Source organism: Eucalyptus grandis, chromosome 10 (genome assembly GCF_016545825.1).
Source record: "Eucalyptus grandis isolate ANBG69807.140 chromosome 10, ASM1654582v1, whole genome shotgun sequence".
Taxonomy (NCBI): Eukaryota; Viridiplantae; Streptophyta; class Magnoliopsida; order Myrtales; family Myrtaceae; genus Eucalyptus; species Eucalyptus grandis.
Window position 1 is genome coordinate 28,140,976 of NC_052621.1, and position 69,878 is coordinate 28,210,853.

Genomic DNA, 69,878 nt, shown 5'->3' on the forward strand with positions numbered 1-69,878 from the left:
AAAGCCTTAAAAATATTGAATCAAAGGGTGAGATATTTCCTAAAAGTTATTGATATGGAGTTATTTATGCATTTATGGGTCGTGGGTTGCATAAAAGAATCGTGCTAGGTATATCAAGATTGGTCTAAGAAGCCGGCACATAAAACAATAGCAAAGTCTCATACCATCTCGGCCAGAATGCTAGCTCAACTTACTAATGCGACATATCAGAGTGATTTAAAATTTAGTCCAATCTCAAAACAAATATTAAACTTTTCTATTATGCTAAGCAGCTATTCTTCATTAATTATCATCATGATCATCATGATCATTATTATTATTCACTATAGTATACATATGAGGATCATGAGTCGTGTACATCAGATCTCAGCCAATTCTAGTTGTCCAGATCCTTAAACCCCTCCAAACGACAACATGAGAAAACCCAATTGAATTTTCCAATTTCTGCCAACAATCTAGAGTCAATAATTGCCTAAATCCTGATTAGAAAATGTCTATTGTTGACTCCTTCATTTATTTAATTTTTTTCTACCCTCGTGTCTGACCATACATTCAAAGAACCACTGAATAAAACAAATCTTCGTATCATATGATATATGAAAAATATATATATTATTATCCACAAAAAAGAGAGGTCAGATTTATATAGATATCCCGTCGTACTTGGCATCAAGCATGATGTGCCAGGAGCCTATAACTTAAGATCCTGACTTTATTTTTTTCTTTATTTCCTTTTTTTTTTGGAGCTGTATAATGTATGACAGTTGAGAAGGACTGATGTGACCACAGAAAAAAGTATTAGTTAATATTAAATTTAAATCTCTCCGATTTTGGAAAGTGAAATTGATAGTCTGTAGGACTGTAATTAGACCTGCATCGTCATGTAGGCCCATCAATAATTCGCCTCTACTCACTACCAAAAATAAAATAAAATTAGGAAACCGAAATAAATAATTATTTAACTTTGACCCAATATGTAATATAGATTCTCAAACTTTATCCTAATGGGAAATATCATTTTTGAAATTTTAATTTATTCAATATGATCACTAAACTTTTTGTAAATGTTCAAATTAGAACACTAGACTAATCTTATCCTTGAACTTAAATTAATGAAATGATAATCTCGAACATTTTCATGTAATTTAGGGATTTTTTTTGAACATTTATGAAATTTTTAGGGATTATATTGAATAAATTAAAAGTTCAAATATGATATTACACATTGGGTTAAATTTCAAGAGCTATATTGAGCAAAGTAAAAATTTAGGGATTACATTGCACATTAAGTTATAATTTGAGAACCATTTATGTAAATTAGAAAAACATTCACTAAATTTCCATTTAGGCCCATTTTTTGGGTCTGAATTTAGGCCCATTAAATTCGCCTATTTTCACTACAAAAATTTAGATAATTTATTCACTAGATTTTGATTTTAGCCCATCAATTCGAGCTTGGCTAGCCGACTAGGGAAGCTCCTCGCCTTCTTATCATTTGGGCTTTGGAAGGAAGCGGTCCAATTGCGCAGAGAGTCGCGGCCCTTGAAAAATCAATGAAACACACATAAATTCGTAACTTATGTCCTCATAGAGTTCCCAATACTCAAATACATACGTAATTGAAATAATAAAACTTTGTCCGACCGAAATAAATAAATAAATAAATATATTAATAAATAAAATTTGCAAGTACTTTTTTTTTTTTATAATGACATTTGTTTTGACTTATTGTTTGACTGGTCTGGGAGTTTCCACTTATCGTTCTTTTTTAAGAAAATTATTACAAAATCATGAACTTGTTACACTTTTATCAATTTAATTCTAATTCTTTTGATATTTTGCTAATTGAATCATGAATTTTTTGATAATTTACCAATTGAGTCAATTCGATCAATTTGAACATAAAGTCACCAATGTTGACAAATTTTTATAGTTTTTTTCTTTCTTTTCGTTTTTTTTCCTATCAAGTTTGGTGAAGTTGCTGGCGAACCATAGGTGAGGGCTAGCAACTCTCGTCACCCACTAGTCATGGCCCTTGCTTGTGACCATCAAGATTTGGTCAATGATCCTCGCTAGACTTGGAAGAATTAAAAGAAAAAGAAAGAAAAGAAAAAAGAGGAAAAATTTTAAGTTTGGAATCTTAAAAAATTCTAAAAGTTGTCCATATTAGCATCACTCATGCTGGCAAGTAGGATAACCAATATCCACGTTAGCGATATTTGGCTAAATTTAGCTAGATAAACTTAATTGACAAATTGTTAGAAGATTTATGACTTAATTGCCCAAAATAAAAGGTTTATGATTGAGTTAATAAAAATTATAATAAATCTATGAGTTTTTGGAAAATTTTCTCATTGTTTTTCCTTGGCTACTTTTATTCATTTTCCTTTACTAATCCATCGATAATTATCGGTACGATCATACTTGTCAAAATTAAATTCTTATTCCTTTATATAAACCAATTTAATTAGTGTACAATAAATAGTGCTGCCTCTTTCTATTTGGTAAGTTTTTATATTCCTTCATACACACACACACACACACACACATATATATAGATCTCAGGCCAAACACAGCGCCTCTTTTGGTTTTCCGCTATTACCCCTGCCATTTGCGGAAATTGACACCTAAGCCCCGTCCCTCCGAGGTCCATGCATTTTCTTTAGTTTTCCCGCGAAAATCTCGACTATAACCACCATCACAACTCACCCCCCATCTCTCTCTCCCTCTCTCTCTCTCGCGATATCGAACGAGACCGCCCTTCCCCGCCGCGATCCCTCCGCGTTTCCCCGATCTCCGCCGCCCGATCACCGATCGGAACCGCCGCGTCTCGCCTTATTCCTCTATTGATCGCCCGCTCGCTCGCTTGCTCGCTTGCTCGGTCGGTCGGCTCGCTGGCGCTCGGCCCGCTAGCTCGCACCCTCGCCGCCGCGGACTCCACCAAACCTGGACTCCGCCATGGAAGATGAATAGGATAATCCACTCCTCCACCTCCAAATTCCGCCACTTCCACCACCGCCACCGCCGCCCTCCCTCCTCCGCCTCCTCCCCCTATTACCTCCTATGGCGCCGCCGCATCCTCGAGCCGGACAGCGAGATCGTGACGCACTGGAACCAGGTCTTCCTCATCACCTGCCTCCTCGCCCTCTTCATCGACCCTCTCTACTTTTACCTCCCCTCCGTCGGCGGCCCCGTGTGCGTCGAGACCGACACCTCCCTCAAGGTCACGGTCACCGTCTTCCGCACGTTCGCCGACCTCTTCTACCTGCTGCACATGGTCATGAAGTTCAGGACCGCCTTCGTCGCGCCCAGCTCTAGGGTTTTCGGCCGCGGTGACCTCGTCATGGATCCGAGGGAGATCGCGATGAGGTACTTGAAGGCTGATTTCTTGATTGATCTCGCCGCCACACTTCCCCTGCCTCAGGCAAGTCATTTGTTTTCCTTGCATTCTCGCCGTGAATTTTCTTCATGTAGCTTCATTTAGAGTCATTTGCTTGGAATGTTTCTGTGAATACATGCTTGGGGTTTCAAGGCGAAGGATAAGCTCAACTTATCTTGCAGAATTAGATTCTCCTAACGTCGTTCCGGATACAATTAGAGGGTCCTTCTTCTGTTATTATTTTCGGACGCTCTTTTACTTGGATGACGATTCAGGTGAGGGATCACGTAAATTATTCAAAAGCTGAAGTTACAGGGGCATGATCTTGCAATTGAAGGTTGAGGAGATCGAATTGTTCCAAAGGCAAAACTTAAGGGTGTTGATGTACAAGTTTTCTAGGACAGAGCAATTCTGTTGTCCCTTGATGTGATTGTGACTATAGTAGCTTGTAAGGTTATGAGCCTCACCGTTGTGGAAGGAGGAAAGTTGTTTTTTTTCCTTCTTTTGGGGAAATGCACCTAATTTTGTTGCGAACATATTCATTCACTAAAATTCTTGATGATTATCAACCTGTCCTCTGTGTATCACCATGGATTGAGAATCTGTTTCTTATAATGATCTCGTGATGTTCTGATTTAAACATCCTGACTAAAGATACTGCTGCTTACCACTAGACAATTATAAATTTGAAACGTTAATGCATACGGTGAGACACTTGTCGATGTGTTAGGAAGATTGAGACAGTATACGTACTTCATGTAGAAATGAACACGGTTGATTTTCGTATGGTTATAATTCATCAGTACGTCTTTTCTTCAATGTGGTGGATTCATGTTAAATAGACAGATTGGGGCAGGGTTCCTTCCATCATCAGAAGAAATGGAACTTGTTGTAGTACTTATGCTTTTGAAGTGTAGTATAATAACAGACTTTCAAGGAGCACCGGTTAGCTCAACCATTCAAAGATCAGCAGAAGACTCCAATGTCACTTTTAACAGTTCTCCGTTCTTGAAATTCGAATTATAAAGTATATCCATACAATGTTCCTGTTGTGGTCACGATTTTATTCCCCCTGTTCATAGAGATTTTTCTTGTCCTTGCAGATTGTGAACTGGTTAGTAATTCCAGCAACAAAATCTTCAAGAGCTGACCATGCTAACAACACGTTGGCTTTAATAGTTCTTATCCAATATGTTCCGAGAATGTTTCTCATTTTCCCGTTGAATCAACGGATTGTGAAGACTACTGGGGTCTTCGCTAAGACTGCTTGGGCAGGGGCTGCATACAATTTGGTTCTTTACATTCTCGCAAGTCATGTAAGCTCATTACTTATGAATTCACTTTGCTCTTCATTTACTCTTAGCCTCGCTTTGTCTTTGTTTTGGCCGTTTTAGTTTACAGAGACTGCAACTTCAACACTTCAGATTTATTGATTTTCTATATTCATGGCATAGGTGATTGGAGCCAGCTGGTACGTTTTATCCATGGGACGCCAATTTAAATGCTGGAAGACAGAGTGTGACAAGGAACAGATCATATCTTGTCTTCCAAGTTTTCTGGATTGTAGTAGTTCACAGCTACCTGAGCGCCAGTACTGGCTGAATGTGACTCATGCGCTCTCCAACTGTGATCCTGGGAACCCAGACATCCAATTCAAGTTTGGGATGTTTGCAGATGCATTTACTAATGATGTTGCATCTTCACATTTTATTCAGAAGTACCTTTACTGTCTCTGGTGGGGTTTACAAAACTTAAGGTATAGTTACTTTGTTGGATCAGACGTTCCCTAGCTGCAGTAGTTATGTTTCTCGCCATATTGTTAAAGTTTTGATTCCTACAAATACGGGCAAATATTAGAAAATACATATTTATGCATCTTCAGGGTGCATATGCAAAAATTTGAGTGTTCACAATCACTTGATATATTGCTTTGCTCGTACGAGCAGAACATGCACAAGTATATTTATCACAGTGAAATTCACATTGGGTGGTTAACCTAGAGAGGTGAAATATCCCATTAAACTCATTGTCTAAATAAATGGAAATCATATGTCGAGTGGGTGGCCCAAATGCATTTTTGTTCTTCATATTCTTTTTGCAACATGAACAATCATCAACACCATTTATTTTACAAGAAGTTACTCGTTTGTTTAAGTACTACTTTATCCTATGCTGCAGTTCATATGGACAGAATCTGGAAACAAGCGTCTATCTTGGCGAGACATTGTTCGCCATTTTTATATGCATTGCTGGGCTAATATTATTCTCGCTTTTAATTGGAAATATGCAGGTAATACTTGGTATACTCTCTCTCTCTTTCTCTCTCTCTGTCTCTGTCTCTCTCACTCACACACGCACGCACGTACGCACATTCTTAGTATAGTTTAACCAATCTGATTAATTTCTTAAGAAGAATTAGCCTGTCAGATAGTCGCCACTGCTGCTGTGGGGGGTTGCTCTGTAGTTATTTGTAACAGCAGCAGCATCTTGCATTTGTGTATTTAAAAGATTCATATGATTATAGTAGAATCTGATGGTGAGATTTCTGCGTTTTCTTGTTTTTTGAAAGACGTATCTGCAATCTATGACGGTAAGAGTTGAAGAATGGAGGGTTAAACGAAGAGATATGGAAGAGTGGATGAGACACCGCCAATTACCTGAAGACCTGCAGGAACGCGTCCGCCAATTCATTCAATACAAATGGCTGGCCACTAGAGGAGTTAAAGAAGAGTCTATTCTGCAATTGTTGCCCTTGGATCTCCGGCGTGAAATACAACGGCATCTCTGCCTCAACCTTGTTCGCCGTGTATGTCTGCCTCTATTATCTGTATTTTAAGTATCATGCCATGCTTAGTAAACGAGAGGTGCATGCCATTGTTCCCGCCTAGTTCCTTAAGGCTTAACTTCTCGGTTTTTCACAGTGCCACGAGTCTAATTAACTTTGGCAACATCTTGTGATTATCTGTCCATCTAATTTTCCCTCCTAGCCAGGCCATGTGCAAAAAAAGGGGTAACGCAATGACACCTGAGTCATGGTTGTTCCATGAGATGGCAAGGACTGGTCTTCCTCGTAATTGGGTGCAACAAAGAGGACTATTTACCCATTTACTTGGAATTACAATCAGGAGCTTTTATAAGAACCTTCCTCTGTAAATTTATCGAACAACTAGTTAGTCGTTAGAATTGCCACCTCGAACAGATGCGAGTAAGTAGCCAATCTATTGTCTATTGATAAATTCATCAATTTGTCTATCATTTAAATGTGCAGGTCCCATTTTTCGCGCAAATGGACGATCAGCTTCTCGATGCCATATGCGAACGCCTAGTCTCATCTCTGAGTACCCAAGGCACCTACACCATGCGAGAAGGAGATCCAGTAAATGAGATGCTGTTCATCATTAGAGGACACTTGGAGAGCTCCACCACCAACGGAGGGAGATCCGGCTTCTTCAACTCAATCACTCTTAGACCCGGCGACTTCTGCGGCGAGGAATTGCTTACCTGGGCCTTAATGCCGAACCCAAGCCTAAACCTTCCTTCTTCGACTCGGACCGTGCGAGCCCTCTCCGAAGTCGAAGCTTTTGCACTCGGAGCGGAAGACCTCAAGTACGTGGCTAATCAGTTCAAGCGTCTCCACAGCAAGAAACTTCAGCACGCCTTCAGGTACTACTCTCACCAATGGAGGACTTGGGGTGCTTGCTTCATACAAGCTGCTTGGAGAAGGCACGTAAAGAGAAAATTAGTGAAGGAGTTGGCCATGCAAGAGAACGTATACTATATGAAGATGGAAGACCTGGACGGTAATTACGACGGCACTTATGAGGACGAGACAGAGAATGCTCATGCCCAGCACCTCGGAGCCACCGTCTTGGCCTCAAAATTCGCTGCGAATACGAAGAGAGGCGTCAATCATAGGGTTCAAATTGTTGATCCTACTGCCACCAGCTTGAAAATGCCCAAAATGTTCAAGCCAGACGACCCTGATTTCTCCCTAGATCATGATGATGTATAGGTAGAACGAACAACGTTGACTAAACAAAACTAGAGTGATTAAAGGGATTGGAGGCTAGCTAGACCCTTTCTTAACAGCAATAGATATGTAACTCCGTTTTTTCACCCATCTCTTTTTTACTTTGGAAAAGCGTTGCCAACTTTTCCTGGTGATTAAATGTGAACTTGGAAATATATGGAGGAAAACCACGTGCTTTACATCACATGCACGTCCGAGATTCGCACGACAGACAGCAGACACTGGCCACTGATGATGCAGCGAGCAACTTGTGGTTGAGAGTGGCGGCAGCAGTCATCATTAGCTCCGTGTCACATGTGACGGTGACATCCATGTCAGTGATTTCCAATCAAATGATTAGACTAAATCAACAAAATTAAAAAGTCTTAGGATTGAATCGATAAAAGTGCAATAGACTTATGATTTTTTTTTTTTGGCACTATTTTCCTGATTAGTAATAGAGTTTGTGTGCTTGTCATCACAGTGGACGGGCTTCTTATTTATTTATTTATTTATTTTTTGTCATATTAGTGCACAAGCATGAACGACTATATTTATGATAGTTATTTTTTGATTGGGTTGTCACATGTGTGTAGCTAGCTTTCTCCCTAATTAGAAATTCCTGTCATTATTATTATCGCTTCCATAATTATTAGATTAGAGTACGCCGATGGATTGCAAAGGCGTTGATTTGGTGGAGTGTTTCTATATTGATTTTGCAATTTAAGATGATGATGTTATCCTTGCCATCTAACATGACCTCCATCCTCTCTAGATAAAATAATATGGACTCAATTGAGCCAGGTTCCTAGAGTATGTGATGGTTATAGAGAAAAATCCATGTAGAAAGGCTTGATTAAAAATGAATTCCTAAAGCATGCGACAATTATTCAAAAAATCAAAAGTATCGGGGTCAATTAACACACAACCAAAAGTTTGGGGGCTATATGGAAAAATTTCCTTAACCTAAGGAGTTTACATTTCTAATATTGATATAAGTGTTGTAGAATCATGCCAAAGGTCTCATCGCAGTGCACATATAGTGTCCGCAATTTTATAATTGGTATACTTTATATCCGTGTATATCCACAAAGTGGTTTTAGAGAAGTTTTAAGTAGTCGATGATACGAAGGTGCTCCTCCTAGTCCCAATTGAAGTGGTGGCAAACCCACTTATCAGGGCTTCCACAAGATCAGTACGGTCGGATTGAGACGGCAAAAACTACTCAGATCTCTATTTTCGCTCCAAACTACAAGCTGGAACGCTTCAAGGATGGCAAAGCCCGTAACAATAATACCAATATGATCCTTGCAAATACTAGTTACGGTGCCGTCCTTGACAAAACCCGGGTCTGAAAGAGATGGACTATTTCCTAGTTTATGACGTGTGAGAGTTCCATTTCCTATGATTTGCTTGCAAAAAATATATGATTCTACCGTCTCTCAAGCTTCCGAAGGTCTGCCTCAAGACAGGGTTACCGTGGGATATCCGTCGGTTGAATATTTGCTTTGGCTTTGGCGCTGTGTAGTTCCTCTCCCGATCAAAAGCTATAATTTTTTCTGAGAATTTTACTTAGCCATGGGTCACAATTTTCTTGTAGAAATGTATACTTTTCCCCAATCTTTTGAATTATCAGTGATTCAGTAGTGTATTGGAAGCCTCAAGAATTTATAGCGAGGTCTAGCTATTTTGTGTTGATTACGTGGTGATTGACTATTAATTGAGTTCTCTTTCCGTTTTTGCTTAGAGAACTAGAAGGTTCCTCGGGACAAAATGTCCGCCACGTACACTGACAAATAGAAAGTAGGAACTCATCAAAAGTAATTTGACTAATCTATGTCCGCTACTTCATCAAAAGAATACTACTCAATCAAAGACAGACCAGGTTTTGAGAGCATCCTGTAAGAAACTACTGTACTTGGTCGCCGCCAGAAAATTCTTGATATTGCCGTTGCTAATCAATCGCCTTCAAATGGATGCCAAAAAAAATCTCCATATGATCCTGCCCTAGATGACTATGAAATCATTCCGCACTACTTAACTATGAACACATAACTATGAACATATGAAGAATCCAGATGATAATCCTTCCACAAAAAAGTCGCATCTTGAGTTTGAGCGCCAAACCCTGTAGAAAACACAAACTAATCGGAAACCGCCCGTTCAGTTTCTTATGAGATCGTCGATAAGACTGTCGACAAAACGACCAAAAGGAAGAAGAAGAGAACTTGGACTGCCTCAAAGAAGGTGAAGCTTCTTGCCTTCACGGTAATGTACACGCACAAAAATTGCCATAATATACCTGAGTACCCCAATAAAAATAAACCTTAATTGAACTACCTCAAAGAAGCTTTCAGGTGATGGAGACTTTTCATTCACTTAAATAAAATGAGAGTATGAAGTCCAGAAACTTGGTGAGAAGGGTACGAAATTTGGTTAATCTAAACTTTTGATAAATGAGATTAATCATGGCTCACGTTCTAAACCTGCCAAGTAATTTAGATAGAGACATACTACTTACTTCGTGGATGCAATTGGAAAAAGTCTTGTACAACATACAAAAATGTAGATGTGACCCCCTAAACATCTTGTGTGATCCACAGTATTTAAAAATGAATCCACTAATCTGCCAGTTGGCCTTGCGTGCCTTGCTTTTCCCATTCAAGGAAACATCCAGTCCTGAACAGAGGAAGGTATGTAGCAACCCAGGTGGATGTGCGTGTTTTACAACGGATGATTCTGACAACATACTTCCAATTTGCACTCAGGGCCATGGAAAAAAGATGAGTAGCAAGAATCTACCGACTAAAACAATTCTGTGCAATCACTACAACCTCATTCTACCGGATACAATCAGCTCCTCAAAGAGCTTCACCGCTTTCAGCTCCAATTCATCTCATAGCTCCACTCGGCGCCCTATTGAAACACTAAGGTAAGGCTCTCTTCACAAGCAACTCGGAATGCTAATTTCCCTTCTACTTGATATACAACTTTCTTGACCTAAGGTACTGAGCGCTCCCTTCTTGTTATATTGATGACAGAGTTCTCTAGTCTGAAAGATCAGGAACATTTGTCATCGACTTGCAGTTGCCTATATATATAGTGTAGACAAGCTAGAGGGGATCTACACAGGACAATACCAGTTTCTCAAGTCTATAAAGCGAACTCACATTAGCTGGTAATGTTGTGATTTCCGAAAGTGAAAGCTGCAATCTCTCCAATTTATTAAACATTCCAAGCCATATGGATTAGGATCTTGGACCAGCTTGGTTGGATCATTGGTGGGAAAGGAAACCTTAATCCGGCATCAAACAAAATGTGGTATTGAATTCCCAGGCAATACACTTCACAAGCTGACGCTGCATTTAAATGATCACTAATAATAAGAAAAAACCATTATAGCCAAATATTGACACGTACACGATGGAAGGATTATTGCCGACATTAACGCCGGTTACTAAGCTTCCCTCTGTCGACGATGAGTTCGCAAACACAATACTCAGTGGTCATAGTGTGCTTCAATAAACACATTGGCCCCTTAAACCACAAGCCAAACTCATTCGTCCCCAGCATCCGCAGGCCCAACCCGACCACCACCGTCTCTCGAGACCTCCGCTCTACATCCATCTTCTTGATCGCCGACCCCTCCGCCTCCTCCTCGGACCTCTCTGTCCTTATGGTCGCCTTTATCACAATCTTGCCGGATGTCGGCATGAGTGGCTCCACCAACGCCACTGCAAAGGGCCGCGCCGCGTCCCAACTGTAATATAGGAAGCACTCTACTTGTTTAAATAGTTGGTCCCGCGGATGTCCGGTCTCTCTGCCAGCAGTGCGGCTTCCCACAGCAGCCATTAGGAAGCAGAACACCTCCCCTTCGGAAAGGCCGGCATCCCCTGAGGGGGGTGGGAGCGTTTGACCGGCTCAGCTTGACGATGGGAGCGACTGACGGCCGACGTCGCCGAGCGCGGAGGCCTGCCATGGAAAGAGGGTTTTAGTTTCTAGGGATTCTTCAGTTTGGAATATGGCGGAGACCACCTTTGGAAGAGGAAGTCTCCAAGACGAGTGAATATTAAAGTTGCGAAAAATTGATTAGAAAATCACGCTGGAGACCCCAATCCGGAATTAGTTGGAAAATTCTGGAGAGCCTAATCCAGAATCCTCCCATTCTTCGCTTGCCTCCTGATTGGACCTACATACCCCACCTTGAAGATTACTGGGTTGACGGTGTCCAACGCTAGGCTGACGGTGTCCAACGCCACCTGGGAAGATTGCTGGGTTGACGGTGTCCAACGCTGGGCTGACAGTGTCCAACGCCACCTAGGAGGCCACACTGCTCGCGGAGAGACCGGACGTCCGCGGGACCTACCTGTTTAACCAAGTAGAGTGCTTCTTATATTACGGTTGGGACGCGGTGCGGCCCTTTGCAGTGGCGTCGGTGGAGCCACTCGTGATGTTGACACCCGGCAAGATTGTGATAAAGGCGACCATGAGGACAGAGAGGTCCGAGGAGGAGGCGGAGGGATCGGTGATCAAGAAGATGGATGTAGAGCGGAGGTCTCGAGGAACGGTGATGGTCGGGTTGGGCCTGCGGATGCTGGGGACGAATGAGTTTGGCTCGTGGTTTAAGGGGGCAGTGTGCTTATTGAAGCAGACTGTGACCACCTGAGTATTGAGTTTGCAAACTCATCGTCAACGGAGGGAAGCTTAATAACACTACCCCACTGGCCGCCACGGCAGCCATTAGGAAGCAGAACACCTCCCCTTCGGAAAGGCCGGCATCCCCCTAAGGCAGGTGGGAGCGTTTGACCGGCCCAGCTTGACGACGGGGGCGACTGACGGCCGACGCCGCCGAGCGCGGAGGACCTGCCATGGAAAGATTTCTAGGGATTCTTCAGTTTGGAATACGGCGGAGACCACCTCTGGAAGATGAAGTCTCCAAGACGAGTGAATATTAAAGTTGCGAAAAATTGATTAGAAAATCATTCTGGAGACCCCAAATCCAGAATCAGTTAGAAAATTCTGCAGAGCCTAATCCAGAATCGGTTGGAAACTTTTATCATTTAGAGACTTTTATGCATTGCCGTTGATATTCTTCTTCTGATGCCATAATCAATTGGAAACGTTTATCTTTATTGACTTTATATTTCATAATACCATAAAATTCCAAATTAAAAATAAATAAAAACACTCAATAAAATGTAAATTGGCCGTATGTGTGTGAGAATAATTCTTTATAATGTTCTAACTATCGAAATATTAGACTTCGGCTTACTTAGATCCATATAGCTATTTAATGTTGATCATTAACTGAAAATAAGCGAAGACATTTAATGATTCTCTCTGATTTTCATTGCTTTTTTTTTTAATAAAGAAAACCCCTCATATCATACCGTAAACAAAACAAAAATAAATCAGTTTGTAAGGAAATTTTGAAATTGTTCATTATTTTTGCATAACTATAAGATTAGAATGTCAAATTACTCCTTAATCTATATAAATGTTATGGATATCTATAAAGGTCACGACTACTCTCTAACAAAACAAAATTGTAATGGATAAACAAAAACTTCGAATTTGAAGGTTCTCGTATTCTTATCCTTTAACAGAATTCTTCCAAATTAAGGAATTACGAATTCTTTTAATATAAAACCACAGAATTTGATTAACCAGATCGACATGCAAGCTAACTCAAATCACGTCAAACTTTATTTTTGTTAAACTAATCATGATAATTTACAAAAAAAGATTACCTTGCTAGTTAAATAAAATTCAAGTTCGGTTATGGAAGAGACACTTAAAATTACAAATCTCGCTCCTCCACAATTCTTCGCTCTGTGAGCTCTAAGGTCAATCCTAAAATACACATACTTACTAACGTGCCCCTTGTGCCAACAATCTCTTGCTGCCCTTGCTTCCAAACAAATCGCTACCTGGAATGGGAACATCCAACCTCCACAACCAAACACGAGATAAGAGGTAGTATCATCTGTCTACTTCTTTTTTTAATCAAATTATATGAATTTTAATCACTACAATTGATATCGAAAGCTAATCCGTTAATTTAAAATCACTCCATTTAAGGAAAACAATTTAAAATGATATATTAATTATTATGTACACATACGTATTCAAATCAAAAGAAGTTAATATTAGGTACCATTGCATATAGCTTAATTAACTTTCCTTAGCGTATATTACGAAACACAATGGGTTTATCTATATGTTGAAATAATTTTTTCCTATCGTATAACTTGTATTCAGTGTACATTGAGGAAAGCCATATTCGAACGTTAAAAAGAAGAAGGAAAATTACAAATTATCTATTTTTTTAACCAAATCACAACATAATATTTTCTGGTTTAATTATTTCATAGCAAAGCTGAGAAAAGTACCGGACGCCCACAAGGAATTTTGTAATTTCATTTATAAAGCATAAAGGGAGTTATAGACTAATCCCAATATTGATTTAATATTCTCATATAAAATTAACTAACCCAGCTATAAACTAGCAATAATTTACTAAAACTGCATTTCTCAAACTAATTGAACGTATTTACTCGGTGAAACTTTTTTTTTTTCCATTGGACCAAATCAGATTTACTTGAAAAATATCAATTCCAGTTTAGCTAGTGGTGGTATATTCATCAATAAAATGTATATTTGGAGTGGCATTATTTCAATTACTCTTATTGTTTAAGGAAGAGGAAGTGAGGTAAAATCAAGAAATCATTCACAAATCCCTCATTATTATATTAGTCCAGATATAAATCAGCTCTTGTAACCAAAGATAGACGTTGCTTCGAATGTCTATTATTGTCAGGGAGTCCGCCCATGATTTACAATAAATAATTTGATAATTCTAATTCACGAAAAAATAGTAGTAATAAATGGAGAAAGAACTAGACATTCATCACATGCACTGTGAAGACGGCAACAAACGGCCCTTGCTCACGCCGTTAACGAAATAGTCAAAGGTAAACAGATCTCCTGACAGTTGTTCTCACGAGAAATGGTAACTCCTATGTCTCATTTTCCATGATTTCCCCCTACGGAAACGTGGATCCCACGAGGATCAATCCCCGGTCAATGGACGCATATGCCCCTTGGCTTACCTGTTAATTCTCTACCTGTGTATAATTACAAGAATGAATTATTGACAGTGGCCACTGATGATGCAGCGAGCAACTTGTGGTTGACAATGGCGGTAGCAGTCAACATTAGCTTTGACCGTGCCACGTGCGATGGTAACATTCACGTCAGTAATTTCTAATCAAATGACCAAATAAACTTGATTGGTAAAATTTTAAAAGTTTTAAAACTAAATCAGCAAAATTAAAAAGTTTTAGGATTGATGATAAAAATTGTAATAAACTTATGATTTTTTTTTGCACTATTTTCCTTATCAGCAATAGAGTTTGTGTGCTTGTCATAATGGACGGGCTTCTTATTTATTTATTTATTTTTGTCATATTAGTGGACAAGCTTGCATGACTATATTTATGATAGTTATTTATTGATTGGGTTGTCACATGTATGTAGCTAGCTTTCTCCCTAATTAGAAATTCCTGTTACTATTATTATCACTTCCATAATTATTAGATTAGAGTACGCTGATGGATTTGGTCGAGTGTTTCTATATTGATTTTGCAATTTAAGATGATGATGTTATCCTTGCCATCTAACATGACCTCCATCCTCTCTAGATAAAATAATTTGGACTCAATTGAGCCAGGTTCCTAGAGTATGTGATGGTTATAGAGAAACCATGTAGAAAGGCTCAATTAAAAACGAATTCCTAAAGCATGCGACACCTATTCAAAATATCAAAAGTATCGGGGTCAATTAACACAAAACCAAAAGTCTGGGGGCTATATGGAAAAATTTCCTTAATCTAAAGAGTTTACATTTCTAATATAGATATAAGTGTTGTAGAATCATGCCAAAGGTCTCATCGTAGTGCATATATAGTGTCCGCAATTTTATAATTGGTATAACTTTATATCCGTGTATATTGACAAAGTGGTTTCAGTGAAGCTTTAAGCAGTCGATGATACAAAGGCGCTCGTCCTAGTCCCAATTGAAGTGATAACAAACCCACTTATCGGGGCTTCCGCAAGATCAGTACGGTCGGATTGAGACGGCAAAAACTACACAGATCTCTATTTTCGCTCCAAACTACAAGCTGGAACGCTTCAAGGATGGCAAAGCCCGTAACAATAATACCAATATGATCCTTGCAAATACCAGTTACGGCGCCGTCCTTGACAAAACTCGGGTCTGAAAGAGATGGACTATTTCCTAGTTTATGATGTGTGAGAGTTCCATTTCCTATGATTTACTTGCAAAAAATATATGATTCTACCGTCTCTCAAGCTTCCGAAGGTCTGCCTCAAGACAGAGTTACCGTGGGATATCCGTCGGTTGAATATTTGCTTTGGCTTTGGCGCTGTGTAGTTCCTCTCCCGATCAAAAGCTATAATTTTTTCTGAGAATTTTATTTAGCCATGGGTCCCAATTTTCTTGTAGAAATGTAGACCTTTCCCCAATCTTTTGAATTATCAGTGATTCAGTAGTGTATTGGAAGCCTCAAGAATTTATAGCGAGGTCTAGCTATTTTGTGTTGATTACGTGGTGATTGACTATTAATTGAGTTCTCTTTCCGTTTTTGCTTAGAGAACTAAAAAGTTCCTCGGGACAAAACGTCCGCCACGTACATTGACAAATAGAAAGTATGAACTCATCAAAAGTAATTTGACTAATCTATATCTGCTACTTCATCAAAAGAATACTAATCAATTAAAGACAGACCAGGTTTCGAGAGCATCCTGTAAGAAACTAATGTACTTGGTCACCGCCAGAAAATTCTTGATATTGCCGTTGCTAATCAATCGCCTTCAAATGGATGCCAAAAAAAATCTCCATATGATCCTGCCCTAGTCGACTATGAAATTATTCCGCACTACTTAACTATGAACACATAACTATGAACATATGAATAATCCATATGATATTCCTTCCACAAAAAAAGTAGCATCTTCTGTTTGAGCTCCAAACCCTGCAGAAAACACAAATAAATCGGAAACCGCCCATTCAGTTTCTTATGAGATTGTCGATAAGGTTGTCGATAAAACGACCAAAAGGAAGAAGAAGAGAACTTGGACTGCCTCAAAGAAGGTGAAGCTTCTTGCCTTCACGGTAATGTACACGCACAAAAATTGCCATAATATACTTGAGTACCCCATTAAAAATAAACCTTAATTGAACTGCCTCAAAGAAGCTTTCAGGTGATGGAGACTTCTCATTTACTTAAATAAAATGAGAGTATGAAGTCCAGAGACTTGGTGAGAAGGGTACGAAATCTGGTTAATCTAAACTTTTGATAAATGAGATTAATCATGGCTCACGTTCTAAACCTACCAAGTAATTCTGATAGAGACATACTGCTTGCTTCATGGATGCAATTGGAGAAAGTCTTGTACAACATACGAAAATGTAGATGCGACCCCCTAAACATCTTGTGTGATCCACAGCATTTAAAAATGAATCCGCTAATCTGCCAGTTGGCCTAGCGTGCCTTGCTTTTCCCATTCAAGGAAACATCCAGTCCTGAACAGAGGAAGTTATGTAGCAACCCAGGTGGATGTGTGTGTTTTACAACGGATGACTATGACAACATACTTCCAATTTGCACTCAGGGCCATGGAAAAAAGATGATCAGCAAGAATCTACCTGATCTTTTGATACAGACTAAAACAATTCTATGCAATCGCTACAACCTCATTCTACCGGATACAATCAGCTCCTCAAAGAGCTTCACTGCTTTCAGCTCCAATTCATCTCATAACCCCACTCGGCGCCCTATTGAAACACTAAGGCTCTCTTCACCAGCAACTCGGAATGCTAATTTCCCTTCTACCTGATATACAACTTTCTCGACCAAAGGTACTGAGCGCTCCCTTCTTGTTATATCCATGACAGAGTTTTCTAGTCTGAAAGACCAGGAACATTTGTCATGGACTTGCAGTTGCCTATATATATGTAGTGTAGACAAGCTAGAGTGAAGTTGAATAAACGATTGCAGATCTACACAGGACAATACCAGTTTCTCAAGTCTACAAAGCGAACCCCCATTAGCTAGTAATGTCGTGATTTCCGAAAGTGAAATTTGCAATCTCTCCAATTTGTTAAACATTCCAAGCCATATGGGTTAGGATCTTGGACCAGCTTGGTTGGATCATTGGTGGGAAAGGAAACCTTAATCCAGCATCAAATAAAATATGGTATTGAATTCCCAGGTAATACACTTCACATACATACTCCTCTATATAACTGAGGCTACATTTAAATGATCACTAATAAAAATAAAAAAAAAAAAAAAAAAAAAAAAAAAAAAAAAAAACCATTATGGCCAAATACACAATGGAAAATTGTCAGACGGATTACTGCCGACATTAACGCCGGTTAATGAGCTTCCCTCTATCGACGATGAGTTCGCAAACGCAATACTTGGTCACCGTGTGCTTCAACAAGCACATTGCCCCCTTAAACCACAAGCCAAACTCATTCGTCCCCAGCATCCGCAGGCCCAACCCGACCACCATTGTCCCTCGAGACCTCCGCTCTACATCCATCTTCCTGATCACTGACCCCTCCGCCTCCTCCTCGGATCTCTCTGTCCTCATGGTCGCCTTTATCACAATCTTGCCGGTTGTCGGCATCACGAGTGACTCCACTGACGCCACTGCAAAGGGACGCGGACTGTAATATAGGAAGCACTCTACTCGTTTAAACAGGTTGGTCCTGTGGATGTCCGGTCTCTCCGCCAGCAGTGCGACTTCCCACAGCAGCCATTAGAAAGCAGAACACCTCCCCTTCGGAAAGGCCGGCATCCCCTGAGGCGGGTGGGAGCGTTTGACCGGCCCAGCTTGACGATGGGGGCGACTGACGGCCGACGCACCGAGCGTGGAGGACCTGCCATGGAAAGAGGGTTTTAGTTTCTAGGGATTCTTCAGATTTGGAATATGGCGGAGACCACCTTTGGAAGATGAAGTCTCCAAGACGAGTGACTATTAAAGTTGCGAAAAATTGATTAGAAAATCATGCTGGAGACCCCAATCCAAAATTAGTTGGAAAATTCTGGAGAGTTTAATCCAGAATCCTCCCATTCTTCGCTTGCCTCCTGATTGGGCCTACATATCCCACCTTGAAGATTGCTGGGTTGACGGTGTCCAACGCTGGGCTGACGGTGTCCAACGCCACCTGAGAAGCCACACTGCTCGCGGAGGGACCGGACATCCGCAGGACCACCTGTTTAAAGTGCTTCCTATATTAGGATTGGGATGTGGCGCAGCCCTTTGCAGCGGCGTCGGTGGAGCCACTCGTGATGCCGACACCCAGCAAGATTGTGATAAAGGCGACCATGAGGACAGAGAGGTCCGAGGAGGAGGCGGAGGGGTCGGTGATCAGGAAGATGGATGTAGAGCGGAGGTCTCTAGGAACCGTGGTGGTCGGGTTGGGCCTGCGGATGCTGGGGACGAATGAGTTTGGCTCGTGGTTTAAAGGGGCAGTGTGCTTATTGAAGCACACTGTGATCATCTGAGTATTGCGTTTGCAAACTCATCGTCAACGGAGGGAAGTTTAGTAACACTACCCCACTGGCCGCCACGGCAGCCATTAGGAAGCAGAACATCTCCCCTTCGGAAAGGCCAGCATCCCCCTAAGGCGGGTGGGAGCGTTTGACCGGCCAGCTTGACGACCGGGGCGACTGACGGCCGACGCCGCCGAGCGCGGAGGTTCTGCCATGGAAAGATTTCTAGGATTCTTCAGTTTGGAATACGGCGGAGACCACCTCTGGAAGATGAAGTCTCCAAGACGAGTGAATATTAAAGTTGCGAAAAATTGATTAGAAAATCATTCTGGAGACCCCAAATCCAGAATCAGTTAGAAAATTCTGCAGAGCCTAATCCAGAATCGGTTGGAAACTTTTATCATTTAGAGACTTTTATGCATTGCCGTTGATATTCTTCTTCTGATGCCATAATCAATTGGAAACGTTTATCTTTATTGACTTTATATTTCATAATACCATAAAATTCCAAATTAAAAATAAAGAAAACACTCAATAAAATGTAAATTGGCCGTATGTGTGTGAGAATAATTATTTATAATGTTCTAACTATCGAAATATTAGACTTCGGCTTACTTAGACTCATATAGCTATTTAATGTTGATCATTAACTGAAAATAAGCCAAGACATTTAATGTATTATCTCTCTCATTGCTTTTTTTTTTTTAATAAAGAAAACCCCTCATATCATACCGTAAACAAAACAAAAATAACTTAGTTTGTAAGGAAATTTTGAAATTATTCATTATTTTTGCATAACTATAAGATTAGAATGTCAAATTACTCCTTAATCTATATAAATGTTATGGCTATCTATAAACGTCATGACTACTCTCTAACAAAACAAAATTGTAATGGATAAACAAAAACTTCGAATTTGAAGGTTCTCGTGTTCTTATCCTTTAACAGAATTCTTCCAAATTTAGGAATTACGAATTCTTTTAATATAAAACCACAGAATTTGATTAACTAGATCGATATCAAACTAGATCGATATGCAAGCTAACTCAAATCACGTCAAACTTTATTTTTGTTAAACTAATCATGATAATTTACAAAAAAGATTACCTTGCTACTGAAATAAAATTCAAGTTCGGTTATGGAAGAGACGCTTAAAATTACAAATCTCGCTCCTCCACAATTCTTCGCTCTATAAAGCTCTAAGGTCAATCCTAAAATACACATACTTACTAAGGTGCCCCTTTTGCCAACAATCTCTCGCTGCCCCTTGTCTACTTTTTTTTTTTTAAATCAAATTATATGAATTTAATCACTATAATTGGTATCGAAAGCTAATCCGTTAATTTAAAATCACTCCATTTAAGGAAAAAAATTTAAAATGATACATTAATTATTGTGTACATATACGTATTCAAATCGAAAGAAGTTAATATTAGGTACCATTGCATATAGCTTAATTAACTTTCCTTAGCGTATATAACGAAACACGATGGGTTTATCATTATGTTGAAATAATTTTTTCCTATCGTATAACTTGTATTCAGTGTACATAAAGGAAAGCCACATTCGAACATTAAAAAGAAGAAGGAAAATTACAAATTATCTATTTTTTTAACCAAATCACAACATAATATTTTCTGGTTTAATTATTTCATAGCAAAGCTGAGAAAAGTACCGGACGCCCACAAGGAATTTTGTAATTTCATTTATAAAGCATAAAGGGAGTTACAAACTAATCCCAATATTGATTTAATATTCTCATATAAAATTAACTAACCCAGCTATAAACTAGCAATAATTTACTAAAACTGCATTTCTCAAACTAATTGAACGTATTTACTCGGTGAAACTTTTTTTTTTCCGTTGGACCAAATCAGATTTACTTGAAAAATATCAATTCCAGTTTAGCTAGTGGTGGTATATTAATCAATAAAATGTATATTTGGAGTGGCATTATTTCAATTACTCTTATTGTTTAAGGAAGAGGAAGTGAGGTAAAATCAAGAAATCATTCACAAATCCCTCATTATTATATTAGTCCAGATATAAATCAGCTCTTATAACCAAAGATAGACGTTGCTTCGGATGTCTATTATTGTCAAGGAGTCCGCCCATGATTTACAATAAATAATTTGATAATTCTAATTCACGGAAAAATAGTAGTAATAAATGGAGAAAGAACTAGACATTCATCACATGCACTGTGGAGACTGCAACAAACGGCCCTTGCTCACGCCGTTAACGAAATAGTCAAAGGTAAACGGATCCAACGGCTGTTCTCACGAGAAATGGTAACTCCTCCGTCTCGTTTTCCATGATTTCCCCCTACGGAAACGTGGATCCCACGAGGGTCAATCCCCAGTCAAAGGACGCATATGCCCCTTGGCTTACCCATTAATTCTCTACCTGTGTATAATTACAACAATGAATTATTAATTAGGTGCATGATGTCTCTTTAATTCAACTAAAGAGTGACATCATCTCCATAATGCAACCAAATCCAAAGAAAATGGGACTCGAAACCCCATATCCATTTGATCTATGAACTTTGTCCTTTTCTTAATCAATTTGTATATACTTGGATTGATTGGTTCTTATAAAGTAAAAAATATAAAAAAACACGCATCACTTTTGAATCGATAATTATTTACGTGCTTCTATTTTTGTAAATACCCTTTATATACCTTTAAGCATAACCTCAAATATGGCAAAAAATGGAACCACTCATTTCTTTCAAATTTATTTTAGTATGATAGCTTATGATTTGGGTGATTTGGTTTTTAATTAGTTTTAAGCGTTTTGGACAGGTGTGAAAAATTTAGGATTGGGACTTGGACAATTCTTTCTTTCTTTAGAGAAAACGATACTTAAAGTAAATAAAGATATATGGATAATTGTGTGAAGGGAGCAAAGCAAAATGCGTGGGGTCCACTTGCGTTCTGGACCCCACCCACGTCCACGCGCCAACGCCTTCCCTCCTTCTGCGTGCACCACCGCCCGGCAGCTCCATCGTTCTGGAATCTGAACGACGACGCTTCCATCCATGCACCAATGACCATCATAAAGTGACCAGTCAATAATTCGGGACCGGCTTTCTTATGACAGCGGTCAAAGGGTCGAGCGGATTACAATCGTACCCATGGTCGCCCAAAACGACTCTCTTTCTCCCTTTTCCTTTGAACATCGAGAAAATTGCCACACGTAATGGAGAGCATACTGAAAGTCAAAAGATGCTACAGACTTTGTACTGAACCAACGTCATCACATCATTCCATAAAGAACATTTAACTCGGAACGAATTTGATTTTCAATTGGTTTTAAATGCCGAAAGAGAAACAGACGATTCATAATGAGCTACCAAAAAGATATATAATGGATGGTGCCCTCCCTTTACATCAACGTAAACAATCTTCACAAACCAAAACTACATTCGAAGAAGGTATGGCGGCAACAGCTAAATTTTCCAGGAGAGATCTTCACCCTATACATCCGTGAAACCGATGCCTGAGTAGTACAACCGATAGACAGTACCGAATGAATTTTTAAAGTAATCTAACTAGGAACTCACTACATGCACTTCCAAGCACCTCATTGTCTTGTCGCATATACAAAATCAATCCAAACCAGACTATGGGAGACAAAAAGAAATTGCAATGAAGAGAATATGATGAATGTAGATTCTGCTTTCTAAAAGCTCATATGCGTGAATCCGTGATATCTTCGCTACTACCGGAATGCATGTTCCAGCCATGTGCTAGGAACCAATCACAAGAGCCTCTCGAGAAATGTTGGTCACGCGAAGCACAGCTTGCGCGTTAATAGGAGAGAGCTTTGATTGACAGAAGTGCTCCCATGAGCTTGCCTCGGGAGAATCAGATACTGTTGTTGATGGCGTGAACTCAGGTGATCTCTCGTAGACAGATTGTAACTCCAAGAGGAGTGTTCGAGCAGCCTCCCTGGACTCAGGAAGCTGGTCACTGAGCTGAGAAGCAGCAGTTTGGATCAAATTGTCAATTCCGTACGCTTTTATTCCTTCTATTCCCTGTTCGTATTAGTAACCACATCATAAGATAACCAAATGTTAAAAAGAGGACCAAGAATCAGCTAAAAGCTAGAGAGATGCATAAACTATGGGGTAGACTGAGCTATATTTTGACACGCATCATAGCAGCACTGTCCTTTATTTACCATTCCAAAATCTAACTGATGAAAAACATCCGGATGAATTAATCCAAACAATATCAGCCAGCATGTTCCTAATAACATCACGGTCATTTGCAAAAAAAATAATAGACTATCTTAAACCAGATCACATATTTACTTCTTCATCATATGCCTCATTTAAGTTCCACTTTGCACACTGTACATGGACGAACAATACAGAGCAAATCTAGCCAAAACATACATGGAGACAAAATCAACTTCTCCAGAGAGAGCAGAGAGGTATGGCTAACTGGTCTAACAAAAGAGAGAAAATACAGAATGCATGAAGATGCTAGATTTTAATATAAATCTGTCTATACTTGAAGAGTGAACTAACAGAAAGCCATGAGAGTTCAAATTTACAAAATAGCAGCCACCCTCACTTTTTCAGGTATCTTCAATGATGAATCAAGTGTAGTAGCAAAACATATTCAAAGGAGACAAAAGTAGAGTATATCCTCAGAACACCGAAAAAAGATCAGCATACTGCTCCAAAGTCCAAAGTAGATGTGTTATCAAAACATATAGAAAAAGGAGGTAGCTGATTTACTAGTCGTGGAACACTCCTGCTGAAGCACATTGAGGCCTTTGCTCGAACACGAGGATTTCTGTGTTTAAGGTAAGGTTGCAACTTTGGTAGCAATAAGGAAGGAGAAACCCAAGTGGTCATTGAAATTAAAGCTCTCTCAGCTGCCTCGCATACAAATTTTTTATCTTGTGAAGCCTTGAGCAGAAGTTGTACCAGCTGCATGGATGAATAAAAGGAAAAATAGAAGAATAAGAATGCATTGACTAGTGAAACTAAAGGTAGGCAAATTGAGCCACCAAAGACAAATAATGCATCGTACCAGAGGATCCAGAAAATCAATTAGTTGATCGTTATAGGCATGGAACATATCTGCTGATGTCATGATTGCAGTTTTACAAAGTGCACTTCTGGGATTCTTCAGGGACTTCACCAAAAGCGTAATCACATTCCCCCTGTGCAGTAGAACAACAGATTAATGGCTAGCCCAATATTGCAGTCAAATAACTATAATAACAAACAAAGCAGAAAATGAATGTAGTGTTCAGGTCTGTAACACGTTTTTTTTTTTTTTTTTTTTAGTTGGCGCGGGGGGGGGGAGGAAGAAGAAAAGAAAGCGAAATCCAAGGGTTCTGCAGAGATCATCAATTAGAAATGAACTACTTACACCATTTCTAGCATTGCCTCCTTGTGAAATATAGACAACCTTCGTACATTGTTCAGCGTCTCACACACCAGAACCCAGTCTTTAGAATCTAGTCCAGTCAAAATTGTCTGCCATAGCAAGAGTTACAAAGTGCATTAGCTAAAAATAAACTCTCACGAAACCGCACTGTCAAAGAGGAAAAATTGAGAGTCTATGACATTATGCCTCAATCACTATGTGAAGTGAAGCAGATCCCAACAGAAAAAGGAGAAGCTCTTATACCTTAAGAGTCATATCAACATCTTCAAGACCATTCAAGTCCTCAGAGTCAATATATTCTATTTCAACATTTCCAGCCTCATTTCCAGCCTCATTTCCAGATTTTGCAGCTCCATTTTCACTAGCAGGCATGGAAACCAAAGGAGCATTATTCTGTCTGCAACATTCTTCTGTATTCTCGTTAGGGATCTCAGAAATATGTTTCATTAGATTCCCTTTGTTGGCACTCTCAATCTTTCTCTCAGATCCAGGTAGTGCATTCAGATCTCTGAGGGCTTTTTGGGACATCGCCTTGCAATATGGGCTGAGCTCGAAATAGAACTGATATCAACCAGAATACAAAATGTCCATCAAGACAACAGCATGTTCATAATACTCTGGCAATATAAACTATGCTAGCAATCAAACATGATAAAGGAGGAAGCTCATCCAGAACATATAAACACAGATTCTTTGAATATAATGAATGTGTAAATGCATTCACAAATGTATGCCTTCATGGAACAATTTTCCCTTGACTTACGACTCCGAATGCTACTTCTACAATAGATTCACACCATTGTTGAGGGAGAAATCTCCATTCCAGGAGACAGTGATCAAAATTGAAAGCGGGCATCGCTATGTGTAAGTTAAACCTGATGAATTCTGCAGTCATTATCTGGACACAGTCATCACAAGTACTGTTCTCAGAAAATCGTTGTACTTGAAAGTCTAGCCGGGAATCCCTTGACTGTGAATGACTACTACTACGTCAGTTGAGACTAAGAATGACCTATTTCACAATTAAGCTACTCCAATGAAATACCATTAACTTCCCCTTCACGATTCCCAAGTTCACGACCGGATGTGCCTCTGGAAAGGTCAGCGAAACAGACAATAAAAGTTTCTAGTGAGCCTTCACGACATCACAATCTGTAGCTACGGGTGCACCCTACTTACCAAACGGATTAAGAAGTGATAACATCTAAAATAGACAGAAAAGCTTCCCTTAGCCCCGTACAACACTGCCAATACACGGAAAACCAGCGCCACAATCGTCTAATCACCATCGTCAACGACCTAACCAGAGCACGATATCCACTTCCATACCAATGTGCACTACGAAACCGATGTAATTCCACTTCCGCTCGGCGAAATCGACTGCGGCACATAATCCTCATACAGATAAATCAATCGCATCCGTCGCAAGAGGAAGACCTACCAAGATCTACAAACCATCTCCGAAGCACGCGAAACGATTGCAAAAAAATAAAAATAAATAAATAAATAAAAAGAAAAGAAGAAGGACTCGCATCAATCCCGGAGAAGGACGATGCCGAAGCAAGATCTCTCCAAGCATTGCACTACAGATCTCCGCTCCTCCGCTCGACCTGCTCGTCCAAGCCGATGCCGCGACTTCCGTCGCCGTCAACTCAACTCCCACTCGAACACACACACACACCAACGCCGAAATCACCACCGAAAAAGCACAGGCGCCGCCATTTCCGCGACGGCGCCGGCGAGCCACAGAGAGAGAGAGAGAGAGAGAGAGCGAGAGAGAGAGAGAGAGTACCGGAGCGAAATTCGAAGAGAGAGAAGGGGAGAGAGAGAGGCTCGATCGATTGGGAGAAACCGCGACGCGGTCGTTGTGGCTCCCCAGTCTCTCCTCCGTCTCTGCAAAATAAGCGCTCTGACCAGAGAGAGAGAAGAGTGGGGAAGAGAGAGAGAGAGAGAGAGTGGGGCGGAGACTACGCAGAGACGGCGTCGTATTCGGGTCCCGACCTGGGCCGGCAAGCACGGGGATATTACATGTGACCGCTTTAAATTTGGACCAGATTGAATATTTCCCCCGAATAAATATATAAATCATTAAATGCCCTCGATTTCGTTGCCTAATCACGGAACCTGCCATTTTCGGGTGTCTTTTAATTTCCTTTTCCGAAAAGGTTGACGACGTAAATGATCACTAAATTTTGACATAATGTGTAATGTGCTCTTGAATTTTCGATTGCTCTTGAATTTTTAATTTGAGTTTAGAGACAATGATAAATATTTTTATAAAGTGCATAAATTAAATTGAATATGTACTGAAAGTTCAGTAATTATATTGCATATTATGATAAAATTTAAGAATTATATTGATAAATTGAAAATTTAGATATTATATTGCATATCGAATTAAAATTAAGAGATTATTCATGTTATTTTCCCTATTTCAAAAGAACGAATGGTCGAAAGGGAAATTAAATTAAATGCTTGTGTTTGAATTCGAGCAGAATGATTGATTGTTCTTGTTCCTTGTGCGCGACTCTTTTTGTTTTCGAACTGACGCTCCACCGCCAAGGAAAACGAAGGCTTCGAAATGATGCCTTATCGTGCGATGGCAATTATTCATTATTTCGGGCAGGAGGTTGACGGGATGCTAATCGCTAACTAATCCCTTCTTTTTAAAATGTGTTGATCGGATGGCGGCCGTCCGATTTGTAATTAGGTCTTGCTCGTGTTAGATGCGTGGGATTATCTTATTAAAAAAATTATTATTATTATTATTATAGTTTACCTTGATGACTTAGAAAATGAAATGTTTATGGTTCGATCACTTAGGCTACCATCGAGGTAGTCTAGTCGTTAAAGTGTATATCCGAAGAAAGTTAAAAAATTCATGAAAATAAATTCTATTCCATGCCTATGTCCATTCAGAATTGGTGTAACAAAACTTTTAGAACCTTAGTATTGAAGGGTAGATCAAAGAACAAAGTTTAGTGAACTATCACAATTGATTCACTAATTTTGATTAGTGTCATCATGTATATTGAATTTTTTTTTTTTTTGGTAAACTAATGCACTTTGCTCGAATCCCGATTGATTTTTTCAGTGAAATATTAGTGTTGATGACATGTGGATGTTATGCCCGTTGCCACCTCACTGACATTTCATTGAAGAATTAGGAGAACTCCTATCAAAGTACACCAATTGCCGGAGAAAAGAGCAGGTGGTCAATCGGTTGTAGATTAAGAGCTCTGGTTGGCAACGGAAGTTTCAATCTACTCATAACATTATTATAAATTGAATTTTGATAATACAATTGTGAAATCCACTAAAGATCACTGACTCAAGTGAAGTTTTACCTTAATATTAACATTTGCTTTTAACTTTCATGTTAACAATCCATCCTGAATAAGTAATATTAACATTACCATGTCTTCTTTTTGGCAATACTTAGCACATATATTTTCTATTCGGCAGTGCGTGAATGACTGAGTTCACTTTTTAATTGAATATTCTATTCCATAAACGATAAAAAAAAAAAAAAATGATAGTTCCAACATGCCATTCAAACCTTGTAGAATCCCAGTTGGTCAAATTAACTTCTGTACAAATTTGGAACAAGTACATATGTCATTTGGTTTGTTGACAATCGGGACAAATCGAGGGAAAAAACATCACATGTTTCGGGCACGTGCATGAACAGTTAATGTGTCAATCATAATATGGATTCCATACTGTATCATACATAACGCTATGTAATCATGCCGAATTCAAGCTAAGCGAATCATTTCCATCGAATTAGAGAACTTAAGGGGAGGTGATTGGCACAACTACTTCTCCGATCGCTATTACGAGGATCCCGACATCGGAATTGTCCTGCTGGCATGCTAGAAGCCTCGTAGCTTCTCTCCCACTGAGGTAATAAATGCCCGAAGCACGATGGCTAGAGTTTGCTTACAACACGACTCGAACTCCGATCTCTTTTCCACTAGGCTTCCATGCCGAAGGTTGAAGGGCCAACATGCCGATCAATCATGGAGAGGGAGAGCAAGGATCCAATAATCCCAGATCCGTTCCGGGCTGGCTCCGTGACACCCACCCACCCACCACATGGGACTTGGGATCCCCGTGTCGGCGCCAGCGCAACGCAACTTGTTCGTGTCCACAGCAGCTTTGATTGCCCATGTCCATTCTCAGGAGCCACAAGAAAAAGGAAGGAAAGAAACATTCGATTTTGTAACGCTTGGTTTTCCCCTGTTTTCGTCTTCTCTTTATTCCTTTTTTTGGGTGCTTTAATCAAGCTTTTTGACCGGGATTAATAACTTGTTTTTGCTTCATTAGTGCACTCACTCTTTCCGGTTGGCATCTGGTCAGTCGACATCCTTTTTTTTTCCCCTCTCTTTTTCTGGCTTTGACCATCTTCTTTCTTGTTAAAAAATGGGTCGTTAGTGCTTGAGAAAACTCCATATGGGAACACGGCCCATTATTCCGGATACTGGGTCGATCTTGTCGATGTGGGGTTGGGCCGAGAACCGATGGAAAAGCCCGTGAACAAATCGAGGCTGACGAGATCTTTTGGTGGACGGAATGATTCCAGCTTCCAGGCGATTCCGTTTTTCGGACATTGACGAGCCCTTTGTTCAACGTTCGGACAGGAGACAATCGAGTTGCCTGGTCCAACACGCTCCTCCTCTACTTTCTCTATATTGTCCTGAAATAGGAATATTAGATGCTCTCAAAGTTTCAAACACACAAGGCAGCCTAGGAAAAAAACAAAAGAAGCATATCACGCTTCGATTGCAACAACCGAATTTCTCGAGTGAAACCGACGGGTGTCAATAGTTTGAATCGTGGTTCAGCGAAACCTCAAAATCCACCGTCCGATTAGAGAGTATTCATAGGAAGTTATTTATAAGTAAGACCCCTTACATTGTCACCATCTAGAGTGGATATATCCAAGAGCTCTTCTTGAAAGGTTCGGCCCTCGTGGAAGGGGCCACACGTCACAATGTTGCTCCCATGATATGCCATTCCAACTGACTTTTGTATTGAAATTTGATAATTTGTGTTCTTGTTATCATTATTGTTGCATGGTATGATAGTTATATGTAGTGCCTTTCTGCTGGTCATGTACATAATGTCGCAAGAAATACTGTTGGCTATCAAATGCTTATCTTTTTATCACTTTTGGAGACCCACTAAGCTCTTACTAGTTATAAAGATGGATCCAAATCCCATATTCATGTGCTTTGCTTTTATGACGTCACATCAAGATATAATTTAATAAAAGAAAAAAAAAAACATTTCGATGCACTAAAGCTATCAAAGCACTTAGAGTGGCTTCGCAACTGCCACAAAATGACTTGAGCACAGTGAGGCGGCATATAACCCTTGGAGGCATTTGAGAAAGATGGGAGCCTCCGTCTACCAATTTGACCATTATTTAATGATAACATCTGCTAAAGCAACCAAAAGTGTCCGCATTACATGTCAATTTCAATATGAAGGCGGGAATCTTATTATTTCCGATACGTGAATGACTTGATCTTGTTTTAAATAATGATATCTTCGCATATTAAATGGGTAATAGAAAGATTCAGATGATAGACCCATGTGAAGAATTTTGAAATCTCACGTCACAGTCCACTTCGATTTTACTAAAAACAAAAACTATGTCTTTACAGAATCTATTCTTTCCCACTCCTTTTTCTCACTTGATTTTCACTGCCACTGCTATCTTGAAGGAGGGATGGAGATGTTGCATCTTTTTGACTTTATTCTTGATTTGAAATTGTAGCTCAAGACTGTTCATTTTGGGAGCCAACACGATGACCCACTCAAGGATAAGGAGGGAGGAGTGGTTGAGCAGGGTTCTCCAGAATGTTGAGATCCATAATGGGGAATATCACCAGGAATTCTTGCCTGTGGTTAGATCATCACGATTCAGATTCATGAACAGTAAGACGATTGCAAAAAGGTGTTGTGTCTAGAAATTCGGCATACGGAATGGTTTTTTCTGGAACCGTATTTGTACGTGCATGTCCATACATCTGCGCGAGCACCTCCTGAAATCTGCTCTCGAGATTGGGATTTATGCAGAAGGTTGGCTAGCTCACATGGGCAGAGAGAGAGAGCTTATGTCGCTAAGACGATTCCACATGGAACCAGCTACGCATCTGAAGCAACGATCACATGGCACAGGCTTCCAACTTCCATTTCTCTTCCAGGATGCTCGATCCGATGCGACAGTTGCAATCAATGATTTGCCCCTTTATAACTCCCGTTGTTCCCGGTCTACTTCTTAAGGAACTCCCAAGATTCCTGCCTTGCCTTGGATAGAAATTGCAGCATACGTCAATGATCACGCCTCTCATTGCCGACTCTTTCATGCAAAATGAGTGGCGGCGTTAGAGTTTATTCGCGGGTTATATGGAATAGGCATCGTTTGGCTCAATCTCTTTCCGGCAGGCTTCTGCATAGATCTTGTTATTCGCTTCGAGGACCAATTGAAGATAGTCAAGAACAAGAGCATTTGACCAAACACGTCAGTTTTATTCATGTCCAAAGTTCCAGTAAACGTTTACAGATTCTTCCCCTTCGTGAAACATTGCATAGTCTCATGAGCACATATTTGACTTGAACCATTTACGAGAACATACCAAAAGGCGAAAACCTAAAACTAGGGCCACGCCCACCACCCCATAGGCACGCCTCCCTCCTGATGCGGCTCTTCAGCAGCGGCGAAAATCTCTGAGCAGTAACCTCGGCTATCATCGCTTCCATCGTCCTCTGACTGCAACCCATTGACGGCCACCAAGCTTCCCGGGTAGTCATTGCAATGAAAATATGAATGGCCGCTGTCCACGAGCTGCGGCCCGTCCTCATCCACCACGGCGCTCCCACCGCTCCCGGAACTCAGGCGGTCCTCCACCTTCACCACAAACCCGAGGGGTGAATCTCGGGTTTCCTCCACTTGAAGTGCATGGGAACTTTGACCTGAGGCTGGTGCTCCGGCGACATCTTTGGCGGACAGCTTCTCGTTCAGGAAATTGACCTGCAAAGCGCATACAGTATTCGTAAGGGGTAATCAAGAGATAGTCGTGGGATTTATCTTATTGTCCTCGTGTCAAAGTTCTCAATGTTGCAACAGAAGAAAGCGAGCCATTGGCAAGGCATATTCTAGTAGAGACTTTAGGAACTGTCTTTTCTGATCAAGGTGGGGGCTTAAGAACAGATGCTCCTATTTGGAATGCATCTTTGCCAAAGCGATCGAATCAAACTGGTGTAACCCACAACACACTGGTCTCGAATTGTCGAACGCTTGGTGGCGTGAAGAATATGATGGTGTCCTGATTTGGGAAATAGATGACTGTCTGATGCCAAAGAGGCCCAGAGAAAAATGTGTTATCCATGATATATTCCTTAATCTTTTCGTCCTCTCCTTGACTAACATATAGAAGAGATGTACAAGATCTTGAACAAGCAACTTCAAGAATCGTTTGCCTTACTTTTGCTCTCGCGGTTAGAAAGAAAAAAATTATAATATGGCAGCGGGTGTTTGATAGTGAGGGTTAAGCCAGGTCAACCAAACGTAGTTTTTCCGAACCAAGCATACCTCAGATTTGAGCTTCTCATTCTCTTTCTTGATGGAGTCGTAACTCAAAAGCAGTGAGTCATAAGACGACTTGAGGACATCATAGTCCCTCTCGAGCTGCTTTGTCTTCCACCGGGCTCGACGATTCTGGAACCACACAGCCACCTGCCTCGGCTGCATGCCCAGCTTCTTCGCCAGCTGGGTCTTCTTCTCTGGTTCCAATTTGTTCTCTACTTCAAAGCTCTTCTCCAACAGATGCACCTTAAAATTAAGACAAAAGATTTTCAATTAATCTCCATCAAGAGTCAAAATCATGAGACTTGAAACTGTAAGTACTTGCAAATTGCAAATTCTTAAATCTGAAAGCTCGATGATACAGGAAAAAGAAAATATGGGGAGATCTAGATCATCTTCTTTATCAGTGCTACAACTCTACTTAGCTAAGAAGACACATCCATGGCTTAGTTGCAGATAAAAGTTGTTTTTAATGCAGAGGATGACCATATGTTCTAACAAGAATGAAAAGTTTCAGAGGTTCAGTATTTGATCCTTCAACATATCCCAACCAACCAACCTGAGGATGTGAACCCACTAACCAGAAGTAAAATTTAAGCAAATGGCTCTACAACACTTAAAGAAGGAAACTTCAGGGCAAATAAGATTGGGATTTGAGATGTAGCTTGTTCGTCAATACTGCATAAATAGATCGCAATGGGATCAGAGCCTGTTCTGAGTTGTACCTGCTCAGGAGTGAGGCGGCGCTTCTTTTCCGGCGCCTGGTCATCATAATATTCCTCGTTGTAAAGATCCTCAGGATAGCTGAAAATCGATTGCCTCTTCGTGGCCTCCTCAATTCCCATAGCCAATCCCCCCTCTAGCAAAACAAGAAATCCATCCCTAAACACTTGCTGACGCTCAATTTTTTTCAGAATTAGGCGCTGATGCAGGGGAAGGAGAAAGATTGAACTTTTGAGTTTCGCAGTTCATGTAATTAGGCATGTCGTATGAACTCAAATGATTGTACCCCTGACTTTATTCTCTATTGTGCCCGGTTTCGGAAAAAGTACGGTGACAATTCAAACAAAAAATCAAAATCAAAATCTTTCACCCGATATCATTTGATTTGGGTTCTTTGAGATTCAGTAAACTCCAATTCCACCAACCTAGTCCTAGCAGAGTACAAGAAGAGCTCAAAAGATGATGACGACTTATCAATGCCGGGCTAAGCAAATCACGTCAGTTTCTGTCTGCATGTCAAATTCACTCGCTCCGTCCAGGTAATATCAACAGTCAGTCAAACGTAGCATCTCACGCATAGAGAGAGAGAGAGAGAGAGAGAGAGAGAGAGAGAGAGAGGGATGGTCACCTCCAAAAAGCGAATCTCTGTTCCCAAGGAACAGCATATTGCCGTGGCACGCGGATTGATCGAAGAGAAATCGTCCGGACTCCATGGAATTCATCCTCTCAACCCTCTCTATAACTTTTTGTCCACGTCGCGAATCTCCGGAGAGTCGCGAACCTGGCGAGGCCTGCCGGACGGGGGTTCCGACTCCGGGCAGGGACAGGAGACCACCGCTTAGCCGCGCGCGCCGGTCGGTACTATAGGTACTAGTACTAGTATACACGAGCTGGGGATGTCGCGGGAATTAGAAGAGCATGAGCTTGTGGCGGAAGAAGCTGGTGCTCCAGAGCAACCTCGCCGGAGTATCCAACGGGCATATGCAAAATCCCATCAAGCCACTCTCTACGACAGCCCTTCCCAGCAGCTCCTACCTCGCGAAATCCCAAGACAGCAGCGGCGACGAAGCGGAGGTTACAAGGACGAGACCTCCATGCGGGGGCCGATCGGTCGCAGAGAGAGACGGTTTCGTCCGGCGAGACGGCGGAGCTTGAGAGTCGCCGGCGTTTCGACGGGGGGAAGACGGAGGAGTTTCTCAGACGTTTCTTCTTTCGCAACGAAAGTTTAAAGAGCCGAGATGAGCGGGTTTTTATAGGAGGAGCTCCGGAGGAATTGGCCAAAATGCCCTTGTGTTGCCTTCTTTATCTTTTGCGGATTCCTCGGTTTTCTTTTAGTTTTTCTCTTTTTGGGATTTTATTGAAAAATGCCTTGGGGTTTTAGATTTTCAATTATAAAAAATCTTAATAAGATAATTAGGAATGACTCCACCTCTTAGATATAAAAATTATTTTCGTTGTAGCCATAACGTATAGCGTCACTAGGTTCTAAAAACCGAATAATTGGTCTTTACCATTAGGAAGAAAATAGTTTACGATAAATTCACTTATTAATTTTGTAAGAGATAATTTAACATGATTAATCAAGAATATGATAATATTAAAAGATGGAGGTCGATGTATATAAAAAATATAATAAATGAATTTATACCAAAACCTTTACATCATTTACCTATTTTCTAAAGGTAATTGTGATGAAGAGATTTGGATATGTAACTATTTCGTTGATTCATTCATGACAGTTTCACTTTTTATCACATAAGGATGTTGATAGCTCAATTGAGAACTTATTTATTTGGGTGAGCTATTATATGATATTTCATAGCTATCTAAATTATATTATATTTTTATAACTCAATATCAACGATTTAGAGATTCGGTCATCGATCATGGATCATCTTACAAAAGTATAAATGATTAAATTTAGGACTAATTATGTAATTTCAAACTACTTGGAATATGCTTTTTTTTTCTCCAATTTCTACATGCTCCTTTTATAAATCCAATTCTGATCAAAAATCATTTTCTTTTAGTTTCTCGGATATTATTTCTATATTAGTTTTTGCTTTTCAAATTTCATTGAGTTTTTTAGTGGAGGGAGTTTTTTTTTTGGGGTCGGGAGAGTGGAGGGAGTTTGGTTGATTTGTTATGGTGATTTTTGTAATGAGAAAATGACATAAATGGTATTTAGACTATATTCAATAATGTGATCTTAAATTTTTTGTACATATTCAATTTAATTCCTGAATTATATCTAAAGACTAAATTAAACACATACCTTGTGTATTGAGTTAACGTTCATGAATCATATTATATAAATTAAAAGTTATGTATCGCATTGCATAAAATTCAGTAATTATTTATGTAGTCAACCTGACTTTCTTAAGCAACATCAAGCTGAAAGATTGATCCGTGCAGCTGGCGATTTCGGGCCGTTGGATTCGTATCCAAACTCTTGTCCACGAACGGTGACAGATGGGGGTGTAGAAGTTTGTGCCATCCATGACTGTGGAATAGGATCCCATGCTTGGCGGTCGGAGCTCTGTTGGATCGAATTGAAGTCAACTCTTTTGAGTGGTGGTGCAAATAAATAAATAAATGAATAAAGAAAGTAACAAATATATATATATATACACACAATGGGATTGCAACGCAAGGATCACATCGTTAAATTATGTCAAGTGATTGGGCCAAAAATAAATCACGTCATTTAAGGTGGAACTCCCTATTATCGATTATTTAATGACTAAATCAATTCATTGCATTTTGAAAATTCATGGTCGGTCATGTATTTTCGTTGCTTTGACAATTGTTGAGAATAACATGATAGTCTTCTGAGGAAATACGATCGTGTATAGAGTGGTTTAGATTAAAAAAACAGAAAGAGAAGATCGTCTTTGCTTCGGTGTTTGACAACGACATAGTGTACTCAGATGTAAAATGAAATCGTTAAGTCCGGATTTACATTAGGAATTATGTTAACAAGAGTCTAAAAAGCCCTTTCTAAGTATAGTTGGTAAGAAAAGATTCAATTTCCAAAATATTAACTTGATTTATCACTAGAAAAGACAATTGACTATAACCCAAAATGCTTATTTGTTCATTTACTAAGAAGGCGTCTTACGTGTACAATTTAACGAAATTTTTGTATTCTAGTCCAAAGAAAAAAACAAGTTGACACGGTTAATAAGCATGTCACGTTCATTTTCAAGTCTTAACCTCACTTGATTTTTTTATCAAGAGATGCTCTAAATCGCTTTAAATTATCTAAAGGAGTTAAAAGTGTAGTCGCTTCTTCTAAGGTAGAAATTTCCATAAATACAAAAATTTAACCTTTAAAAAATTAAAATCCTTTTATTCACCACATCAAAATTACGAATAAAACTACATATTTACTTGATAATATAATTAAGGTTGTGCATCCATTTTCCTACCACATCATGAGATGATGCCGGGGGAGAAGCAAATGTGTCGAGGCGGCCTTCTAGAAGCTTCACTAGAAGCAACTAGTCGCTTCCCAAAAGCCTCTTTATTTTAGTATGGTCTAGTATGTCCATAGCCTCCTTCCCTGCCAACCACCGTATGCTACTAGGAGAGTTAGCAAGCTACCTTGCTTGCATTCTAGAAACGGCAGCTTCAACGCCTAATGTGAGACAGCAAAGATGAGGAAGCATCATATATTCTCACTGGCAAACTAATTAAAATCTACTAGAACCCTTAATTTTTCTAATTAAACGCAACACACCCTTAATCCACTATAATATATACCACTCAATCATTTTTTTTCTAGGTACAGATAAGCGCAAGAAAATCCAAAAATGTCGAGTCTAGCCATTCCTAATTATTTATTTATTTATTTATTTATTTGCTTTAGCGCTCCAACTACAAGCAATAGCTCGACAATCTTGTGGACTTTCACATGAACAAAATTCATAAACAAAAGCTTAAAAATATATATATATATATATATATATATATATTTAAAAAAATATCAAGAAAAATAGAATAAAACAATCTTGAGCGGACACAGCTGTTGGTGTGATTTAAAGCCTTGGAATATTGACCTGTAAATAAGATGTCACCAAAGGAGGAGATGATTGGTTGGCGATCGGAGCGACTGAAAGCAACGGGAGCTGCTCAGACATATTAATAAATAAAATAGAAAGAAATTTATATGGTAAAATAAGAATAGATAAGACGAAATAATTGGTATTTTACTCCCCCAAAAAACAAAAAAGATAGCAGAAAATAATTTGTGCGATGTACTGCGCACAGGCTTGATCAATTTATAATGGCACTAAGAAGAACCGCGTGGCTATGGGACCCGAGGAATCAAGATTTTCTTATGTCTGATGTTGGTACATTTCATTTTAATTCGGTTAGGCCCTTGATCTTTTCTAAACTATCGACTTGACTAAAAACAAAAAGACTTGTTGGGGTGTACGAAAGATCAAGATTTTATAATTTGGAGCATTGAGCTTTCTACATGTATTTATATTATTTGGAAAGACCAATGGATGCTAATGAAAAAAAAGCGTACCTAACTCCACATTGTAATATCAGTACCCAAGGGTAATTGTCCCAAAAGTCCCGATCCTAATAGTACAAAAGTCACTTCAGTCCTAAATTATTAAATTATGCTAATTTAGTTTTAAACTTTTGATGATTCTTCAATTTAGTTCTAAATCTTTTAATTATATTAATTTAGGTCTGAATATTTTGAAAATTCGCCGATTGAATATTAAAGCTATTATTTGGATAATTGATTGGAAGAACTACATTGGCAATTTCTCAAAAGATTTTAGGACTAAATTGACAAATTGTTAAAAAATTTAAGGCTAAATTTGCACGATTGAGAGGCTTATGACTAACTCGGCAAATAGTTGAGAGATTTAAGACTAAATTAGCATAATTGAAATGTTTGAATTGAATTGGTCACTGTATAATAGGTTTTTGACTTTTTGGATCATTTTTCCCTCCATATTCGTATTTTGAGTTTGACTTTGGTGCCTTGTTGATGTGCCATTGATGGTGAGTTCTCCGTGTCAATGGATTTTCTTTGCAATTGGTGGGGAGTAATCGACAAATTACATCACCATGAAAATCTTGTCGTAAAGATTACGTGCATTATTTTGTGGGATTCAGAAATTATTCTGTAAAATATTGTGAGGGTTGAATTGTGAGATAACTGGGTATAATTGCACACTGATACATACTGATAGTGTGTAGGTGACTCGAGTATAGTTATTAATCTTGATTTATAGTGAAATTTTCTATTGCTCTCTTAGGGAATGTAAGTCGCATCAACATAAATTACGCAAGTTTGGAATTTAATTTAATTTTGAACTTCGTTCATTGCCATGTTAGATCGTTTAGATTCTTCGCATCCCATATAATAGTTCGATCTTAGAGGGGGAAGGATAGTTATGCTCATTTCCACCACCCACCATGGTTGGCCACTTATTGAGCAATGAAAAGGACTTGCAAAGTGGCAGTGCTTTGGCTTAATAATTTCGGGTTCAATATTTTCAAAAAACTATCAAACTCAATAGAAATAAACTAATGCATGCCCCATGAGCTAGGGCCAGAGCAAATCATGAAATAGTCGGGCGAGACACCCTCTTTTTCCCAAAAGGATAGCGGATAGCACGAAAAACCTCGTTAGAATCTTCTAAAAAGGGCTTTAGCTATCGACCTTCCATCTTTTCTTTATAATAATCTTTGGTGATGAGCACCATCTGCTCACTGAAATGTCAGTGGAATCGGGGGAACGCCAGCCTATGAATTCTCTTGACATCCTCAGCCAGTGAGCGTGGAGAACGCGTTGCTATTGAATTCGTGGGGCTTTTCCTAGTGTAAACTAGAAAGTGCTTCGATTAAAGTTTATGCAAGTAAGTCGCAGATTTGTGCAGATTCTCCACCCAAAGCTAATGGCTAGTGGGTTTTGGAGAATATCAAGCACCCATGATCTCAGATACAATGAATCGCGTGATCGACGATAATAACCTATGAACGGCTCAATTGGGTAGGGACAGGAGCATGTGTGTGAATTACAAACAATGTAGAGGTTTGATTTTCATTATCATCGGGTGTGAATGATTCTATATTTAGGCCACTTAGCTAGATTTCAGCTCGCATGTCACTTACTTTCTGAGGTGATAAGATACTTCATGGACTGGGATTTATCTGTCCAAGGGGACTTCCTCATGTTTATATGCACAATTGATGATGATAACATATGAATGGCTCAATTGGGTCGGAACAGGGGTGTGTGTGTGTGAATTACAATAGACTATGTAGGGGTCCGATTTTATCGTAATTGGGTGCGAATGATTCTATGTTCAGGTCACTTAGCTAGATTTTGGCTCACGTCTCACGTTCTTTATGAGGAGATAAGGTATTTAATGGACCAAAATTTATCTATTTGAGGGGGTCCACTCGTGGTGAATATATGCGAAATGTGCAATATCAGTCAAATCAATTGCCATTTTTAGGACGTGTATGTCTATCATCATTCCGATTGTTAATGGAAAAGAAATTACCTAATTGATGAGTGATATCATATCGATGTACATAATTATGCACCTATTTTCATCACAACCCCCTTCATCACTTAAATACCCACAAAGCTAAGCACATCCAATTAGGATGCATAGGTTTGGACACCTCAGCATTAAAAAAACACAATTTTGAGGTACGATTTTTATCATCATCCAAAGTGAATGATTCTATATTTAGGCCACTTAGCTGGATTTTGGCTTGTGTCTCATCTCCTTTACGAGGTGATAAGAAACATTGTGGACTGGGGTTCATCTGTCAGAGGAGGCCTTCTTATGGCGAATATATAAAGTTTGTGTGCTGTTAGCCAAATTAATTACTATTTCTAGAATATGTATGTCTATCGTCATTCCAATTTATAATGGAAAATAATTACTTAATTAATGAGTAATATCGTATTGGCGTACATGGTCTTGTGCATATTTCTTCACGACCACCTTCATCACTTTTCATAACCCACAAAGTTAGCCGCATCCAATTAGGATGCATAGGTTTGGACACCTCAGCGAAGATTGGAATCCCTAAAAGCATATGGATGCATAGTGAGGCACAAATCCCACAGTTGAGAAAAAGAAAGAAAGGGGAATAGTGAAATGAACCTTGCAGTTGCCATCAACATGTCACTTACCCCTTTGCATCTCTCCCTCACTCCCAAAAATAACATTAAATTAATGAGTTTAATATATATATTCCTTCACAGCTAAGTTAAGATACCCAAATGGTGGTGCTTTTGACTAGAAAAAAGGCTTGTGGACTTTTCTTTGCCTTTATCTTTCTTAGCAAGTCTTGAGCTTTAGCTAAAGGTGGGGGAGAGAGAGAGAGGAGAGGTGTTGAGAGTGAAATTGGAAAGCAAGAATAGAAAAGGAGGAAGCACCGGAAGAGAAGGAGGAGGAAGGAGGAGAAGAACAACTTGACTTTTAGGATGTGATGTTGTGGGTGAGGGGTGAGCAGCTCTGCGTAGGTGATGTGTCGTATGGCTGATGGAAAGGAGCTCGTTGATGATAAAGTGGGAGCATAAGGTAGTGGTTGCTTTTGGCTAATTCCCCCCCTCCACCTTTCCTTCTTCCCCCACCAGAAGTTGGACAAGTACAGTGACCCCCCGTCAGTTGTCACGTATCTGTATGTACATGTAGCAATCTCAATGTCTTTTTGCCCTCTCAAATCTCTCTCTCTCTAGAAAAAATTTGGGTTTGGGGGAAGGGGACCATATGGCATGTGATAAATTCACGTCTGTTCATTACAAGATCATAAGGTTTCCATGTGGCCAGGCTAAGGGAGGGGGAATAAGAATAAGATACACATAGGACTCGCTAGCTCGACCTTATCATGAATACTATCCTGTCTAGTTTTGTAGAAAAAAAAATGCATAAAACGTAACTAATCTTCGCTCCAATATCCAAAGTGTACATTTATTTTCAAAATCACAGATTTGTTACCTTGACTCAATAAAATCGAACATCCAATTCACAAGATTGGTGTCTCTTTTAAAAATGACTCATATTCTCGCACCCTTTTTTTTTTTCATTTTAACTGTACCCTGACAAAGCCCAAACTCCAATTCCTTGCTCTACTGCGACAACCCTTGCTGCCATGGCCGCCGTACATGGGGGTCTAGATCCAAGTTTCCCCATGGCGATCGCAACCTCATTGCTATGGCTTGAGAGAGAGAGAGAGAGAGAGAGAGATTTTTGGCACGAGGGAAGAGAAGAGGGGTACTGTGCATTTGATGGCTTCTTTTGCTTAATTGATGGTTTTCGTAAGCCCAAAGTGTTAGTTGGGCCTTCCTCCAACCCGATGCATCTCTACTGGGCTTTTACATATACTAATGCGATTGATTGGGCAGTGGGATACCTTCTCGAAAGGCCTCGGCCCGCCATGCTGAAGATGTTCATCGGCTAATCGGCAACGTCGATAGACCCGATCAAATGGATGAGCCAAGACAAGCTTGGGCAATTTGCAAGCAAAGCTCGCCCTCGATGATTCTTGTCGAGGCCCCTTCAGGATTTAAAGTGTCGAACGAGTTTCATTTACAATGATTGTGCCTGGAGGGACCCGCTCATCAAAAGATGCGATGTGCCCAAATAACACACGGAAGGAGAGACCCTATTAAGTGACATGTAAATTTGTACTCTCATTACTTTGTCTGGTTACTTGAGTAGCCCTTTCTGATGAAACTCGTTGGATTATCGCTCCGATATTGTAGCGGAATCCTTCTAGAAGATGCATGGCTTGTGATTATTTGCCTAGATAAGAGGGGCTCAAATAAGTTGCGGCTTTTTACAAACTTCCAAACAGTGGAGGGGCACGAATGGACCGCATCACATCAACAAGGACATCATTTTTTAAGTAGAAAAGTTTGTAACATCTCAAAATGCCATGAAGACAAGCGAAAAAGATAATAAGTGATATATATATGTGTGGAGTCAACACTTTTTACTTATAGTTACTCACAATATTTCTTTTGGAATCTTATCTACGTGGACCGGCCTTGACTATTCTTAAAGGAAGTGGTTGTCTAGATACGTCCATCTCAATAAACATCAGACACTTTCATTAATTGACACCAAAAACAACAAACAAACAAAAAACAAGACTAATGCGTCCAAGGTAGAAATGTCACTCTCAATATCAGGAAAATCGCATCCTTGATTATAAATCTCAACATACATCCACATATAATTAAGGATCGAACACTGTAGAATTCATATTGATTCATCGGTCTCGATTCCACAAGTTCTTGGCTAGACCTCAATAGTGAGACTCGCCGCAAGTGAAAATCGAGCATAAAAACTCGCCTTCATTGAGCAATATGCATGGGCTACAAAAAGTCTCGATTCCTTTACCTACTCATCACCTGATTTCTCGGTTAATTCGAACTACGCATTGATGTAGATCATAATTGAATCCATGTAAGGGCGAAAACCTAACCCTACCTCAGCATTGATTGATATCCGACTCGACCGATTAATTACGTCCAACAACATACATTGAACTCCACATCAGCAGGCCAGCTTCCTCGAATCACCACTGTCATAAATGGATGAAGACCAGATTTACTTATTGACAACCTAGGATCTTAGCTTTATCCTTTGTCGGGATTCCCAATTTTGGAAGACCTTTTGGTTTCATCACCTTGGCGTGGGTCGGCAGAGAGGCGGAGAGATGATGCACGAAAATCTTTTGGCTGGTGCAAGTGGACTCGAACTTGTCCTGACGAAAAAATTTACTTTTGAATTTAGTACCCAATCTCATATATACAAAAATAATTTTTATAGGAAAATTAAGTGTCTGTTAATTTTTCTCATTAGTTCACATTATCTTTTTCACACATGGGAAAATTACCAACTTACCAACTCTACCAGGCTATTTAAATTCGAGTCAAGTAAAAAATCCAACAATTAACTTAGATAACTCATGTACAAGATATTTGGATTTTTTTTCTATTGCTTTTCGGTGTACAAACAGGTGAAAACAATTTGAATCCTTATTTTTCTTCTTTCCCCTAACAATCGAGTCGATTGAAAGACATTTGACGATCTCGATTGATCGATCAAGTCATCTCACGTTAGCTGTGCACCTTGTTTAAATAACTCGGGAATCATGCTTACTAGCGACGTATGTTATGTCGCGTTTATCATCATCTTCATCATCATCGCAAGCTCGAAAGGAGTGGCACGAACCCGTAATTAAGTGGAAGGGCAGGGGTAGATGGTTCGGCGGGGCCCCAACCTAACTCCCGAAACGGCCGGTTTGCCGCGTCGCTCTCCTCGCGAGACAATCAACTGGATGGGGTGCGTGTTCTGAGATGCGCTCTGCTCACGCAGTTTTCGCCTTGCGGGGCAAGTGAGGGAAAAATAAAACATTAAATTTCTCTTTTACCTCTTTCTTTTTTTTTTCCTTAAAAAAAAAAAAATCACGGGAATCTCATTAGAGATGAAGAGCCCATATTGTAATTGGCTAAAGGGCGTTTATGCTTCGTTGTTTGTTTCGTGATAATAAGATGATTTGAAAAAATATTTTATTGAAAATGATTGTTTGCGAATGATAATATTTTCAGTGTAAATCAAAATGTTTAGATATAAATTATCATTAATAATGACAATGTTTTTCGTCGATTAATTATTTGAAGAAATATTACTAATCATTTTTAGGAAAATATTTTTCAAATTCTTTATTTTTCACGAAACAAATGGAGCCTTAGTTATAATCGATTCACTAGTATTGTGCCTAAGTGAAAGTGATATTTTTGCCGGAACCTAATCTGAGATGTTGGCTCTTGTAGACTTAGTGCGAGGCCCACGTGCATATTTCGTATAACCTTTCTTCATATAGCATGTACCTTTAATATCAGAGTGCATAACTCAAACAAACCTTTTTGACTATATATTCGCTTCCCTCACCATTGGGATGACAAGTTAGATATTTGCTAAAAATCAAGCAACTAATATCATGACGCGGGATACGTTAAAAAACAAAAAGGTTATACAGCTTAGGGTCCAAATATCAACCTAATTCTCGAGAATCACCCCCTTATGTATTATAATTGAATGATCCCATAATCTCTATAACCCTTCTAAGCTCCTACGCTTGGTAAGGTTCGAGCCAAAACTTGGGCGGGCGATTCAGATTGGGTATCCTAAGACAAAATCTGAATATACTTTTGATATATTCAAGCCATAGTCAGTAGTTCAGATAAATATCTCTTCTAAATCGATGCTAAAAAGAAGAAGAAGAAGAAGAAGAAAAATAGCATATTAGGATTTGATTAGCGTGACGTGTACACTAATTAAGTAGTAAGCGAGGCTCAACACAAAAACTGTTTTACTTGAATGACTTTTTTTTTTCGGCACTAATCGTGTTTTAATGATTTCTTTTTTCATTTTATGCGTGTTTAATTATTTTTTAGCGTGGATAATGAAGGAAGGAGATGATGAGATATTTTTCTGGAGTGAGGCAGGGAGTCAGTTACGAGCGCGGAGTCCTTTTTTTTTTGGCTCCGTCGGATTTCTGCACTCCCAACAGAAAACTCCGCCTCTCACTCTCTCTCCCTTGTATATATACATGCAGTCACGCTGCACTGCGCGCAGTCTTTTATCAGACTCATCGCCAGAATCTCAAACGCCGATGCGCTTCTCTCTCATCACTCTCTCTCCCTCTCTCTCTCTCTCTCTCTAGCTTGTTCGCTCGCTCGAGAAGATGGTGACGGCCGAGGCAGCCCACAACGTGGTTGGCATCATCGGTAATTGCATCTTGTTTCGCCAATTGTCGGCTCTTCATTTTAAGGTTTTGCGATCGATGAGATGGGCGACGGCAGTGCGAGATCGCGTTCTCGCGTTCTTCTTTCGTCTCGCCGTTAGACGTTTGGGGCTACGGCGATCGTTCCCGCTGCTTTCGTGCTGTCGTCTTTGGCCGTTCTGAAAGAGAGGGCGATAAAGCTCGCGCGGTAGCTAGCTAGCTAGCTAGCTAAGCTTGCTTTCGAAAATAGTCCTCGCGGTCTTGAATAAAAGGCGAAACGCCATTAATGCTTGATCGGAAATAGCAATGCGATGGTCTGCTAGCTTCTGTTGTTTTCTGCTTCCCGATAAAGATGAAGCGCAAAATTGGTGGCGCGATAATGGAAGAAACGTTAACATCTTCAAGCGGATCAGATAGATCCATGTAGAAATTATGCTTTCTTGAGTCCCGCTCTGCTTTAGGCGTGAAACGACCGGATTTTTGAAACGTCCGTCCGATCCATTTCGATTTTTCATGATGGAATTCATGGATTTTCATTATTGATTATTCTTTCTTGTGGAGAGTTTATTAACTTTTTTTCGTGACTTTTTCATTGAATAGGAAATATCATATCTTTTGGACTCTTCCTCTCACCATGGTAAACTTTCACTTAACTTCTTGTCATTGCCTTGATTTTTTTTTTGGGACATGCAACACTATGCCATCCAGCTTAGTTGGTGGTAGCAATGCGAGTTGTGCTCCTAGGGTGAGCTTAATTAGATAAATTAATCTTTAAAAGCAATTGGATTTATTACATATATTCATCTTGATAAAAAAGAAAGAGAAAAGAAAACTTATCTTAAGTGAATGTTATTTTAAGGATCATCCGGCTTGATGATAATGTACTGTCGGCACGTTCAATGATTCTGGACAAAACTTCTACACTTATATCAAGTGACCTAAAATTGTTGTAGCTTTGGGACTACTATAATATACTTAAATTGAATTTGCTAGAGAATCCAGTATTGGATTTTTTTTAGAGGTTAAGTAATGCATGTCGTTCTCTTAATTACTAAAATTACTAAATCTGTTTTGCTTTGCAGCCCGACATTTTATAGAATCATAAAGAATAAGTCGGTGGAGGAATTTAAGGAGTATCCTTACCTTGCTACGGTATTGAACTGCATGTTTTGGGTTATCTACGGCTTGCCATTTGTCCGTCCCGACAGCATCCTTGTCATCACCATCAATGGGGTCGGACTTGTGATAGAGCTTATCTACCTTTGCATTTTCTTTTCCTATGCTCCAAATAAGGGAAGGGTATGTGCCAGTTTTGTCTGAGTTTTTTGAGATTTACTTTCAAGTTCTCTTACCTACAGCTTTTCTATTGACACTACGTCTTCTGAGTGGAAGTCGACTAGAATAAACCCATAAAAGAAGCCGACTAGAATAAACCCATAAAAGTTCCGTTTATGCATTTCACGTTTTTTACAATAATTAGATACATCCTGTCACTAATTCAAATTTGTTCACTCAGGACATTATTGGCATACAGTAATCATAGATGCACTATAGTTAATCTTGTTCTTTTATTTCCCCCTTAATTTGGTATTTATTTAATTTGCTGCTTTTATAAAGTTTTTCTAGTCAAACATTTGTGATTATGTTGTGTCCTATCTATGTAACACTCATCCAACATTTGGAATGTATCACATATCTTAAATTTCGTTCAATGTACCTTAAGTCAAGGCACCTTAGTTTTATATACTTTTTCTAGAAATGTAATGTCCAAATTTTGCATTGTACAAGCACTCATTCCATCCTAGGTACCTTGACAAATTTCAGAACATTGCAATGATGGCGGTATTTATCATATGCTAATGTTCGCTTCTTATTTTTTTCTTTTCCTCTTTTCAGAAGAAGGTTGTCTATTGGCTTTGTGGGGAAATCGCCTTTGTTGTTGCAATGTCACTTGTGTTCCTGCTGGTTTTTCATGATCACAAGAGAAGAATCCTTGCCTTTGGAATTTTCTGCGACATGTGTAACATCATAATGTACACCTCACCTCTTACCATCATGGTACATACACATCCATGTCCCTTCCCTCGTAATAAACTAAAACTTAGCTTATTAGTTTTGGCCAATGCTAACCCTTCCATTGTTCTGTTTTTGCTTCTTTTTTATCTTTGTCTACTGCAGAAAAAAGTGATCACCACAAGGAGTGTAGAGTACATGCCCTTCTATCTCTCGCTAGCCAATTTTCTCAATGGCTGTGTATGGACTGCGTATGCCCTCATCAAGCTTGACATATTCATTCTGGTATATTAAAACAAAGTTTGAACGAATTTCAACTTTTTACTTTTGAAGTCGAGAAGCATGAGAATATAAAGAAACCAGCAAATACATTAATAACCTGGCAACAACCCTGCAGATCAGCAATAGCCTTGGGTCGATATCTGGCGCGGTGCAACTCATACTTTACAGTTGCTACTATAGATCCACGCCAAGAGATGAGAAGGTCATTGAACCGAAGGCTTCTCAAATCCAGCTCTCTGTTTCTGATGGACCGGACAGAGTGTAATTAAGGAACACTATCCCAACTCCACAATATCCTCGACTGCTACTCTCTGTCTAGAAAACCTGGGCACTTCTCTGATGTTTATAGCTGCTTCCTGTTTTTCTACATTAACCTAGGGTTGAGCCGATGAAAAAGAACTTGTCGTAGTAGATGTTTAAGGTTTTTGACCTTTTCTGGAATCTTGCTAGGTTCGTAGCTTCTTAGGCGTTCCTCTTTTTCTAACTCAAAAAGTGAACGAGACTCCTGTTCGCATTTTGCTTTATTAATGATGTACGATCTGTAGGTGGTTTTTCAACCGGAGAAGGTAACGATGGGTTGGCCTAACACGTTTCTTTCCAAGTTGCGCATGTTATTCTCATGTTCCCGAGTCTGAATGTGTGTATTCTTTCAACGCAACCTCATTATGGACTTGGGTTAGAATAAGGGAAATCTAATGATGCGACAAGGCCCATCTCTTGCTGAGCCGCTCAGTCCAACAGAAATCATTCTCCTAGCCCAACATGGTCCGTCCATTGTCATCGACTCCAACTCTTACTCGTCTTCGAGTTTAAGCCTATTTCTCTCAGCTAATCGGGCAAATTTGGGATATGAAACAACAAACAAATAAAAAGAGTTACTGGTAACAAATTTTTTTAAAATTGAACGGAAACGCAAGAAGCCATGGAAAAGTAGAAGAGAGCCGAAATTGATCGCCTCTTCGAGGCCTCCTCAATCCCCATAAATGATCCCCCTCTTAGCAAAAAGAAAATTCCATCCCTAAACACTCGTCGATGCTCTTTATTTTTCCAGCATGAGGCTCTGATGCAGGGGAAGAAGGAACGAGTTCAACTTTTGAGTTTCACGGTTCATGTATTTTGGCATTTTGTATGAACTCAGATGATCGAACTACTGAATTCATACTCCATTGTGCCCGGTTTCTGAAAAGAATGTTGACGATAAAAACAACAAAAATTTAAAATCTTTCCCCAAAATCAATTGGTTTGGGTTCTTTGAGATTGATTAAACTCCAATCCCACCAACGTAGTCCTAGCAGATTATAAGAAGAGCTCAAAAATTCATGACAGATTATCAATGCCGGCCTAAGCAAAGTACCTCAGTTTTCGTCTGCATGTCAAATCACTCGCTTGGTTCAGGTAAAATCAACAGTCAGTCAGTCAACTGAGCAACAAACTGTGCACCCACACAAATAGAGGAGAAAATATGCATTGGTATTAAAGCGCCAAGTCATGGTACGTATTGCAAAGCATTATAATTTTTTTTTTTAAAATAGCTTACAAAATTTGAAGATGACGATTATGAGACATGCATGATGACCGTTTTATTAACTTTTTTTTTTTTTTTTTCTATTTCTGAGAATAGATTGGAAATAAAAATCCGTGGGGTAACGCAATTTTATTATTATATTTTCGGGACAAATTTTTAGCCCAAAAACAAAAACAAAATAAGAACTCTTTTCATTGCTTGTCCTCGTTGCATGTCGATGTATGATTTCTACATTGACGCTAGCAATTCAATCAATTAAAGATGTTTTATCTCAAGAAAGAGCGGAGCACAATGAATAGAAAAAAAAAAAAAAACATGGGAGGGAGATGTTTAAAGAGGCTTATCAAATGAGTTTCAATTCCGAGAACATAAATTTTGTGTCGTTATCAAACGTGCATTTCATCCAAATAAATACTGTAAAAATGATTGGCTTGTATTCACTTAAATTCATCCTCCATTTTATCCGTGGTAGATAAGCACAATGACGAAGACATATCTAACCCTTCTATGCTCCTACACTCGGTAAGGTTTGACCCAGAATTCGGGCAAGCAATTCGAATTGGGATTTTAAAAGTCCAAATACGGAATAGTGGATTTAAATTTGGATCTGAATGGGGATTAATTTACCAAACGAATATAGCGAGAAAAAGTGTTTGCGTTTTGATTAGGAATCACATTTTTCTTTCGCAAAAGTCGGCAGTTCCAATAAACATCCCTTCCAAATTGACGTTATGAAAAGAGTAATAATAAGAGAAATCACAGATAAGGATTTGATTAGCGTGACGTGTACACTCATTAAGCACAAAATCAAAGCTCAACACATAATCAACCTTCCGCGCTAACTGTGTTTTAAAGTGATTTCTTTCCGATTTTGCACTCCTACTGAAACTCCCTTTCCCTCTCTCCCTCTTCCCCGTCACCTCCCCCCCGACTCTTCCCTTCTCCTTTCTCTGATTTCTCTCCCCATTCTCGCACCGCATTGCACGCAGCTTGCACCGAATCATCACCAGAATCTCTAGCTAGCAAAGAAAGCTGTGTTTGGCTTCGACGAAGATGGTGACGGCCGAAACAGCTAGGAACGTAGTTGGCATCATCGGTAATCGCTTCTTCATTTCCTTGATCTGTCGGCGTCCTTTTAGGTTTCGCGATCGGTGAGCTCGGCGTGCGTAAATTTCCTGACGGTTCGTGATGGGATGATCGTCGTCGCCAGCCAGCGCGAGATTTTGTTCTTCTTTCGTTCTGTCGTTAGATGTTCGGGCTACAGCGCTCATATCCACTGCTTTTATCCTGTCGCTTTTTTTTCAACTGTTCTAAAGAGAATGCGATGAGCTTGCTCGGTGGCTAGCTAGCTAAGCTTGTTTTCGAAATTACCCGTCATGCATGGTGTCGGATAAGAGGCGAACGCCATAAATGCTTGATCGGAGAGAGCAACGCAATGGTGTCGCAAGCTTCGTTTTTTTTTCTTCTTCTTTTTGTGCATGTCGATCCTGGATCGTTTGTTCGGGACTGGATTTTAATCCATCGTCGTCATCATGCATTCGATAAAGATGAAATGCAAAGTAAAATGAAGCTTTCCGAGTCCCACTCTTGCTTTAGGCATGAAACGACCAGATTTTGAGAACGCTGGGTACGATGTGTTGCGAGTTTTTTTGTGATGGAATTCATGGATTTTCATCCCTGATGATTTCTCTGTTGAAGAGAGTTTATTGACTTTTGTCGTGGCTTTTTCACTAAACAGGGAATGTCATATCTTTTGGCCTCTTTCTCTCGCCATGGTAAACTTTTAGCTCAACCTCTCATTATAATTATTATTATTCTTTAAACATGTAATACGATGCCATCCCGCTTAGTTTGCAATGTAAAATAGATTGTTTTATGACTATGGTTATTATATCTGCTATGCTTTGCAGCCCGACATTTTACAGAATCGTAAAGAACAAGTCAGTGGAGGAATTTAAAGTGGATCCTTACCTTGCTACCGTGTTGAACTGCATCTTCTGGGTTTTGTATGGCTTGCCCTTTGTTCGTCCGGACAGCATCCTCATCGCCACCATCAACGGCGTTGGGCTTGTGCTAGAGCTCATTTACATATGCATTTTCTTTTCTATGCTCCAAACAAGGAAAGGGTATGTACTTGAGCTTTATTCGTACATTTAATTTCTTTATATAGGTTCTTCGGCATTTATTTATTTTCGTTCAATTATGCATTTCAAGTTTCTACACATACGTTCTGTCAATAAATTCAAATTTATTCACGTACAACATTGTTGGCATACAATAATCATAGATGCCTTATACTTATCTTATTTTATTCTTTGTTTTTCTTGAATTTGGCATTTATTTGGTTCGCTGCTCTGATAAAGTTCTTCTAGTCAAACATCGGTGACTACATTCTATCCTATCTATGTAACACTCGTCTAAAAATCTAGAATGTGTAACATATCTTAGTTTTGGTCAACAAACCTTAAGTCAAGGCACCTTAGTTTTATATACGGTTTTCTAGCCACTCCAATGTCCAAATTTTGCATTGTACAAACTCTCATTCTGTTCTTGGTACTTTGACAAATTTCATAACATTAGGGTTGATAGTGGTATTTATTATATGGTAATGCTCACTTCTAATATTTTGTGTGTGTGCGCGTGCGCGCGTGCAGAAGAAAGTGATTTATTGGCTTTGCGGGGAAGTCATCTTTATTGCTGCAGTATCACTGGCGATCTTGCTAGTTTTTCATGACCACAAGAGAAGAATCCTTGCCTTTGGAATTATCTGTGATGTGTTCAACATCATAATGTATAGCTCACCTCTTACTATCATGGTACGTACTCATCCACGTCCCTTCCCTGATTGTAAACCAAAATCTCAGTTTATTAGTCCCAGCAAAGGGTAACCTTTTCATTGTTTTTGCCCCTCTTTCTTTACCTTGTTTGCTGTAGAAAAAAGTGATCACCACAAAGAGTGTGGAGTACATGCCCTTCTATCTCTCACTAGCCAACTTTCTTAATGGCTGTGTGTGGACTGCGTATGCCCTCATCAAGCTCGACATTTTTGTTCTGGTAAATTGAAAGAAAACTTCGCTAAATTTCAACCTTTTTTACTTTCCAAGTCAAGAAACATGAGAATGTAAAGAAATCACACATACACGATTAACTTCGGAAAAACCCTACAGGTTAGCAATGGTCTTGGAGCGTTATCTGGTGCGGTGCAGCTCATACTCTACGGTTGGTACTTTAGGTCCACACCGAGAGATGAGAAGGTCGTCGAATTGAAGGCTTCTCAAATCCAGCTCTCCGTTTCTGATGGACCGGACAGAGTGTAATCAAGGAACATTACCCCAACTGCTGCTCTCTAATCCAGTTCTCCATTTCTGACGGACCGAACAAAGTGTAATCGAGGAACATTACCCCAATTTGCTGCTCTCTGTCTAAAAAATCTAGGCGCTTGTCTCATGTTTATAGCCGCTTCTCGTTTTTTCTGCATTAAGCTAGGGCTGAGTTGAGGACAAAGAACTTGTTGCAGCACTGATTAGTTGTTAGTTTTTTTTTACTCTTTTGGAACCTAATAATGGTAACCTGTCGGGATTGCAGCTTCTTAGTCTTGTTCTAACTCAAAAGTGCACGAGTCGCATTTTTGGTTTTTAATGCTTGACAATCTGCAGGTAGTTTTTCAACAGGCGAAGGGAATGATGGGCTGGCGTGACATGTTTCTTTGTTCTTTCCAAGTGGCGCATGTTATGCCCATGTTCCCGAGTCTCAATGTACGTATTCTTTCAACGCAACCATGATGGACTTGGGCCGGAATAAGAGAAATCTAATCATGCGACAAGGCCCATCTAGGGCTGAGTGTCTCAGCCCAACAGAAATCATTCTCCTAGCCCAACACGACCTATCCATTCTCGTCAACTCAACTCTACTCGTCTTCGAGTTCGAGCTTTCTTTTCCTCAGTTAACTGGGCAAATTTGGGATGTGAAACAGAAACACAAGGAACCTTAAACCTCGAAAAAGTAAAAGAGGCCAAGCAACACGGCCTAAGCCCTTGGCTTGTGGTTGCCAAGGCCATGCGGCACGAGGGCCATGGCTGGTTACAAGCCTCTGTGACCGGCTATTGAACCCCGACAAACTTTGTAGGTTATAGCTCGATCTGGCCTTGAGTTGACAGAGCCGCCGCTGGCCTCACATATGAGGTCCGCCACGGCCCCCAAAGGAGCAAGGGCAAAGCGCACGGTGGCGAGGGAGAGGGGAGACGTGGTGGTGAGTGTTGAACTAAGCAAGCCTCTCGGGTGAGGAGAGAGAGAGAGAGAACTTGGAACCCATTGTAAAAGGTGAAGATAACAATTACCTGCTTAATTATTCTGCAAAGACAAATCACCGGAAAGTATGGTGACATCTAAGTCTTGAAGATTAACAAAGAAAAATTACAAGGGCTCAAACTATTAAATTGAGGTTCAAATTTGGAGAGGGTAAAAAAGACACCTTTCTAAAGTTCGGGTGGGGTGAAATTTTCCAATTCATTTTGGACGAGACCAAGGTCATAAAATGGAGCACAAGAAAGCCATAAACATTCCCAATAGAAGCAAAAATTGAAAGGATATTTTAAAATCAAAAGGTCAGCATCACATAAACAAAGTCATAAATATTCCATTGCATTACACATAGCTTGTATGAAGGAATCATGAAATATTAATGACAAGGGAGTTGATTGAGTGAGGAGAGTCATACCCACACTACATGAAGGAATCATGAAATATTTTTAACAAGGAGTTGGTCTAGCATACCCACACTGCATGTAGGAATCATGAAATTTTTTAACAGGGAGTTGGTCCAGCATACCCACCCTACATGTAGGAATCATGAAATATTTTTGATTGGTTGGGCATTAGAATTTGATAAAATTCAGCAGACCCCACATCAAAAGACGCCCTTAATTTCTCCTTTCTAATGTGAAAAGAGTGTCAAGCCAGGAACCTTTTGCCACTTTGAGGCATTTAGGGAGGATCACTTGAAACTTTGAAACAACAATCAATTTATAATCTTGCATTAGTGGTATCGAATTTCTAGGGCCACAATGCTTTGGAGAAACATAAAACTCTTAATAACTACCTCAAACGTCAAGTAAGGGCCTATTTGTTTTTACTCCAAATAGAGTTTGATTCTATTTTTATGTTTCTTGGAATGAAAAAAGTTAACATCCGTTTGGTAAAATTTTTATTAAAGTAAGAATTTTTTATTTTATTTCCGGAATAGATTTAGAACGATAATAAGTGATATATATGTCGAGTCAACACTTTTTACTTATAGTTACTCACAATATTTCTTTTGGAATCTAATCTACATGGACCGGCCTTGACTATTCTTAAAGGAAGTGGTTGTCTAGATATGTCCATCTCAATAAACATCAGACACTTTCATTAATTGACACAAAAAAAAAAAACAACAACAAACAAACAAACAAAAAACAAAACTAATGCGTCCAAGGTAGAAATGTCACTCTCAATATCAAGAAAATCGCATCTGTGATTAAAAATCTCAACATATATCCACATATAATTAAGGATCGAACACCGTAGAATTCATATTGATTCATCGGTCTCGATTTCAAAAGTTCTTGGCTAGACCTCAAGAGTGGGACCCGCCGCAAGTGAAAATCGAGCATAAAAACTCGCCTTCATTGAGCAATATGCACGGGCTACAAAGTCTCGATTCCTTTACCTACTCATCACCTGATTTCTCGGTAAATTCGAACTACGCATTGATGTAGATCATAATTGAATCCACGTAAGGGCGAAAACCTAACCCTACCTCAGCATTGATTGAGAAAATATTCAGTGGTTGCCAATCACCACGTCACCGTCCTACGTGGCGCGCGCAATTATAGGTGGCTCCACTAACAGGTCGACACGTGTCCTTGGACTCATACCAACTGGAAAATAGAGAAGTCAAAAGTTCTTTTTCTCTCTCCTCTGCTGCGGCTGAAAAGAGACTTAGTAGAAGCATTAATTAATGCTGTTGCCGCTCAAAAACCTCTCTCTTCGTTTCAATTTTCAAGCGCTTTTTGCCTTCTCCTTCCTCAAGTTGAGAAGAGAAAACGCAGATACCTTCTCTCTCCTTCTCCGGCATGTCTGACTGCGTCCGCCTCCACCTCCACCTCGCCATGCCCCTACCCTTTCCCCAAAGCCCTCTCGTCGGTCGCAGGTGCTGGTTGGATCTGTCTCGGCACGTCGCCTCCTCGAAGACCCCCGCTGGGTCACAGTTGCTGGATCCCGAGCGCCCTTTGCCTCCGCCGTCACCTCCGGAGTCTCATCGGCGGCTACGATTCGTCAGCTCACTCCTCTCTCCCACCCACGCTCGCGCTGATCTCTTGGGTTTGCCTCCACACTTCACGGGTTTCATCCTCAAGTGAACAAGAGTAGCATGGCGATTCTTAACTTTTGTGGGAGAGAATCCAGTAGCGATGGCAAGGGGATACGCTAATCTATCTAGTGAAGACACGCGAGCGACCTGTGAAGGCGGAGAGGCACGAGACCCAGCAGTCACAAGCTTCTTCTGCTTTGGCTTCAAAATCGCTGGCGTCGTGCCCGAGCCCGAAGTCAAGAATGACCCACTCGCGGTTTATATTGCCCGAGCCAGAAAAGCAACAACCCCGACAAACGGAGCGAGTGGCGTGCGAAGGCGAAGAGGGCTCGGGACCCAGCACTTGAAAACTTCTTCCACTTTGGTGCCAACGCGGCCGAGCCCGAAAATGAAACCGACCCACTTGCAGATTATATCGCCGGAACCAGAAAGGCGACGATGGTGACAAACGAAGCGAGCGGCGTGCGAAGGCTGAGAGGGCTCGCGACCCAGTAGTTGCAAATTTCTTTCGCTTTGGTGACGACATGCCTGACCCAAAATCGAAACCGAGCCACTCGTGGTTTCTATCGTCAAAGCCCGAAAGGCGACGACGGTGACAAACGAAGTTGAAGTGGAAGAAGGAGCGCAAGAGCAAGAGGGCGAGGGCGTGAGGGCGTGAGGGCTTGAGGTGAGCGAGGACCGGGAAAGAAGACAAAGAGCTCCATGTTCAAACGTGAAAAAATCTGTGCAACGGAGAGAGAGAGAGACAGAGGAGCCATTAATGGCCGCTCAGCCTACCGCCGCCTGCAACTAGCCCAAAATCACAAGCGGCTTATGTTGTGTAAACATGCAACGCAGTATGTTTGTACATGTAAACAATGAATAGAATGTTGTGGTGCCTCAATGCGTTCCTTTTCATCTTTCCTACAAGGCCTATGATTAAATGTGAGCCTCTGCAATGCCAGCTCTACAAATAAACAATCTCCAGCTTTAAACACAAAGTAATTGCCCCTTCTAATTTCACCGTTGTCGGGGTTGTGAAAATGCTGTTATGCGTGTCTTTGTTCATTCATTCAATATGATCATACAGTAGCTTCCCTTCTTGTCCTAGAGTTTGCGACAGATAAGTTGCAACATCTGGATATCAAAAGCGAGATCTGGATATCAAGAACATGGATGGTTTTCATGATTTACATCGCTATTCAACGTCATGCTAATTTGAGGTGCCATTGCAAAGGACTGGCTCCCTTCTCTCTTTCTCTCTCAAACGTTTCTCATGTTTTTTTTTATTGGAATCAAGGCGTAGCAAGTCTCATGTTTATAGAGTTAAATCAAGGCAGAATCGTTCCTTTCATTTTTACTTGAAAGTGCTTTAGCGAAAGAAGTGCCTTCAAACTGAAAGATTGATAAATGGGTTATCGAGTTTAGCTAGATGACCCAATACTCCAATGATCAACATTTCCCGATGCTATAAGCAAGAAATAACGTAAAAAGAAAGAGCATTCCCAACACACCAGCATAAAACATAGATCCGTGACGAGGACCATATACACCACACAAAAAAGAGGACTTCGTAAATGGCGGCAAATCATCATCTTCTTTTCTAATCAAATCAATCGAACTACTTCAATAAAATAACATCTCAGCTCATCCACTTAAGCCAAGAAATAAACAGAAAATGCAAAGGATATAAAGAAAAATCACTCCTCTCTCTCTTCCGCCACAAATCCCTTGTGGTTGTCGCCGGAACCTTGAAAGTCAGCGCCACCCTTGCATATCCAGCCTCGCAGGCCTTTTTTGCTTCAAAATGGTTGACGACGTACCCAAGCCAAAATCGCGACCCGATCCAATCAGCGGTTTCTGGAGCCAGAGATGGAAACGCGACGAGGACGATGGCCAAGAAGGAGGAGGGGAGGGCTTGAGGTGAGTGAGGGATAGAGAAATGGCCTCGAGGGAGGAAGAGAGAATGGAAGCCTTGTGTATGATGGAAATCCCTCCACGCCCTGGTCGTCCGAGGTTTCTCCCACAAAAGGTAAGAATCGCCATACTACTCCTGTTCACTTAAGGTTGAAACCTGTGAAGTGTGGAGGCAGTCCCAAGAGATCAGCTCGAGCGCGAGTGGGAGAGAGGAGTGAGCTGACGAATCGTAGCCGCTGATGAGACTCCGGAGGTGATGGCAGAGGCAAAGGGCGCTCAGGATCCAGCAGCTGTGACCCAGCGGGGGTCTTCGAGGAGGCGACGTGCCAGAGACAGATCTGACCAGCACCTGCGACCGACGAGAGGGCTTTGGGGAAAGGGTAGGGGCATGGCGAGGCGGAGGTGGAGGTGGACGCAGTCGGGCGTGCCGGAGAAGGAGAGAGAAGGTATCTACGTTTTCTCTTCTCAACTCGAGGAAGGAGAAGGCAAAAAGCGCTTGAAAATTGAAACGAAGAGAGAGGTTTTTGAGCGGCAACAGCATTAATTAATGCTTCTCTCTGCTTCTGCTGAGTCTCTTTTCAGCCGCAGCAGGGGAGAGAGAAAAAGAACCTTTGACTTCTCTATTTTCCAGCTGGTATAAGTCCAAGGACACGTGTCGACCTGTTAGTGGAGCCACCTAGAATTGCGCGCGCCATGTAGGACGGTGATGTGGTGATTGACAACCACTGAATATTTTCTCGCATTGATTGATATCCGACTCGACCGATTAATTACGTCCAACAACATACATTGAACTCCACATCAGCAGGCCAGCTTCCTCGAATCACCACTGTCATAAATGGATGAAGACCAGATTTACTTATTGACAACCTAGGATCTTAGCTTTATCCTTTGTCGAGATTCCCAATTTTGGAAGACCTTTTGGTTTCATCACCTTGGCGTGCGTCGGCAGAGGCGGAGAGATGATGCACGAAAATCTTTGGCTGGTGCAAATGGACTCGAACTTGTCCTGACGAAAAAAATTTACTTTTGAATTTAGTACCCACTCCATATATACACAAATAAATTTTATATTCTTATTATTTATTATTTTGTTGAAATCTATTATTATGACCAGACTCCTATAATTCACCGAAAGAATTAAAGCGGTTAAGTAAATGCATGCCATTTATCCACTTATTCAAATCACGTTAACCATACACAATTCTTGGCTCCGCTTATATCCACTGATTCACGCCATTAATCCACTTACCACCATTTTTTTGAGCTGGGATGTGTTGCTCTCGACCTTTTTCTTTGCGCTGTCTTTTTGTAAACTTTTAAATTTCAGTTTGCTATATTAAAAACCTTATGGATTCATGTGCTGTTCCATTTGATTGTTCACATTCACGCGTAGAAAACAAATGAAAGTGGGTAAAAGATATTAAAAAAAAAAAAAAAACTTGGTACTTTGCGTATTATAAAAAAAAAAAAGGTTGATAATTTCATGAGAAAATTAAGTGTCTATTAGTTTTTCTCATTAGTATCTTTTTTTACACTTACCAACTCTATCAGGCTATTTAAATTCGAGTCAAGTAAAAAATCGAACAATTAACTTAGATAACTCATATACAAGATATTTGGGTTTTTTCTATTGCTTCTCGGTATACAAACAAGTGAAAACAATTTGAATCCTTATTTTTCTTCTTTCCCCTAACAATCGAGTCGATTGAAGACATTTGACGATCTCGATTGATCGATCAAGTCATCTCACGTTAGCTGTGCACCTTGTTTAAATAACTCGGGAATCATGCTTACTAGTGCCGTCTGTTATATCGCGTTTATCATCATCTTCATCATCATCGCAAGCTCGAAAGGAGTGGCACGAACCCGTAATTAAGTGGAAGGGCAGGGGTAGATGGTTCGGCGGGGCCCCAACCTAACCGCGTCGCTTTCCTCGCGAACACTCAACTGGATGGGGTGCGTGTTCTGAGATGCGCTCAGCTCACGTAGTTTTCGCCTTGCGGGGCACGTGAGGGAAAAATAAAACATTAAATTTCTCTTTTACCTCTTTCTTTTTTTTTTTCCTTAAAATAAAAAAAAAAATCACGGGAATCTCATTAGAGATGAAGAGCCCATATTGTAATTGGCTAAAGGGCGTTTATGCTTCGTTGTTTGTTTCGTGATAATAAGATGATTTGAAAAAAATATTTTATTGAAAATGATTGTTTGTGAATGAAAATATTTTCAGTGTAAATCAAAATGTTTAGATATAAATTACCATTAATAATGACAATGTTTTTCGTCGATTAATTATTTGAAGAAATATTACTGATCATTTTTAGGAAAATATTTTTCAAATTCTTTATTTTTCACGAAACAAATGGAGCCTTAGTTATAATCGATTCACTAGTATTGTGCCTAAGTGAAAGTGATATTTTTGCCCGAACCCAATCCGAGATGTTGACTCTTGTAGACTTAGTGCGAGGCCCACATGCATATTTATAACCTTTCTTCATATTGCATGTACCTTTAATATCAGAGTGCATAATTCAAACAAACCTTTTTTACTATATATTCGCATCCCTCACAATTAGGATGACAAGTTAGATATTTGCTAAAAAGCAAGCAACTAATATCATGACGCGGGACACATTAAAAAACAAAAATGTTATACAGCTCAGGGTCCAAATATCAACCTAATTCTCGAGAATCACCCCCTTATGTATTATAATTGATTGATCCCATAATCTATACCCTTCTAAGCTCCTACACCCAGTAAGGTTTGAGCCAAAACTTGGGCGGGCAATTCAGATTGGGTATCCTAAGACAAAATCTGAATATACTTTTGATATATTCACTCAATAATTTGGATTAGCAGATTTAGATATGGATAAAATTATCGAGTGAATGTAGCAAAAGATAAGAGCTCATGTTTTATTTGGGAATCGTAATTTTCTTTCCACAGCAATAGTCAGTAGTTCGAATAAATATCCCTTCTAAATCGATGCTTAAAAAAAGAAGAAGAAGAAAAAGAGCATATTAGGATTTGATTAGCGTGACGTGTACAGTAATTAAGCAGTAAGCGAAGCTCAACACAAAAACTGTTTTACTTGAATGACTTTTTATTTCGGCACTAATCGTGTTTTAATGATTTCTTTTTTCATTTTATGCGTGTTTAATTATTTTGCAGCGTGGATAATGAAGGAAGGGGATGATGAGATATTTTTCTGGATGAGGCAGGGACCTTTTTTTTTTCGTTCCGTCGGATTTCCGCACTCCCAACAGAAAACTCCGTCTCTCTCTCCCTTGTATATATACATGCAGTCACGCTGCACTGCACGCAAGCTTGCACCGATTATCAGACTCATCGCCAGAATCTCAAACGCCGACGCGCTTCTCTCTCATCACTCTCTCTCTCTCTCTCTAGCTTGTTCGCTCGCTCGCTCGTGAAGATGGTGACGACTGAGGCAGCCCGCAACGTGGTTGGCATCATCGGTAATTGCATCTTGTTTCGCCAATTGTCGGCTTTTCTTTTTAAGGTTTTGCGATCGATGAGATTGGCGACGGCAGTGCGAGATCGCGTTCTTCTTTCGTCTCGCCGTTAGACGTTTAGGGCTACGGCGATCGTTCCCGCTGCTTTCGTGCTGTCGTCTTTGGCCGTTCTGAAAGAGAACGCGATAAAGCTCGCGCGGTAGCTAGCTAGCTAGCTAAGCTTGCTTCCGAAATAGTCGCCGTACGCGGTCTTGAATAAAAGGCGAAACGCCATTAATGCTTGATCGGAAATAGCAATGCGATGGTCTGCTAGCTTCGTGTTAGTTCGTTTATCTATTTTCTCTATTTATTTTGTGTTAGTTCGTTTATCTATTTTATCTATTTATTTTGTGTTTGTTCGTTTATCTATTTTATCTATTTATTTTTTTGTGTGTGTTTATCCTGGATGTTTGTTTGGGGACTGGATTTCAAACAATGAGTCGTCATGCATTCTGTTATTTTCTGCTTCCCGATAAAGATGAAGCGCAGAATTGGTGGCGCGATAATAGAAGAAACGTTAACATCTTCAAGCGGATCAGATAGATCCATGTAGAAATTATGCTTTCTGAGTCCGGCTCTGCTTTAGGCGTGAAACGACCGGATTTTTGAAACGTCCGTCCGATCCATTTTGATTTTTCGTGATGGAATTCATGGATTTTCATTATTGATTATTCTTTTATTGACTTTTTTTCGTGGCTTTTTCATTGAATAGGAAATGTCATATCTTTTGGACTCTTCCTCTCACCATGGTAAAATTTCACTTACCTTGCCTTGATTTTTTTTTTTTTGCCATCCAGCTTAGTTGGTGGTAGCAATGCGAGTTGTGCCCCTAGGGTGAGCTTAATTAGATAAATAATCTTTAAAAGCAATTGGATTTATTACATATATTCATCTTGATAAAAAAGAAAGAGAAAAGAAAACTTATCTTAAGTGAATGTTATTGAAGGATCATCCGGCTTGATGATAATGTACTGTCGGCACGTTCAATGATTCTGGACAAAGCTTCTACACTTATATCAAGTGACCTAAAATCGTTGTAGCTTTGGGACTACTATAATATACTTAAATTGAATTTGCTGGAGAATCCAGTATTGGATTTTTTTAGAGGTTAAGTAATGCATGTCGTTCTCTTAATTACTAAGGTTACTAAATCTGTTTTGCTTTGCAGCCCGACATTTTATAGAATCATAAAGAATAAGTCGGTGGAGGAATTTAAGGCGTATCCTTACCTTGCTACGGTGTTGAACTGCATCTTTTGGGTTATCTACGGTTTGCCATTTGTCCGTCCTGACAGCATCCTTGTCGTCACCATCAATGGGGTCGGACTTGTGATAGAGCTTATCTACATTTGCATTTTCTTTTCCTATGCTCCAAATAAGGGAAGGGTATGTGCCAGTTTTGTCTGAATTTTTTGAGATTTACTTTCAAGTTGTCTTCCCTACAGCTTTTCTATAGACACTATGTCTTCTGAGACTAGAATAAACCCATAAAAGTTCCGTTTATGCATTTCACGTTTTCTACAATAATTAGATACATCCTGTCACTAATTCAAATTTGTTCACTCAGGACATTATTGGCATACAGTAATCATAGATGCACTATAGTTAATCTTGTTCTTTTATTTCCCCCTTAATTTGGTATTTATTTAGTTTGCTGCTTTTATAAAGTTTTTCTAGTCAAACATTTGTGATTATGTTGTGTCCTATCTATGTAACACTCATCCAACAATTTGGAATGTATCACATATCTTAAATTTCGTTCAATGTACCTTAAGTCAAGGCACCTTATTTTTATATACTTTTTCTAGAAATGTAATGATGGCAGTATTTATCACATGCTAAATGTTCACTTTTTATTTTTTTATTTTTCTTTTTTAGAAGAAGGTTGTCTATTGGCTTTGCGTGGAAATTGTCTTCGTTGCTGCAGTGTCACTGGTGTTCCTGCTGGTTTTTCATGATCACAAGAGAAGAATCCTCGTCTTTGGAATTATCTGCGACATGTGTAACATCATAATGTACATCTCACCTCTTACCATCATGGTACATACACATCCATGTCCCTTCCCACGTGATAAACTAAAACTTAGCTTATTAGTTTTGGCCAATGCTAACCCTTTCATTGTTCTGTTTTTGCCTCTTTTTTATCTTTGGCTACTGCAGAAAAAAGTGATCACCACAAAGAGTGTAGAGTACATGCCCTTCTATCTCTCGCTAGCCAACTTTCTCAATGGCTGTGTATGGACTGCGTATGCCCTCATCAAGCTCGACATCTTCATTCTGGTATATTAAAACAAAGTTTGAACGAATTTCAACTTTTTACTTTTGAAGTCAAGAAGCATGAGAATATAAAGAAACCAGCAAATATATGAATAACCTGGCAACAACCCTGCAGATCAGCAATGGCCTTGGGGCGATATCTGGCGCGGTGCAACTCATACTTTACGGTTGCTACTATAGGTCCGCGCCAAGAGATGAGAAGGTCATTGAACCGAAGGCTTCTCAAATCCAGCTCTCTGTTTCTGATGGACCGGACAGAGTGTAATTGAGGAACACTACCCCAACTCCACAATATCCTCGACTGCTACTCTCTCTCTAAGAATCTGGGCACTTCTCTGATGTTTATAGCTGCTTCCTGTTTTTCTACTAGCCGATGAAAAAGAACTTGTCGTAGTAGATGTTTAAGGTTTTCGACCTTTTCTGGAATCTTGCTAGGTTCGTAGCTTCTTAGGCGTTCCTCTTTTTCTAACTCAAAAAGTGAACGAGACTCCTGTTCGCATTTTGCTTTATAATGCTGTACGATCTGTAGGTGGTTTTTCAACCGGAGAAGGTAACGATGGGTTGGCCTAACACGTTTCTTTCCAAGTTGCGCATGTTATTCTCATGTTCCCGAGTCTGAATGTGTGTATTCTTTCAACGCAACCTCATTATGGACTTGGGTTAGAATAAGGGAAATCTAATGACGCGACAAGGCCCATCTCTTGCTGAGCCGCTCAGTCCAACAGAAATCATTCTCCTAGCCCAACATGGTCCGTCCATTGTCATCGACTCCAACTCTTACTCGTCTTCGAGTTTAAGCCTATTTCTCTCAGCTAATCGGGCAAATTTGGGATATGAAACAACAAACAAATAAAAAGAGTTACTGGTAACAATTTTTTTTAAAATTGAACGGAAACGCAAGAAGCCATGGAAAAGTAGAAGAGAGCCGAAAATTGATCGCCTCTTCGAGGCCTCCTCAATCCCCATAACTGATCCCCCTCTTAGCAAAAAGAAAATTCCATCCCTAAACACTTGTCGATGCTCTTTATTTTTCCAGCATGAGGCTCTGATGCAGGGGAAGAAGGAACGAGTTCAACTTTTGAGTTTCACGGTTCATGTATTTTGGCATTTTGTATGAACTCAGATGATCGAACCACTGAATTCATACTCCATTGTGCCTGGTTTCTGAAAAGAATGTTGACGATAAAAACAACAAAATTTAAAATCTTTCCCTAGAAATCATTTGGTTTGGGTTCTTTGAGATTGATTAAACTCCAATCCCACCAACGTAGTCCTAGCAGATTATAAGAAGAGCTCAAAAATTCATGACAGCTTATCAATGCCGGCCTAAGCAAAGTACCTCAGTTTTCGTCTGCATGTCAAATCACTCGCTTGGTTCAGGTAAAATCAACAGTCAGTCAGTCAACTGAGCAACAAACTGTGCACCCACACAAATAGAGGAGAAAATATGCATTGGCATTAAAGCGCCAAGTCATGGTACGTATTGCAAAGCATTATAATTTTTTTTTTTTAAATAGCTTACAAAATTTGAAGATGACGATTATGAGACATGCATGATGACCATTTTATTAACTTTTTTTTTTCTATTTCCGAGAATAGATTGGAAATAAAAATCCGTGGGGTAACGCAATTTTATTATTATATTTTCGGGACAAATTTTTAGCCCAAAAACAAAAACAAAAATAAGAACTCTTTTCATTGCTTGTCCTCGTTGCATGTCGATGTATGATTTCTACATTGACGCTGGCAATTCAATCAATTAAAGATGTTTTATCTCAAGAAAGAGTGGAGCACAATGAATAGAAAAAAAAAAAAAACATGGGAGGGAGATGTTTAAAGAGGCTTATCAAATGAGTTTCAATTCCGAGAACATAAATTTTGTGTCGTTATCAAACGTGCATTTCATCCAAATAAATACTGTAAAAATGATTGGCTTGTATTCACTTAAATTCATCCTCCATTTTATCCATGGTAGATAAGCACAATCACGAAGACATATCTAACCCTTCTATGCTCCTACACTCGGTAAGGTTTGACCCAGAATTCGGGCAAGCAAATCGAATTGGGATTTTAAAAGTCCAAGTACGGAATAGTGGATTTAAATTTGGATTTGAATGGGGATTAATTTACCAAACGAATGTAGCGAGAAAAAAAGTGTTTGCGTTTTGATTAGGAATCACATTTTTCTTTCGCGATAGTCGGCAGTTCCAATAAACATCCCTTCCAAATTGACGTTATGAAAAGAGTAATAATAAGAAAAATCACAGATAAGGATTTGATTAGCGTGACGTGTACACTCATTAAGCACAAAATCAAAGCTCAACACATAATTAACCTTCCGCGCTAACTGTGTTTTAAAGTGATTTCTTTCCGATTTTGCACTCCTACTGAAACTCCCTTTCCCTCTCTCCCTCTTCCCCGTCACCTCCCCCTCTTCCCTTCTCCTTTCTCTGATTTTCTCCCCATTCTCGCACCGCATTGCACGCAGCTTGCACCGAATCATCACCAGAATCTCTAGCTAGCAAAGAAAGCTGTGTTTGGCTTCGACAAAGATGGTGACGGCCGAAACAGCTAGGAACGTGGTTGGCATCATCGGTAATCGCTTCTTCATTTCCTTGATCTGTCGGCGTCCTTTTAGATTTCGCGATCGGTGAGCTCGGCGTGCGTAAATTTCCTGACGGTTCGTGATGGGATGATCGTCGTCGCCAGCCAGCGCGGGATTGTGTTCTTCTTTCGTTCTGTCGTTAGATGTTCGGGCTACAGCGCTCATATCCACTGCTTTTATCCTGTCGCTTTTTTTTAAACTGTTCTAAAGAGAATGCGATGAGCTTGCTCGGTGCCTAGCTAGCTAAGCTTGTTTCCGAAATTACCCGTCATGCATGGTGTCGGATAAGAGGCGAACGCCATAAATGCTTGATCGGAGAGAGCAACGCAATGGTGTCGCAAGCTTCGTTTTTTCCTTCTTTTTGTGCATGTTGATCCTGGATCGTTTGTTCGGGACTGCATTTTAATCCATCGTCGTCATCATGCATTCGATAAAGATGAAATGCAAAGTAAAATGAAGCTTTCCGAGTCCCACTCTTGCTTTAGGCATGAAACGACCAGATTTTGAGAACGCTGGGTACGATGTGTTGCGAGTTTTTTGTGATGGAATTCATGGATTTTCATCCCTGATGATTTCTCTGTTGAAGAGAGTTTATTGACTTTTGTCGTGGCTTTTTCACTAAACAGGGAATGTCATATCTTTTGGCCTCTTCCTCTCGCCATGGTAAACTTTTAGCTCAACCTCTCATTATAATTATCATTATTCTTTTTAACATGTAATACGATGCCATCCCGCTTAGTTTGCAATGTAAAATAGATTGTTTTATGACTAAGGTTATTATATCTGCTATGCTTTGCAGCCCGACATTTTACAGAATCGTAAAGAACAAGTCAGTGGAGGAATTTAAAGTGGATCCTTACCTTGCTACCGTGTTGAACTGCATCTTCTGGGTTTTGTATGGCTTGCCCTTTGTTCGTCCGGACAGCATCCTCATCGCCACCATCAACGGCGTTGGGCTTGTGCTAGAGCTCATTTACATATGCATTTTCTTTTTCTATGCTCCAAACAAGGAAAGGGTATGTACTTGAGCTTTATTCGTACATTTAATTTCTTTATATAGGTTCTTTGGCATTTATTTATTTTCGTTCAATTATGCATTTCAAGTTTCTACACATACGTTCTGTCAATAAATTCAAATTTATTCACGTACAACATTGTTGGCATACAATAATCATAGATGCCTTATACTTATCTTATTTTATTCTTTGTTTTTCTTGAATTTGGCATTTATTTGGTTCGCTGCTCTGATAAAGTTCTTCTAGTCAAACATCGGTGACTACATTCTATCCTATCTATGTAACACTCGTCTAAAAATCTAGAATGTGTAACATATCTTAGTTTTTGGTCAACAAACCTTAAGTCAAGGCACCTTAGTTTTATATACGGTTTTCTAGCCACTCCAATGTCCAAATTTTGCATTGTACAAACTCTCATTCTGTTCTTGGGACTTTGACAAATTTCATAACATTAGGGTTGTAAGTGGTATTTATTATATGGTAATGCTCACTTCTAACATTTTTTGTGTGTGTGCGCGCTCGCGTGCGCGTGCAGAAGAAAGTGATTTATTGGCTTTGCGGGGAAGTCATCTTTATTGCTGCAGTATCACTGGCGATCTTGCTAGTTTTTCATGACCACAAGAGAAGAATCCTTGCCTTTGGAATTATCTGTGATGTGTTCAACATCATAATGTATAGCTCACCTCTTACTATCATGGTACGTACACATCCACATCCACATCCCTTCCCTGATTGTAAACCAAAACCTCAGTTTATTAGTCCCAGCAAAGGGTAACCTTTTCATTGTTATTGCCCCTCTTTCTTTACCTTTGTTTGCTGTAGAAAAAAGTGATCACCACAAAGAGTGTGGAGTACATGCCCTTCTATCTCTCACTAGCCAACTTTCTTAATGGCTGTGTGGACTGCGTATGCCCTCATCAAGCTCGACATTTTTGTTCTGGTAAATTGAAAGAAAACTTCGCTAAATTTCAACCTTTTTTACTTTCCAAGTCAAGAAACATGAGAATGTAAAGAAATCACACATACACGATTAACTTCGGGAAAACCCTACAGGTTAGCAATGGTCTTGAGCGTTATCTGGTGCGGTGCAGCTCATACTCTACGGTTGGTACTTTAGGTCCACACCGAGAGATGAGAAGGTCGTCGAATTGAAGGCTTCTCAAATCCAGCTCTCCGTTTCTGATGGACCGGACAGAGTGTAATCAAGGAACATTACCCCAACTACTTCTCTCTAATCCAGTTCTCCATTTCTGACGGACCGAACAAAGTGTAATCGAGGAACATTACCCCAATTTGCTGCTCTCTGTCTAAAAAATCTAGGCGCTTGTCTCATGTTTATAGCCGCTTCTCGTTTTTCTGCATTAAGCTAGGGCTGAGTTGAGGACAAAGAACTTGTTGCAGCACTGATTAGTTAGTTTTTTTTCACTCTTTTTGGAACCTAATAATGGTAACCTGTCGGGATTGCAGCTTCTTAGTCTTGTTCCAACTCAAAAGTGCACGAGTCGCATTTTTGGTTTTTAATGCTTGACAATCTGCAGGTAGTTTTTCAACAGGCGAAGGGAATGATGGGTTGGCATGACATGTTTCTTTGTTCTTTCCAAGTGGCGCATGTTATGCCCATGTTCCCGAGTCTCAATGTACGTATTCTTTCAACGCAACCATGATGGACTTGGGCCGGAATAGAGAAATCTAATCATGCGACAAGGCCCATCTCGGGCTGAGTGTCTCAGCCCAACAGAAATCATTCTCCTAGCCCAACACGACCTATCCATTCTCGTCAACTCAACTCTACTCGTCTTCGAGTTCGAGCTTTCTTTTCCTGAGTTAACTGGGCAAATTTGGGATGTGAAACAGAAACACAAGGAACCTTAAACCTCGAAAAAGTAAAAGAGGCCAAGCAACACGGCCTAAGCCCTTGGCTTGTGGTTGCCAAGGCCATGCGGCACGAGGGCCATGGCTGGTTACAAGCCTCTGTGACCGGGTATTGAACCCCGACAAACTTTGTAGGTTATAGCTCGATCTGGCCTTGAGTTGACAGAGCCGCCGCTGGCCTCACATATGAGGTCCGCCACGGCCCCCAAAGGAGCAACGGCAAAGCGCACGGTGGCGAGGGAGAGGGGATACGTGGTGGTGAGTGTTGAACTAAGCAAGCCTCTCGGGTGAGGAGAGAGAGAGAGAGAACTTGGAACCCATTGTAAAAGGTGAAGATAACAATTACCTGCTTAATTATTCTGCAAAGACAAATCACGGGAAAGTATGGTGACATCTAAGTCTTGAAGATTAACAAAATTACAAGGGCTCAAACTATTAAATTGAGGTTCAAATTTGGAGAGGGTAAAAAAAGACACCTTTCTAAAGTTCGGGTGGGGTGAAATTTTCCAATTCATTTTGGACGAGACCAAGGTCATAAAATGGAGCACAAGAAAGCCATAAACATTCCCAATAGAAGCGAAAATTGAAAGGATATTTTAAAATCAAAAGGTCAGCATCACATAAACAAAGTCATAAATATTCCATTGCATTACACGTAACTTGTATGAAGGAATCATGAAATATTAATGACAAGGGAGTTGATTGAGTGAGGAGAGTCATACCCACACTACATGAAGGAATCATGAAATATTTTTAACAAGGGAGTTGGTCCAGCATACCCACACTGCATGTAGGAATCATGAAATTTTTTTAACAAGGGAGTTGGTCCAGCATACCCACACTACATGTAGGAATCATGAAATATTTTTGATTGGTTGGGCATTAGAATTTGATAAAATTCAGCAGACCCCACATCAAAAGACGCCCTTAATTTCTCCTTTCTAATGTGAAAGAGAGTGTCAAGCCAGGAACCTTTTGCCACTTTGAGACATTTAGGGAGGATCACTTGAAACTTTGAAACAACAATCAATTTATAATCTTGCATTAGTGGTATCGAATTTCTAGGGCCACAGTGCTTTGGAGAAACATAAAACTCTTAATAACTACCTCAAACGTCAAGTAAGGGCCTATTTGTTTTTACTCCAAATAGAGTTTGATTCTATTTTTATGTTTCTTGGAATGAAAAAAGAACATAAATCCGTTTGGTAAAATTTTTATTCCTGAGAAGAATTTTTTTTATTTTATTTCCGGGAATAGATTTAGAATGGAATTAAGAAGTAGAAAAAGTAACTTCTTATTTCGGGAATAATTCTAGAATCAGTTCATATTTTTTTCCTTATATTTTCTTTTCTTTTCTCTTCTTCTCTTCCCTTTCTTCTCCTTCTTCTTCCCCTTAGCCAGCGACCTCGCCGGAGTGTTGTCCACCCAAGCCTTGCCGGAGCGTTGCCAACCTGAGCCTCGTTGTGGTTGGGTGAGGCTCGCCCTCGCCTTGACTGGGTGAGCGGTTCGGTGAGACCAAGCCTTGCTGATGGTTGGGTAAGCTTGGCTTCACCGGATCCACATGAGGTTGACCTTGCCTAGCCAAGGCAAGGACCAGCCTCGCACAGTCACAGCGAGGCCGACCTTGCGCTACCTAGGTAAGGTCGAGCCTTGCCCAGATCTAGCGAGGTCGAGGTTTGCCTGGGCCTGGCAAGCTCACTGGACCTCACCCAATCGGTCGTTGGCCACTGTGGCCGACGACCAGCTCAAAGAAGGAGGAAGAAGAGAAAAAGAAAAAGAGAAAAATATAATAAAGTATTAAAAAATTAAAAAAACCAAAAGAATTTAAGAATCTTATAAAACGCATTTTTATTTGTGGAATAGAAATATTGGACAGTTACCCAGACTAGATGCGTCATTTTGCTCGAAATTGTTCTCGGGAATAAAATAAAAAAAACCATTTTGATTGTTCTTCAGAGCAAAATGGTTACCAAATGTGAATAAAAATATTTTCAATATCAATCAAAATGTTTATATATAAATTATCATTAAC

At 39.9% G+C, this 69,878-nt stretch overlaps 7 protein-coding genes across 9 annotated transcripts in view; 5 read left to right on the plus strand and 2 right to left on the minus strand.

The window, feature by feature from the left end:
* Positions 1–2,913: 2,913 nt before the first annotated feature.
* LOC104423892 (cyclic nucleotide-gated ion channel 18) lies at positions 2,914–7,391 on the plus strand. The gene is made up of 6 exons (XM_010036328.2): positions 2,914–3,424; positions 4,483–4,695; positions 4,834–5,135; positions 5,558–5,669; positions 5,949–6,185; positions 6,648–7,391. The coding sequence occupies exons 1-6, from the start codon at positions 2,966–2,968 to the stop codon at positions 7,389–7,391; spliced, it is 2,067 nt and encodes a 688-aa protein (XP_010034630.1). The 5' UTR covers positions 2,914–2,965.
* Positions 7,392–22,297: 14,906 nt separating this feature from the next.
* Positions 22,298–26,390, minus strand: LOC104422595. Of its 2 annotated transcripts, none has more exons than XM_010034963.3 (6): positions 26,182–26,390; positions 24,633–24,950; positions 24,372–24,478; positions 24,027–24,159; positions 23,729–23,923; positions 22,298–23,017 (listed from the first exon to the last, which is right to left on the minus strand). In XM_010034963.3, exons 2-6 carry the CDS (start codon positions 24,915–24,917, stop codon positions 22,730–22,732), a joined length of 1,008 nt encoding a protein of 335 aa, XP_010033265.2. In that variant the 5' UTR covers positions 24,918–24,950; positions 26,182–26,390; the 3' UTR covers positions 22,298–22,729. The 2 variants fall into 2 exon arrangements, with proteins under 2 accessions (XP_010033265.2, XP_010033266.2); XM_010034964.3 differs by lacking the exon at positions 26,182–26,390 and adding an exon at positions 25,922–26,081 and having other exon boundaries at positions 22,624–23,017.
* Positions 26,391–30,908: 4,518 nt separating this feature from the next.
* LOC104422596 (homeobox-leucine zipper protein HAT5) lies at positions 30,909–33,922 on the minus strand. 2 transcript variants are annotated; one of them, XM_010034965.3, is made up of 4 exons: positions 33,338–33,922; positions 32,712–32,845; positions 31,993–32,232; positions 30,909–31,431 (listed from the first exon to the last, which is right to left on the minus strand). In XM_010034965.3, the coding sequence occupies exons 1-4, from the start codon at positions 33,429–33,431 to the stop codon at positions 31,057–31,059; spliced, it is 843 nt and encodes a 280-aa protein (XP_010033267.1). In that variant the 5' UTR covers positions 33,432–33,922; the 3' UTR covers positions 30,909–31,056. The 2 variants fall into 2 exon arrangements, with proteins under 2 accessions (XP_010033267.1, XP_039159864.1); XM_039303930.1 differs by having other exon boundaries at positions 32,712–32,909.
* A 10,538-nt stretch (positions 33,923–44,460) lies between these two features.
* Positions 44,461–47,059, plus strand: LOC104423893 (bidirectional sugar transporter SWEET4). The gene is made up of 6 exons (XM_010036329.2): positions 44,461–44,503; positions 45,100–45,136; positions 45,582–45,798; positions 46,396–46,557; positions 46,678–46,797; positions 46,910–47,059. The coding sequence occupies exons 1-6, from the start codon at positions 44,461–44,463 to the stop codon at positions 47,057–47,059; spliced, it is 729 nt and encodes a 242-aa protein (XP_010034631.1).
* Positions 47,060–49,277: 2,218 nt separating this feature from the next.
* LOC120288891 (bidirectional sugar transporter SWEET4-like) lies at positions 49,278–51,840 on the plus strand. The gene is made up of 6 exons (XM_039303127.1): positions 49,278–49,415; positions 50,058–50,094; positions 50,230–50,449; positions 50,974–51,135; positions 51,254–51,373; positions 51,487–51,840. The coding sequence occupies exons 1-6, from the start codon at positions 49,373–49,375 to the stop codon at positions 51,634–51,636; spliced, it is 732 nt and encodes a 243-aa protein (XP_039159061.1). The 5' UTR covers positions 49,278–49,372; the 3' UTR covers positions 51,637–51,840.
* Positions 51,841–59,998: 8,158 nt separating this feature from the next.
* On the plus strand, positions 59,999–62,618 carry LOC104423895 (bidirectional sugar transporter SWEET6b). Its single transcript, XM_010036332.3, has 6 exons — positions 59,999–60,041; positions 60,790–60,826; positions 61,246–61,462; positions 61,955–62,116; positions 62,237–62,356; positions 62,469–62,618. The coding sequence occupies exons 1-6, from the start codon at positions 59,999–60,001 to the stop codon at positions 62,616–62,618; spliced, it is 729 nt and encodes a 242-aa protein (XP_010034634.2).
* A 2,205-nt stretch (positions 62,619–64,823) lies between these two features.
* LOC104422597 (bidirectional sugar transporter SWEET4) overlaps positions 64,824–69,878 on the plus strand; it is a 10,348-nt gene continuing 5,293 nt past the window's right edge. Inside the window, exons 1-6 of the mRNA XM_039302957.1 lie at positions 64,824–64,948; positions 65,585–65,621; positions 65,758–65,974; positions 66,510–66,671; positions 66,797–66,880; positions 67,066–67,172. Of these exons, the coding sequence (XP_039158891.1) occupies positions 64,906–64,948; positions 65,585–65,621; positions 65,758–65,974; positions 66,510–66,671; positions 66,797–66,880; positions 67,066–67,172 (650 nt within the window). The 5' untranslated portion in view covers positions 64,824–64,905. The remainder of the gene's footprint in view (positions 64,949–65,584; positions 65,622–65,757; positions 65,975–66,509; positions 66,672–66,796; positions 66,881–67,065; positions 67,173–69,878) is intronic.

What these genes read in the sequence shown, in the direction of transcription:
- LOC104423892 (XM_010036328.2), top strand. Translation starts at nt 2,966, where the DNA reads ATGAATAGGATAATCCACTCCTCCACCTCCAAATTCCGCCACTTCCAC. An exon ending in CCACACTTCCCCTGCCTCAG is followed by an intron (nt 3,425 to 4,482) that starts GCAAGTCATTTG and finishes TTGTCCTTGCAG; the next exon opens with ATTGTGAACTGGTTAGTAAT. An exon ending in TTTACATTCTCGCAAGTCAT is followed by an intron (nt 4,696 to 4,833) that starts GTAAGCTCATTA and finishes TTCATGGCATAG; the next exon opens with GTGATTGGAGCCAGCTGGTA.
- LOC104422595 (XM_010034963.3), bottom strand. Translation starts at nt 24,917, where the DNA reads ATGTCCCAAAAAGCCCTCAGAGATCTGAATGCACTACCTGGATCTGAG. An exon ending in TTGATTTTCTGGATCCTCTG is followed by an intron (nt 23,924 to 24,026) that starts GTACGATGCATT and finishes TCATCCATGCAG; the next exon opens with CTGGTACAACTTCTGCTCAA. An exon ending in GCAGGAGTGTTCCACGACTA is followed by an intron (nt 23,018 to 23,728) that starts GTAAATCAGCTA and finishes TAATACGAACAG; the next exon opens with GGAATAGAAGGAATAAAAGC.
- LOC104422596 (XM_010034965.3), bottom strand. Translation starts at nt 33,431, where the DNA reads ATGAATTCCATGGAGTCCGGACGATTTCTCTTCGATCAATCCGCGTGC. An exon ending in CAGAGATTCGCTTTTTGGAG is followed by an intron (nt 32,846 to 33,337) that starts GTGACCATCCCT and finishes TTGTTTTGCTAG; the next exon opens with AGGGGGGATTGGCTATGGGA. An exon ending in ATGAGAAGCTCAAATCTGAG is followed by an intron (nt 31,432 to 31,992) that starts GTATGCTTGGTT and finishes TGCGCTTTGCAG; the next exon opens with GTCAATTTCCTGAACGAGAA.
- LOC104423893 (XM_010036329.2), top strand. Translation starts at nt 44,461, where the DNA reads ATGGTGACGGCCGAGGCAGCCCACAACGTGGTTGGCATCATCG. An exon ending in CAACGTGGTTGGCATCATCG is followed by an intron (nt 44,504 to 45,099) that starts GTAATTGCATCT and finishes TTCATTGAATAG; the next exon opens with GAAATATCATATCTTTTGGA. An exon ending in CCTCACCTCTTACCATCATG is followed by an intron (nt 46,558 to 46,677) that starts GTACATACACAT and finishes TGTCTACTGCAG; the next exon opens with AAAAAAGTGATCACCACAAG.
- LOC120288891 (XM_039303127.1), top strand. Translation starts at nt 49,373, where the DNA reads ATGGTGACGGCCGAAACAGCTAGGAACGTAGTTGGCATCATCG. An exon ending in TCCAAACAAGGAAAGGGTAT is followed by an intron (nt 50,450 to 50,973) that starts GTACTTGAGCTT and finishes GCGCGCGTGCAG; the next exon opens with AAGAAAGTGATTTATTGGCT. An exon ending in GCTCACCTCTTACTATCATG is followed by an intron (nt 51,136 to 51,253) that starts GTACGTACTCAT and finishes TGTTTGCTGTAG; the next exon opens with AAAAAAGTGATCACCACAAA.
- LOC104423895 (XM_010036332.3), top strand. Translation starts at nt 59,999, where the DNA reads ATGGTGACGACTGAGGCAGCCCGCAACGTGGTTGGCATCATCG. An exon ending in CAACGTGGTTGGCATCATCG is followed by an intron (nt 60,042 to 60,789) that starts GTAATTGCATCT and finishes TTCATTGAATAG; the next exon opens with GAAATGTCATATCTTTTGGA. An exon ending in ATGCTCCAAATAAGGGAAGG is followed by an intron (nt 61,463 to 61,954) that starts GTATGTGCCAGT and finishes TTTCTTTTTTAG; the next exon opens with AAGAAGGTTGTCTATTGGCT.